General features: G+C 45.5%; 1 protein-coding gene across 5 annotated transcripts; it reads right to left on the bottom strand.

The window, feature by feature from the left end:
- Window positions 1-14,324: 14,324 nt before the first annotated feature.
- Window positions 14,325-42,546, bottom strand: C9H16orf78 (chromosome 9 C16orf78 homolog). Of its 5 annotated transcripts, none has more exons than XM_053271286.1 (5): window positions 42,362-42,546; window positions 21,218-21,358; window positions 16,886-17,036; window positions 16,098-16,491; window positions 14,325-14,843 (listed from the first exon to the last, which is right to left on the bottom strand). In XM_053271286.1, exons 1-5 carry the CDS (start codon window positions 42,395-42,397, stop codon window positions 14,696-14,698), a joined length of 870 nt encoding a protein of 289 aa, XP_053127261.1. In that variant the 5' UTR covers window positions 42,398-42,546; the 3' UTR covers window positions 14,325-14,695. The 5 variants fall into 5 exon arrangements, with proteins under 5 accessions (XP_053127261.1, XP_053127260.1, XP_053127259.1 ...); XM_053271285.1 differs by lacking the exon at window positions 42,362-42,546 and adding an exon at window positions 22,725-23,004 and having other exon boundaries at window positions 14,468-14,843; XM_053271284.1 differs by lacking the exon at window positions 42,362-42,546 and adding an exon at window positions 22,790-23,004 and having other exon boundaries at window positions 14,469-14,843.
- Between the last annotated feature and the right edge of the window lie 29,374 nt (window positions 42,547-71,920).

Raw genomic sequence — 71,920 nt, 5'->3', positions numbered from 1 at the left:
CTAAAGGACATTGGGGGCAGAGGCGAAGAAGATTGAGGAGTGGCCGAGGGGGAAGAATGAGAGAAGGTGGCAGCATTGGACAGGTACTCTACCTCCTCTTCCCTTTGCGGGGGCAGCAGCTGCAGCTACCAGGACCACCCCCTCTAGCCTTGTGTGCAGGCCTCATAAGGAGGAGCGCCTTGAACCCCCATCCCACCATTTTATCACACCACTTCTGAAAGGTTGCTGGTCTTGTAAGGTCACCTTACTAGCAACCTGGTGGACTAGCAACCTGGTTGGACTAGCACAAATGTGCTTGTGCTACTATTGTGCAATCTGAGGCATGTCTCATCTGTCTTGCAGGGAACCTTTGCACATGAGTGGAATTCTGAAAATCTCTGCCATGTAGTGCAGCAATCCACTCTTCTTGTGCTAGTGCAACTTTGTCCATCGTGAAAATACACCACTAAGATGTTAGCCCCCCTTCTTCTTCTTCTTCTTCTTCTTCTTCTTCTTCTTCTTCTTCTTCTTCTTCTTCTTCTTCTTCTTCTTCTTCTTCTTCTTCTTCTTCTTCCTCCTCCTGAGAAAAGTGTAGGTTCCCTGAAGCCGGTAAACACAGAGCAGTGAGAAGATATTTTCCTTGTACAATGACCAGATGTAGCAAGCTAATAAAAAAGGGGGGGGGAGAAGCGCCAAGGGGAGGAAGTGATCTTTGATAAGCTAATTATTATTTTTTATACTTGCATCAGGGCTTAGTAAATCAGCATGCAGCATCTTCAGGGCTAACCAAACCAATCTAAAATACTGGCCTCCCTGCGGAAGCGTAGAAATGTCACAGCCCGTAGAGACCTGTGCTGCATTTATGCAAGCCGGCCTATTCTGTCACATATCCAACAGACCTTTCTGGAGAAGGGCCACCGTTCTTTAAGCAACCTGAACGTGCTGTTTAAAAAAGAAATTAATGAATATCTGCCTTTCTGCTCAGATTTTGCTGCTTCTCTCTCTCCTTCTGCCCCCACCGCCCCCCGCCCGTTATGCTAAATGACCTTGGTTCAGCATAATTCCTCTCCCACTGTCACCAACTCTGGTCTTTATCTCAAGAAATATTTTTGACGGTGAAATCCAAGTTGTTGTCTGTTTCTGTAGGTGCATGCCCATCGTGGCACATGATCAGGTCAGTATTTTGCCTGTGGACCTCTGTGACAGTATGGCTGTCATGATCAAAGGACATCTTTGGGCTGTTCTCACAACCGGGCATAGGGTAGGAGAAGCCTCTGACCCTAATTTGCGAGGTGTGCATGCTTCCAATTGGGGCCACCATGAGAATTCCTCAAGCAAGGTAGGAAGAGGGGGAAATGATCGTCTGTGAGCTGGGTACGGAGGTGGGAGGCACAGGGGTGCTTTTCCTCCACCCTCACTCTGGAGTTGTGTACAGGTTCTGGGCTCACCGCAGCTGTCTGTCTCCATATCCAGCACATGGATTATTATTTCCCCGTCAGATTATCATTGCCCCTGCTAATTTCCACACATTAGAATTGTTCCTGCTAACTGGGCAAAGAGGCACCTTTTAAAGGTAGAGATTCTCTTTATTTAGCAGGGGGAGAGCAACTGGCCCTATCCACCCCCAGCATAGCATCCCTCCAGGGGCTGTTGCTGGTGTCCATCTTATGTTTCTTTTTTAGATTGTAAGCCCCTTGGGGGCAGGGATCCACCTTATTTACTTATTTGTTATTTCTCTGTGTAAACCACTTTGGAAACTTGGGTTGAAAAGCGGTATATAAATCTTTGTTGTTGTTGCTGTCCTCCTACCTTGACTGTAGAATTCTCACAGTGGCCAATGGAGAGCATGCACGGCTCCCGAATTGGGGTCAGAGGCTTCTCCTAACCTATTCCTGGTCACGAGAACAGCCCTCTTGCATGTTGCACTCATGGAGAAAACCTGGTGTGGAAAACCTGCACAGAAAATATAGATGCCTTATAGCATGGGATAGGTGAGTTGTATGCAAATGATTAAAGGTTTTGTCAAGTCATCGTTCTGCCCTGTTTCCACCTGATTAGCCAATTAAACTGCACGTTAGGATTTTTGTTACAGGTTAAATGGGGAGGCTATCTGTGTAATGAAGACAGTAGCTCTTCTCAACCACATGATAGTGAGCAGGCAATTTGTAATCCTTTTAATGCATTGCAAGCAACCCTTTCCTTGGAGACTACCGTAGATAAAATCCACATTATGAACCCTGTGATGGATTAATCAGCACATCACACCAGGTGTTGAATCAGCATATCGCAAAGATGCAACATCTTGCATATTTGCCATGTCTATAGTTCTAGACTGCTTTATTCCCACTGATTTAAAAGGGACTTGAGCTGTCTGACTGTGTGCAGGATCATGGCCTTAATATATGTTTTTACATACTTCTGTCTAGCATTGCAGATTACCACTTGACTGGTTGAGTACAAGTTGCCTCCGCGGTTTATATTTGCAGTTTATATTCTGGCCATTTAATGAAAAGGAAGAACCCCATTGAACATATTTTTGGGCTCCTCCTTCCATCCTGCCATGGCTAGTCAGGGACCATAACAAAAATTGATTGTGATTCTCTTTCCTGTGGGGGTCGCTTTATGATGACATCATCACCAGCAGCCAGCCTCCTGCTCACCGGCCTAGAATTCTGCTGCATACTGGTTTTGCATAGGATGCTGCAAGGATCCAGGTTAGTGTGGAACACATTGCCTTCTTGGGGATTGTTGTTGGCACCAGAGAGAGACGCCTGATTTGCACATTATGTTCAATGTTTGTACAATCTGTGTACAGTGTACATGTAAGCCCTATTCAGACATTAATAATAATAATAATAATAATAATAATAATAATAATAATCCGACTACAAACAGACAAACATCTGCCACACAATACACCAGATATCACTGTGGTCGAGAAGAAAGAAAAACAAGTCAAAATAATCGACATAGCAATACCAGGGGATAGCAGAATAGAAGAAAAAGAAATAGAAAAAATCACCAAATACAAAGCTCTACAAACTGAAATTGAAAGGCTGTGGGGAAAAAAGACCAAAATAATCCCAGTGGTCATTGGCGCCCTTGGTGCAGTCCCAAAAGACCTTGAAGAGCACCTCAACACCATAGGGGCCACAGAAATCACCATCAGCCAATTACAAAAAGCAGCTTTACTGGGAACAGCCTATATTTTGTGACGATATCTATAATAACCAACAGTATTGATGATAAAATTCAGCTATCCCAGGTCCTTGGGAAGGACTCGATGTCTGGATAAACCAAACCAGTCAATAACACCTGTCTGACTATGTAAACAAGAAATAATTTATTCGATTTCTATACCGCCCTTCCAAAAATGGCTCAGGGCGGTTTACATTATGTTCAATACTCGTACAATGAGTGTACAGTGGACCCAGGTAGAGATCTCAACACAGGTACATTCATTTACATGCTATGTTGAATGCAGGTACAGAAGTACACTTCTGATATGTACCCTTGCCCAATTCTTTACTCGTACAATGAAGTATGAGTGCAGATCTCTACCTGTGTACACAGGTAGAGATCTGCACACAGGTACAGTCATTCACACATTATATTGAACACAGGTACAGCAGTCCATTTTCGATCTGTACCCTGTGTTTGAGGGACCTGTACCCAGGTTCATTTTTAAGATGAACGCAGTAACAGCCATTCACACAAAAACATGTCCAAGTGCACAGACATCTGTACACTTGTGTATTGTAATGTCCGTATAGGAGTACAAATTTGTTGATGCATCTAAGACTATCCACGGGTTATGCTGAACACAGGTAAAGCAGTATCTATCCTGAATTTTAGAGGGCCTGTACTCAGATTCACTTTTAAAATGAACACAAGTACAGTCCTTCACACAAACAATGTATGTGTGCACAGACATCTGATTGCAGGTACAACATCATGTCTGAATAGAGCTAGAGAAAGAGACTGTTCTAGGCTTTGCATTGAACAGTAGGGGATGTCTTGTATTATACTGAAAGGAAATGGACCTCTGACCGTTGAAATCTTTTAGGCTGCCGAAGGCTGGATTAAGAGTGGATGGTGCAGTACATTTAGTCCAGTGGCTCTTGATTGAGGGGCGGGTTGCCTACTAGCCGAAGCGCAAGAGAGACTTTGCCCCTTACACTTATGTGATTATTTCTCTGCCACGTTTCTTGACCTTTTGGTGCTGTGTTTTGGAGCGTGTGGTTGCTAAGCACTTTTGTTGAGCTGCCTCTTTAGTCCCCCCCACCTTCTTTTAAAGAAACGCTCGCTGACAGGTTGGAGGCTATTTGAGAGGCTGGTGTAGCCTTTGAATTTCTCTCATACTTGTGGCTATCTTCATATCTCGGCAGCTGCTCAGCTGCTAAGATCATGACCTGCCTGATGCTGTGGTGCCCCTTAGCCTTTTCTCCTTTGACCTGTTGTTCTCCACGTATCCTTGGAGTCCTGCATGCAAAATACACACCATGCAGTCAGACGCCTCCGCATAAGGCTGTTGGCTGTGCCTTTTCTCTTCACTTGACCTCGGAACTCTCTCTCTCTCTCTCTCTCTCTCTCTCTCTCTCTCTCTCTCTCTCTCTCTCTCTCTCTCTCTCTCACACACACACACACACACACACACACACACACACACACAGCCTTCCCCCAAGAACATGTGCATTGTATTCCTCTTTTCCAAAATAGAAGGGTATGCTGTGTTTGAATATTACCCTCTGGATTGTATTGGCTACTGACCTGTGTGTGGAAACGAAGGTAAGGTGGATCTGGTTTCGACAGCACTAGGATATAAAAAGGCCTGTGCCTATGTATGCAAAGAAAGCTTATTATGAGTACAAGGAAGGGCCCACAACAAAATGTTGCAGTATATTCTTGGTGTGCGTGAGCCTGAGCATGATGAAAGTTTTAGGCACCTTTCACCCTCAGCAGCAGAAGTATTCTTCAAGATGAGAAATTCCCCACTCTTTTTGTTCAAGGTCTAGTTCCGACCCGACCCCCCCCGACCCCCCCCCCCACACCTCACGACAGAGTTCCATTAGCTCGGTCCACCTGCTTGTCTGTTAGCTACATTCTGGACTCATGGACATTCCATCCCATTGACTAACATGGGAGCAGTTGAAGGGGTCCTCTTAGGGTTTTTGTTGTTGTTGTTCCTAATTTTTTTTTAACATCAGTGTATCTATGGATTACCCTGAGCCTGCCTAAACCTCCCACTTGCCTGCAGGCATTCCAGTGATACATCCATAAGAATCATAATATTTCCAGCTCTTTCGGAAATAGATATATAATGCTATTGAAGATGTATTCGTTTTCATATAGTAATAATAGTAATGCCAGGGTTGGGTTTAAGGTGAGATGACTCAGGATGCTGAGACTGGTGTGGGGGTGGGGCACTGGGCATTTAAGTTATCCTTGAAGCTTAAAAAATCTATAAAATAAAGGAAACAAATTTGGGTTGGGTTTTTTTTTGGCTTATATTTATGATATTTGTAGCCTGCCCTTCCTTCAAGGAGTTCGGGGTGGTATATATGGCTCTTCTTGACACTTATTTACTTACTTAGAGCATTTATATATCACCTAAAATCCGTGTCCCTGGGCAGTTTACACAATCTAATTTTATCTGTTTATCCTCACAACAACCTTGTGAGGTAGGTTAGGCTGAGAGAGAGAGAGAGTGATTGGCCCAAGGACACCCAGAGAAGTTTGTGGCTGAGCCAGGGATTTGAACCCAGGTCTCCCTAGTCTTAGTCCAACCACTACACCACATATAGATCCATGCATACAAGTCTTTTATATGCCAGGTATAAATCATGCTTGCAGTTTGTGCATTAAAGTCATGGAAGGGGTGACATGTAATGAAAATTCATGGAGTCAAAAGTTGAACAACTAAAGGGGGCCTTCAAGAGAGTCCTTATCTGGGGGGCAGTTTTGTCTGCCCGCCCTGACTGAAACAGATTCAGAGAGAGCTAGGCAAAGTGGCCCAGTCCTTTCAGCTGAAACCAGAGAGCAGATAATCACACTGAAAGATGCTTGTAACAAATAGCTCCCAAAGACTCAAACAAGTGTGTAATCTTGTGATATCTAAAACCACTTGCTCCTTGATAAAGACAGCCCCCAGACAAGTTGCTGAAAGCAGCTCAAATATTTGTTCAGTCTCAGTTCCATCCCACCCCCTATCCTGCTTGTAATGTGAAGAATTTTGCGTTGCCTGCACTCACGCGTTTGAACATTAACAGCCTTAATAATTCCCCTAACTGTCTAATTAGACTAATAATAAAGCCTTAATTACATATCCAGTTAATCTTCGAGTTTGTTCACTTGGACGCTTTTAATTGATCACTCAGAAATGGTGTCATATCTTTCAGGTTTTAAACCCATTTTTTTTACTTTTGCTCACAGAATCATCCATTTTGAGTTTGTTATTATAATGTTTGTAATCCTAAGTGCTTGAGAGTTGGCTAGATAGCTAAAAAACCAAGATGAAGAACAGTTGAGCAAACAAGCCACACACAGGTATTAACACCTTTAAGCTGAGCCACCAGGGCTCATTTATTTATAATTTACATGTTCAGACAATTGTATCCCACCTTTCCATTTCAAATCAACACCCAAGGTACCCGTCCTGCAGACAGAGTACCTAAGGTCTGAAAAGTCGGATGGCATGGCGTAGCATGTCAGCACCATGGAGAGCTCTGCAGAACAAGTTGCTCTGACAGCAGTTGGAGAAAGTCTGAACTCTTAAATACCTCTGTGCTCAGGATACTGCCTCAGGTTCTGTCTCCATGCCCAGAGAGTGGAACCCTTAAAGCACCAATCTTTGTTGCTATTTTGTGGCAAATGTATGGCTTATTTTCATGAACTGTTCTGGATTTTTTTTTTTTTTTTTTAAATGAAGGGCAGAATATTCATTCATTCATTCATTCATTCATTCGATTTCTATACCGCCTTTGGAAAAATGGCTCAGGGCGGTTTACACAGAAAAATAATAAATCAATAAGATGGCTCCCTGTCCCCAAAGGGCTCACAATCTAAAAAGAAACACAAGATAAGACACCAGCAACAGTCACTGGAGGTACTGTGCTAGGGGTGGATAGGGCCAGTTACTCTCCCCCTGCTAAATAAAAGAGAATCATCATGTTAAAAGGTGCCTCTTTGCCAAGTTAGCAGGGGTTATATATGTCTTCAAAAACAAATTGGCAGACAAATGAAAGTCCAGCCCTGTGATTTCAGAGGCTTTGTACTGTCCACAACATTCACGGTAACTCCAGACAGCAGGCAGTTCTGCAGTTTTCCACCCAAAGGTGAAACTTTTCTGTATTCTATCCTAGTAGTTCCCACAAAATGACTGTTTAAGACTCTGGAACCTGGGAGCCCTTGGGTTTTGTATGATTCAGTAATATGCCACCTAAGCCATTTTGAAACAGATACTTGGATAGCCATGAGTCTTTTTTTTAAAAAAGGAAATGTATAAATTGGCTCATTGCACAGATCTCCTTCCTCCCCCCGCCCCACGCTCTCTTTTGAGAAGTAAAAACCTAATTGCCTTATGGACATTTGGAAAATGAAGGTGCTTCTCCTGGGAAGTTTTGCACTGAACCAAAAGATAACTGACTTAGCTGCTGATTAAAAAGAAAGAAAAAGAAAAGCAGAGTTAACCTCTGAATGCTTGCAGGATTTTCTTCGTGTTTGGAGTTGCTTTTAATTGCTAATTTGTACGTTTCCTATGTTCCTAGACCATTTGTCTATCTATCTCAGTATTGTCTACACAGACTGGCAGTGGCTTCTCCAAGCATTTGTTCACCCAGGCTTTTAATTAGATATTGTTTTAATTGTGTTTTAATAGTTTTAACATTTTAAATTTTAAATTTTGAAATGTTTTAATCTTTTTATTGGTTGTGTTTACCGTTTTGTTGTAAACTGCCCAGAGCACTTACGTTTTGGGCAGTATAAATGTGTTTAAATAAATAAATTAAATTAAAGAAAGAAAGAATTTCCCCGTAATGGCTATATCTTTAAGCAGGCTTGTGCACCCTAGGGAAGTCCGTTACATATGTTTTTTTAAAAGGGAACATTCACAGGGTTGGCCTGTAGAAAAAAAGACAGTGCTTGCTTGCTTAAGAAGAGAAAAACGGCGAGAGAGGAGAATTTCGGTGAATTAGTGTTGCTCATTATTCGTCCCATGTCTCTTTTAGTGGCTTACATTTCCTGCATTTCCCTGGAATATTGTATTTTTTTAAAAGCGGGAGCTGTGCTCCCCAGACCTCAGTGGTGGCCACTCTGATTGGATGCCACCCCCGGCATCTCTGGTAGCATCAAGGCAGCAGAAGCTGGGAAGAACACAGAGGCACTGTGCCAAAGAATGTGTGCTGAATGTGGCCCTTAAATATATTTTTGAAGAGTTATTTTGTTTTGTTTTAAAGACACTTCTGTTCTCTCTAGCAGCTTATTTAAGAAAAGGCGGGGGGTGGGAGAGGCTGAAATTGTGCAGTATTTTATCAATATGAAAATATGAGGCTGCTTTATACTGTGTAAGACCATGGGGCCAAATAGTCTAATACTGGCCAAATTCAGACGTAATAGGAAACGTCACCCTTCACCTCCGGTTTCCTTTGCCACACATCCAAATTCGGCAAACTGGAATTGAAGGCAAAAAGGGACCTGTGGTTTCCCTCACCAAACTCCACTCTGAACCTTCAGTCAGAGTGGAGTTCCACCTCCCTTAACTCCAGTTCTGCGGTGCCAGCATTACATCCGAACACTGGCACTGCAGTTTGGGCCCATTCTTTGGCACAGTGCCTCTGTGTTCTTCCCAGCTTCTGCTAAATGGCCAAGGAGGTGCCTTTCAAAGTGGAGATTCAATTTAAATTTAGAAGGGAGAGAGCAGCGGGCCCTGTTGAACCCGAGCACAGCATCTTGCCCAGGGGCTGTTGCTGGTATCTACTTGGCATTTCCGTTTACATTGTGAGCCCTTTGGGGACAATGAACCATCTTATTATTATTATTCTTTTTCTGTGTAAACCGCTTTGCAGACTTTTGTTAAAAAGCAGTATATAAATAATATTGGTAGTAATAGCAGTAGTTCTTGTAACAGTAGTAGTCGATGCCAAAGACTGAGCCTGCGATATAAGAACATAAGAACAGCCCTGCTGGATCAGGCCCAATGCCCATCTAATCCAGCATTCTGTTTTGCACAGTGGCCCACCAGATGCCGCTGGAAGCCATAGGCAGGAGTTGAGGGCATGCCCTCCCTCCTGCTGTTGCTCCCCTGCAACTGGTACTCAGAGGCATCCTGCCTTTGAGGCTGGAGGTGGCCTATAGCCTTCCGACTAGTAGCCGTTGATAGACCTCTCCTCCATGATAGACCTCTCCTCCAAACCCCTCTTAAAGCTATCCAGGTTGTTGGCGGTCACCACGTCTTGTGGCAGAGAATTCCACAAGTGGATTATGCATTGTGTGAAAAAGTCCTTCCGTTGGTTGGTCCTAAACCTTGTGGCCATCAGTTTCATGGGACACTCTACATGCGCTGCCCACTGAGTTGCCTAGTTTTACGAGGCACTTCCAGGTTGGGCTGGGAAAGTCTGAAACCCTGGGGAGCTGCTGCCATTCAGAGTAGGCAATGCCACACCAGATGCACCAGCGCTCTGACTCAGCAGAAGGCAGTTTATCCATAAGAGTAAATCCGCTAGTAGAGGCCATTTCAATCTCTGCATGATGCAAGAGATGTGTGCTCTTGCCCTAAGACATGTGCTTTCAACTGCACTCATTTCTCAGCACAGAATTATATTCAATATATATATTTCTATAAAGCGCATTTTCTGGTGCCTTCAAGCTTTGAAAGCTCCAGGGGAGCTTATCAGGCCTGGATCCCGCAGAGACTAATCTGGATACAACATCAAAAGACACCTTTTGCTTCCCCGCCCTCTACACCCAAATCAGCTCAGACTCTGGACCACTTGAGACACGTGGTCTGTACCACTGTCTCTCCCCATCAATAGTTTCCTACACATATGATGATCCAAAGGGCATTTTCTCTGAAGGTGATTGACCCGTCAATTGATTCAATCTCAAGCAAGATGCCAGCTTCTTAATAGAATCTGAACACTCTGCAAGGAGAATATCATATTTAAAAATGTAAACTTGACTGTATCTACTGGAATGGACATGAGGACTCTCAGCTAAGAAACTCAGTGCTTTATTTCTAAAAAGAAAAGAGTCTGATAAAATACTAGCACAGAATGTCCTATAAGATGATCTGCACAACTCCCAAGTTCTCTGCAATTGTTATTTACATTTGCGGGGACGGGGGGAGAGTAGGAGACTTTCCCTGATCCTAAATCCTAAGTTGGCAAAGAGGTACCTTTTAACGTGGTGGTTCTCTTTATTTAGCAGGGGGAGAGTAACTGGCCTTCTCCACCCCCAGCACAGCACCCCTCCAGTGACTCTTGCCGGTGTCTAACATGTTTCTTTTGAGAATGAGAGCCCTTTGGAGACAGGGATCCATCGTATTAATTAATTAATTAATTAATTAATTAATTAATTAATTCTCTGTGTGAACTGCCCTGAGCCATTTTTGGAAGGGCGGTGTAGAAATTGAATAAATCATCATCATCATCATCATCATCATCATCATCATCACCACAGGGTATGTATCCCAGCATTCAGTACCTGACTTCTGCAGTCAAGTGCCAAATACAGGGATGTCTGTACGGGGGCATAGCAATGGAGCACGTCAGCTTGGGGGCATGGCTAGCTGGCACACTCCCATTTGCCTCTCTCAGGCATGTGCTATTCACAGACGGACAGTATCTAGCTACCATATTTTCCTGAAGATTTTTCCCCCAAGTTCTTTGCTATCAGAAACTGGGGCTTCGTCTTAAATTCAGAGTCCTTTTCCTTTTGGATTAATACGGGTATAATCTGTATTTAACTTCTATATTTTAAGATCTTCTTAAATTCAAAGTCATCTTATATTTGGGTAAATGCAGTATATTGATAACTGTGATACTAAAAAAGAGGTAAAGTGTGCCGTCGAGTCGGTGTCAACTCCTGGCGCCCACAGAGCCCTGTGGTTGTCTTTGGTAGAGTACAGGAGGGGTTGACCATTGCCATCTCCCGAGCAGTATGCCTTGCAGCATCTTCCTATGTCGCTGCTGCCCGATAGAGGCGTTTCCCATAGTCTGGGGAACATACCAACGAGGATTCGAACTGGCACCCTCTGGCTTGCTAATCAAGTCATTTCCCTGCTGCACCATTAGGTGCAGAATCTGAAATCCATTTATCAGGGAGGAAGCCCCTTGAGCACAGTAGGAGTTCCTCCTGAGTAAACAGGCTTCAGGTGATGCTGGAAGTCATTCTGGACATGACACATTCGTATGTCTCCCAGCAACCTACGATGGAACCTGCTAACTGAGCATTTCCCAAACAGTGTGACATGGCCTACTGCACCATGCTGACTTGTCCCATAATGCACTGGGGAAGATCTGCCCCTCATGGTGCATAAGGGAGTGAGTCCGTTTAAGAAGCAGGGAAGTTTACTCCCTGCTTTGGGGGCTGGTTTGCTGCCTTATGCCTCAGGAGGGGTGTGCCCTGCCTAGGCCATTATGGGGCCAGTCATCTCTGGGAGGGAGATGAGAGAAGGCTACTAATAAGAATAAAGATCATATAAGACTAAAGAGGAGGAGGGAAGTAAAAATGAATGAATGAATAAATAAACATTGTGTGGCAGCTTTGCCACTGGGGGGATAATGGTATGTGTGCTGGGGTGCTGTGCCCCAATTGGTGTAGTGGTTAGAGTGCTGGACTAGGACCAGGGAGACCTGAGTTCAAATCCCCATTCAGCCATGAGACTAGCTGGGTGACTGGGCCAGTCACTTCTCTGTCAGCCTAACCTACTTCACAGGGTTGTTGTGAGGAGAAACTTCAGTATGTAGTACACCGCTCTGGGCTCCTTGGAGGAAGAGAGGAATATAAAATGTTAACAATAATAATAGTAATAATAATAATTTTACTTTTTAATGTCAGTGTACCTCAGAATTAAGAAGGTTGGGAAACACTGTTTTAATACACAGTTTTTGAGATTGATAAAGATCTTCAGAAATCCGTCAGTTGCCACATGGGTGGTTTGTAAAATGCAAACCCTGAGAGGGGAAAAGTGGAAAAGAAATTTGAAGGATGCTAATATGGTATATTAGGGAATCATGGGTATAATAGACGGTGTGCGTGAAATATATATCTGGAACAGGCCGTTTTAGCTATTACTGAGCGCCATCTGGTGGGAATATGCAAGAACAACCAATATTTAGGCCCATAGTACAGGAATGTGTTGATTTCAGTGCGGTTACAGCTTAGTTTCGTGGAGTTTGGCATTGTCAGAGTGTGTGTGATGGATGAATGGTCCAAGAGCAGTAGGTGAAAATATGGTAGTGATGATCAATCAATAATCATCCTTGGATAAGCATGACTGGTATAAAATGATGCTTTATGTCCACATTTCAAATGTTCCGGTAGAAACTGACTTGGAAGTAATTATACATACAGTATAAGGATTGCTGCAAAGCTGTGCAGTTGATTGGAAAAAGACGTTTACTCTGCTGATATCAGACTGTCCCACAGGTCAATAGACAGAGGGCCAAGTGTTGAACAGGAGAGATGCTGGTCCAGAGAGGCTGATGCACCAGCAGCTTCAAGGCAGTAATGGAGGCTTTAATAGACCCCTTTCCAAGGCTGACTAAATTCGTCCTTGAACAGGATAGGGCGTGGGAGGAAGCCCTGCTAATAGAGCAAAGAGGCACCTTTTAAAGTGGTGATTCCCTTATATTTAGCAGGGGGAGCACAACTATCCCTGTACAACCCCAGCACAGCATCCCTCCACTGGCTGTTGCTGGTGTCTACCTTAAATTTCCTTTTAGATTCCAGGCTACCTTAGAGAGCGCCTTCTTCTGTATGATCCCCATCGCACATTGAGGTCATCTAGAGAGGTCCGTCTCCAGGCCTTCTCTGCAGCTGCTCCTGGGCTGTGGAGTGCACGCCCGGCAGGCTTCCGCACTTTAGGCTCGCTGTCGGCTTTTAAGAGAGCCCTACAATCTTACTTGTTTGGCCTGGACTTCCAAGGTTCTGAAATTGCTTTTAAGTATTTTAATTGATTTCAAATGGTTTTGAATTGTTTTAAAATAGTTTTTATATTGTTTTAAGCAGTGTGTTTTAAATGGTGTTTGTTTTTATGTCTAAACTTCTTGTGTTTTTAAACTTCTTGTGCCAGAGCATTGGATGAGATGGACTAGAAACGTAATAGACAAACAAACAAACAAACAGATAGATTGCAAGCCTTTGGGGGGCAAGGAACCATTTTGTGTGTGTGTGTGTGTGATTTGTCTATGTAAACCACTTTGAGCACTTTTGTTGAAAAGTAGCATATAAATATTTGTCGTCGTCGTAATAGAAAATACATATTAGAAAACACTGTACATTCATTTATTGTGGTCCATAGACCAGAATGCACATGGAAAAATGAAGCATAGCAGGTCATAAACCTTGAACTAATAATTTATGATGGGCACAAAAGTATGAAAGGAAGCATTATTTAAAAGAACGGCTGTTGTTTCACCAGGCGGGAGGCAAGGTCTCGTTTCATCACAACACATTTAAACACCTACTATGACAAGATTCTGAACACTTGGAAATTCTTCACTGTTTTCTTTCAGGGTATGTGGACAGAACATTGTGCTTGTTCACCTTGATCTCCATAGGAGTAGAAAACATTGAGGTATTTTTTATTGCTGGAAAAAGAGCAGAATTAATACTCTTGCTTGTCTAAGGGATGGTAATGAAAATCTATTCATTCAGCCACACACAACTTTCTTTGCTGAATGTGTTTCTCTTATGACTACACCGATTTCATGGTTGTATCTACGAGAAGAACCTCGTGGGATGCGTCTATGTAAACCAGCCGTAGTCTTTGACTTTCAGCATGTAAATATGCTGCATAAATTGGCACAATGCCATTGCAGACTTGGGTATCTGTGGCATTGGATAGGTTGGAAGAGAAAGGCTGCATTTACACATAATGTGGAGCTGCAGGTCCAATGGACCCATGGTTCTGCACCTCTCTCCCTACTCTTTTGTCTCCCTGCAGAACCCCCTCCGGCACTTCACACTGATTGTGTGAAGTGCCTCCTAGTCTCAAAGGAATATTCCACACAGAATTCCAGAATCCCACACAGGAGTCTTTCTGAGTCTGACCTGACGATAACCTGCCAGTTTTTGAACCCAGGACCTTCTGCACACAAAGCAGATGCTCTTCCATTGAGCTATGCTCCACCCTGTACAGAGGACTTGGTGGACCTCTGGTCCAATCCATTTTTATATGGATATAATAAATATTATCATTTTATGTTGATAGCATTTCAAGGCAACCTGAGCAAATGCACCATATCATCTGACAATTTAGACATTTCTGCTCAGAAACGGCTCGTTCCCCATTTTCTGTAATGACCACTACCAAAGAGCATTTCAACACACAGTTTTACTCACAGCAAGTACAAGATTCATTATATCATTGCATTGCAATCCTTCTGTGAAGTCACTCTAGGAGTGATCAACTCTTCCAAGCAGAGGTGCACCCGATGGGTTGTTTTCTAAACAATGTGTCATCCAAAGGCAGCTGAATTGGGATGACACACATCATCTAAGTTGTCTTGCTGGGGGAGGAGGAGAGAATAGTGCTAGCATCAATGTCCGATTCTTTCATATGGGGATGTAAGTCTATGTAAATGCCGGATTCCTTACATAGCTCCAGCAAGGTGCTGATATTGCTCTGGGACAAACGGAGATACCTGGGCAAAGGAGAGAAGAGGGTGAAATGTTAAAGGACAGCAAGTACCCCCCTGGAACAGACCAAAGTACCCTCCTAGAACAGACCATTTGTTTGCCCATATGAACTTTCCAGGGCTCTCCGCTCTCCATCTCAGGCTCTGCTGGTGGCCATGCCATTGACTGAGAGCTGATTGGCAGGGACCAGGGACAGGGCCCTTTTTCGGTTTGGCCCTCAACTCTGGAATGCCCTCCTGCATGAACTTTGCCACCATTCCTCCCATAGCACCATTCCTCCCAAACACACACACACACACGCTTCAAGACTTATCTTTTCAGAGAGGCTGTCAGAATTTTGCTTGTCCTAGTAGCTTTCTAATTTGCAAATTTGCTTTTAATTAGATCCAGCTTTCCCTGAGTTTTATTCACTTTATATTTTGGTCTGTTCTTGTGGGACACCCTAAGCATATTGCACTGGAGGGCTATAAATATTCTAAGTAAGTAAATAATCTAGATCAGTGGTTCCCAACCTGTGGTCTTCCAGATGTTACTGGACTACAATTCCCATAATCCCCAGCCACAATAAATTGTAGCTGGGACTAGCCTGGTCTCATGATAGCAAGCATGAATTGTCCCCTTTGCTAAGCAGGGTCTGCCTTGCTTGCATCTGAACGGGAGACATGTGAGCAAAGTAAGATCTTCTCCCTTAGGGGATGGGGCCACTCTGGGAAGAGCACCTGCCTGCTTACATGCAGAATGTTCCGAGTTCTCTCCCTAGCATCTCCAAGGTAGGGCTGAGAGAAAGTCCTGCCTGTAACCTTGGAGAAGCTGCTGCCAGTCTGTGTAGGCAATACTGAGCTAGGTAGACCAAGGGACTGACTTGGTAGAAGGCAGCTTCCTCTGTTCCTAACATCTGGAGGACCCCTGGCTGGGAGCCCCTGACCTAGTCCAGCATCCTGCTTCCCACAATGGCTAACATGATGCTTCCAGAAAACCTAGAGGAAGGGTGGTGGCAGTGGATGGCGGTGTAACCCCCATGTTGGTGGGGGTCTGGCAATTGCTGCTCCTCCACACCTAGACTACCTCACCCTGCCTCACGGAAGGGTCGCCACTAAGGAGTGATTCCTGGCAGCCCCTGTGCCCACTTTGCTATTTCCCCAGGGCTTGTTGGGAAAGACAGTGGAGTTGCTGTGGAATACCAGGCTCCAAATAACATCTGAGCAGGCCCACGGACTCACCCCTCACCCCCACCCTGCTGCTCTTGTGTTTTCTCCCACCTGCAGCTCAGAATTTCTTCCGGTTTGATCTGAGGCAGTGGCTCCAGTGACCTCAGCTTATCCTCCTCCTTCGCCTTTTCGATCATGCCCTTGAGTTTTTTCTGCAGCGTGGGGAACCCGGAGACTGGGCTGTGGAGCTGGAGCTTGGAGAGCGAGAGCCTTTCTATTTTTGTCGACAGCCTTTGCAAGGAAGGGAAGAGAGCCACAGCTTCTTGGAGGGAGGTCGTGTTATCCAAGCTGGGCTGCCGGGAGTGGCTGCCCTTCCGTGAGTCCCGGTTTGGTGGGAACACATTGTAGCTGCTGTTTCTGGAACTGTTGGCATTTGGGCCTGCTAGAGTATGCAAGGGCATGTCAGTTCGGCTGAAGGGCGTGAGGTCCTTAGAGTGTTTCCGGTCTGAAAAAGATCAAGTGTGAGGCTCGGAGAAACGGAGTCATGAACCACTACCAGGGTGGATGTGGAGAGTTTGGGAGATGAGGCAGTGGAGAGGCCCCAGGACTCTTTGGAGCTATGGCTGCAACCAAGTCCCAAAGATACACCATTGCCCTCATTGTCTGAGTCTGATGACTCCTTTGAGCCTCAACCCTTGCAGTGTGAGTAAAAAGCAAAGTAGGAGGCAGGGAGCATGATCATCTGCTATGCCTCGGATAGGATGATTTCTCATCCTACCCAGCTGGGTACAGATTCTGGGTAGGGCATGTTCTGAGTAGGACATCTTTGGATCCAAACCTATATCTCTAAGAGAAACCCGGAAAAGTGGCTGAAGTCTTGTGAATGCAACATTTCCTACCATCATTTGGTCTTTTTGTCGGTAGCCGCAGGAAGCTCACGAAGTTGGACAAATGGTCCCCAAACTGGCTCCACGGGATCTCGAGAGACTCTTTCCCAGAGACTGGCCGTGTGTCTGTGTCTTGACTCGACTCAGGATAACTGGATAATGGCTTGGAAAAAGAAGACTTCATGTACTTTTTAAATTTGTCTACATTGTTGACTTACTTAGCATTGTGTCCAACTTTTCAAACATCAAGGTGGCAGGCAATATTTTGACGTCCAATGTTGAGCTGCTTAAACTCCTGACTGCAGGTGAGAGATACAATTTTTGAATGCTTCCCTGCATTAAAAACTCCCTGCAAACAGAAAAACCAGCAGAGGGCTGGACCAGTAGCTTTCTCTCTAATGTGCTAGTTTCCTGCTTTCAAAGAGGCTTTTATTTTTTTAAACGTGGAGAAGCATTTAAACTGGTATTCCCCAGCTGCAATCTACAGCCCATTCTGTTGCCTCAACATTGTACTTCTGAGTTCCATTTCCATCTCATCTCATTCCACTGCATAAGTAGACTAGGCTTCACCCTTACCCACGCCATGACAGAGCAAAGGGTTCTTTTCACATTCTTTCCCCCAGAACATAGAGCAGGGCTGCACAACCCTGCCCCACCAGCTGTTGTTGGACTACTGATCCCATCATCCCTAGCTGCCGTGGCCAATAGTCAGGGATAATGGGAATTAGTCCAGCATCTGCTAGATGGCCAAAGTCGTGCAGATCTGATGTAGAGCACTTACTCATTCTCATGACCGTGGATCTTGATTTCCCTCAAATGGGGGATGGGGCAGACTATTGAGGGGTTGAGACAAAGTTGGAAGACCCTACAATCAAGACCTCTTACCACCAGGACACCCGCTCTACACACACACACACACACACCAAGGGTGTGCACAAAACCTGGTTTCTCAGCTCAGTTTGAATCCAGACCACATTCGAACCATACCAGGAAGGCTCAGTTTTTGGTTCAAGCTCGAAATGGTTTGGAACCGGCTCGAAGCCCTTCTGGCAAAGGGGAATCTGGTGAGGATTCCCCTTTACTGGTAAAGAGGCAGGGGTTCCCTAAGTGTGGATGGCAGTAAAAAGAAATATTCATGAGTCACAGCTGTAGCAGCTGTGGGAGTGGTGGCAGAAGCTTCCCTGACCCCTGCTGGCCACCCAGTTTGGGCCCCAAACAGGCCTCTGTGCAGTTGTAGAGGCCATGTTTTTTACCTTCGTGCATGTGCATGGGTCATTTGTGTCACCACATGGTGATGCAAATGGCCCATGTGCATGTGTGCAGGAAAACAAAATGGCCTCCACACCTGTGCAGAGGTTTGAGCCTAAACCAGCCAGGAGACTCTAGGGAAGGCCAGTGGGGGTCAGGGCAACTTCCGCCGCCGCCACCCTGCCCCCAGCTGCCACAGCTGCAACTTCTGAGTACTTATTTTTATTGCCACCCATGCTTAGGGAAGTCCCCCCGCCCCTTTACTGGTAAAGGGAAATCCTTGCCAGATTCCCCTTTGCTGGTAGGGCTTCGAGCCGGTTCCAAACCATTTCGAGCTTGAACCAAAAACTGAGCCTTCCTGGTATGGTTCGAACTGGCCGGCCTAGTTCAGCTGAACCTCAAACTGAACTGGGTCTGGTTTGGTTTGTTGTCGAGCCTTCAAACAGAACCAGTTCTAAGTCGAGCCGGCTTGATTTCGAGCCAGTTCATATATCCCTAACATACACGCCAGGAGAAGCAGGGAACCTGAGCCAGCACCTTCACCACGACCTGAGGACATAGCCCTTGCCTTCACCTTCCAGTTTGGAGGAGTCCCCTGAAGACCTGCCAGCTGTACTATAGGTTCTCCAATGTCACTGAAGCCAGTGCTTAGAAAATGGGGCAAGGCCCCTTTAAGCAACAGTCTTCCCTAAGGAAGGGGCTGGGCCAATTCACCAAGCCTCGGCAGTAGCCATAAAAACCAGCAGTCTGTTTCAAGAAGCTGCTGGAACAGCATTCCTCCTATGTTATAACACCCGGCTCTTGTGGGTTTCTGCTTGGAGCTAGCCATGGTCCTGAATCCTTTCCCCTTAGAGCTGTCCAAGGTCTGCATCCCTCCAAGATCCCTTCCTTGGCAGAGAACCTGACTTGGCCTAGAAGTGGATACTGAACTCCCCAAATCTCAAGATGGACTTTATCTATGGAGAACCTTTGGCCCAGCCCTAAGCTCAATGGATCTTCCCTGTTCACAGACAGTATACCTCTGATGACCAGATGCTGGCTGTCATGGCTGCCTGTCAGCTTCTACAGGCATTTGGCTGGCAGCTTCTGTTGGAAACAGAATGCCGGACTGGATGGCCCTTTGATTGCATTCAACAAGGCGATCCTTGTGTTCTTATGAAGTGTAACAGATGCATGATCCTTATTATTATGCATTTTAAATTGAGTAGTATTAGGCACTTGAAAAACACCAAGTTGCTGGCACACTTTTCCCTTTTCATTGGCAGCTGGTGGATAAACACACTCCTTTTTAAAAGGAGAGCTTCCTTCCTTTTTTCGTTCACAAGGGAAAGTGAGAGACAGATGGCAAATACAGACAAATGTTTCCCTAGAGATGCTGATTTGCTACTTAAGGAAAATATGATCCAAAGGACTTGAGAACCAGTGGTGAGCCCTTTCTCCGTGTTGAATGAAGAGGATGAAAGGATGGTAGAAATTTGGGCTGATGGCATTTTCTTAACGGTTGTGTGTGTGTTTGTAGAAGGCGAGGAACATTTGGACTGTGTTCAAGGAATCCGTTTATTTTAATTGGTGCATTTTAATGACATGCTATGTCCTAACACTGCTTCAAGAGAAAGTTGCGAGAGGTGATACCTAACTTTGAAGACGGAGAATGAGCCTGTTCTTTATCTCTGCTTGTTTTCAAGATTTGAAGTACACTGGGTGGTTAACAAGCTTGTGCCCAGTTTTTACGCAATGGTTTCCTATGTTAGGTGAGATAAATATGCAGGACGCCATGGGTTCAATCCCAGAGAAGGTGTCAGGGAACCAACGAAGGAGCGAGTGAGGTGGAAGGAAGGGGCAACGAACTTGCCCTGCCTGATTGGGCACTGCCTCCCCTCCTGAGCCCCTTGGGAGGCCACCAAACTCTCTCTCCAGCGGTGAAAGACTGCAGCTGGCCCTGTGGTGAGCGAGAGATTATGCCGAGGTGAGACGCCGTAATCTCGTGAGAAGCCAAGCAACTCTTGCAAGATTTTGAGCCGAAGTCTTGCAAGACATGGCGGTCTTGTGAGACAGGCCCCATGTGATGGGACTATATAAAGCAGACCAGGCCCATGATGAGGGGCCAGTCTAGGACAAGAGCTGCCAGAGGCAAGAGCCCAGTGAGTCCTCAAGGGGGCTAAGAAGGCGGCATATTGAGCAACCCATCTGTGACGTTTACAGGCTGATCGGCCTGACAGTTGAGGGCTTGTTTGCCTGGGCTCATGCTCTGAGGCCCAGGGTCCTCCGTAGCCTATAGCCCCGCCATGTGGGAGTGCCACAGAGGGCTGGGACAGACTTCTGCCTGAAACCATGGAAAGCTGCTGCCAGTCAGTGTAGACAATAGCTGAGCTCAATTAAGCTAATCAGACACTTGGCTGGAACACTACATGGGCACATCCAGGGGCACATACAGTGGAGAATGATAATTAAGGGACCAAGCCAAAGTGGAGAGCCAAGTTTTTCGCAGTGAGTGTCCATCGCTTCCTTAGCTATGCAGGGTTCACTCCAGTTTGCATTTGTTTGGGTGACTACATGTGAGCACTGCCTTCTGCAAGATACTCCCCTTAGGGGATGGGGCCATAGCTCAATGGTAGAGCATCTGCTTGCATATGCAAAGTTCTGGGTTCAATCCTTGGCATCTCCGGGCAAGGCTGGGAAAGCCTTCTGCTGAAATCTTGTAGATTCTCTGGCAGTCAGTGTAGATATTACTGGGCTAGGTAGACCAATGGTCTGATTCACCAGAAAGCAGCTGCCCCGTGATTTCTAATAGCAAAGAATTTGGCGGCGGTCGGAGGGCAGTCTTTAATGCAAGTAAATATATAAATAAATACAAATTAATAATAATAAATAATAGCTAGTGGCTGCCATTTTTTCTACCTAAAGTGTTCTAGAATGATGCTTGTGATGATGTACTGTTGCTGTGTGGGGACCTCTGGGTCCTCCCACTTTCATGGCTTGTGAACGGTGCCATGGAATTGTGGGGCCATTTTGGTTTTTAATGTTTGACCTTGATTTTTTTTTAATATACCAAATATTTTTATGTTGCCAGCCCGCCTTGCTCAAATGATTCATTACCTTGCATAATGATTTATATGACCCTGAAGGTGAAACCTGGGCGTGTTTCTTGAGCCACTTCTTCACTTTTCTTTCCTCTTGCTTGAGTAAGTTATCGTTCATTGTCTTCATTGAATCAAGGGATCGCCTAATCTTCTTTAGCTGAAAAGAGAATGAGATTATGGCTATCAGGCTGTGGTGGTTGTTATTTTATTTACAAAAGAAACAAATCTAAGCGTATACACACACACACAAAAGGGCTTGCATTTTGCAAGACCATGGGGCCATTCACATGACCAGGTGGGCAGAGGTGCGGGGTGGGGAAGGCTGGTCTAACTCACCTCCCCCACCCCCAGATGATTGCTGGAATGTTGCTGGGCGTGTGTGCTCCCAGATGTTTCACGCTTCGCGGTGCAGCATGGAGCTCTGGAGGCCTGGACAACGTGTCCCAATCTCCGGATATCCCTCAATGCACCACACAATGTGCGGTGCATTGGGCGATTCCCCCAGGAAGTGGGCGCTGTAGGTTGGGCATTTGTTCACCCAGGCTTTTAATTAGACCTACAGTTTTTCACATTGTGTTCCATTTTAAATTATTTCAACATTGTAATGTTTTAATTTTGTTTTAATTTGTATTTTATTGTCAATTGCCCAGAGGCATTAAGTTTTGGGTGGTATATAAATATGTTAAATGCATGGAGGCGGTTTGCTGGCCATGCAAATGGCCTCCGCCAGCAGAGTGGTGAGCCGATCCGCTGCCGCCGCAGGTGCTGGGTGGCGCGCCACTGCTGGTCAGAGCTTTCAGGTGCCGTGGTACGGGAGGTAAGCACCTACTAATTTATGCTTAATGGTGCCTTCCACCCACCTGCCCCCGGTGGTGCCCACACCAGCTGCCACTGCATTAAGGGTGGCAGAGTGGAAGGCGGATAGAGCTGGCTTATTAGACACAATCGACCAGGATGTTAAGGACGCAGGAACATAGGAAACTTCCTAATACTGAGTCAATAATACCTGTATAGTCCACATTGACTGGCAGTGGTTCTCCAAGGCTTCAGGCAGGAGTCTCTCCCAGCCCTACCTGGAGAAGCTGCCAGGCATGGAACCTGGGACCTTCCGCATGCAAAGCAGATGTTCTACCATTGAGTCACAGCCCCGGCCCCAGCAAGAAGAATCCTGCCTTATCAGACCAAGGCTCCATCTAGTCCAGCCTCCTGGTTCCAATAGTGGCCAGTCAGATGCCTCCGGGCAGCCCACAAGTCATGAGAACTGAGCAGAGGGTTGGATCAGAAGACCCCCAAGGCCCCTTCCATCTCCAAGATTCTTTGAAGACAATTGCCATATCAGGCAATCGGCCAGTTTTGTGACCCTCTCCAGTAGGTGCTCTTTAGCACCTGCATTTCTCCTTTCCATTGCCATTGGTTCTGCCCCTTTCTCTGGAGCCGTTGGTGGATGTTCACCACCCCAGACATGGCTGCCTGCAGAATTTTAGATTTGAGCTGAAGCAGCCCAGGCAAGAACAGACTTTTACCTTTAACTGACTGGTGACTAAAGACACATCCATATAAATTGCTTTGATGCTTTGATGCTCCATACCTGAAATGCCTCCCTATCATTGGAAACCCTTAACGCTTTTGCCCTTTTGCTATCTAGCCAATCCATACTCCCTGATGACTTCCAGTTGTCAGCCATAATTATGATTTGTAACAAGGAAGGACACCAGTTATGGGGACCTGCCACCATAAAGATATCCTAACAGTAGGCAGATAAGGCCTTCATTGTTCACCCAACACCCCTCTTGCAATGCTAAATCCACTAGCCCACCTTGGAGAAGATGAAGCAACCATCAATGAACTGTGATGTAACAATTTGTGTTCTTACAAGACTCCTGGGAGTGTTGTCTTGGCAACCCACCTGCAAACAGTCAAGCCACTGTGATATCATAAATCAATGCTTAGCTGGAAGGGAAAGATAGCTCTAATTTTTAGACAGTTACATCTCTAGACAAAGGTCAACTTTGGCCCTCCTGAAGATGTTGGCCTACAACTCCCATAGTCCCTGGCTATTGGCCACTGTGGCTGGGGATTATGGGTGTTGTCCCACAACAGCTGGGGGGCCAAAGTTGAGCAGGCCTGGTCTAGACGGTCAGTGGTTCCCAGCCTGTGGCCCTCCAGATCTTGATGAACTACAACTCCCATCATCACCAGCCACAATAACTGGTAGCTGGGGATGATGGGATTTATAGTGCAGCAATATCCGGAGGACTGCAGGTTGGGGACCACTGATCTAGGCTCATCCATTTGGATTTGGACCTTTATGGTAGGTAGAGGTTTGTAACACTGTGAATGGAGTGGATTTTCTCTCCACCTCTTAAAATGCTAGGTCACCTAATGAAATTGACAGGCGATAGATTCAGGAATAGACAAAAGGAAGTACTTCTTCATGCACTGCACAATTAACTTACAGAATTTACTGCCGAAGATGTGGCGATTGCCACAAACTTAGATGGCCTTTAAAATGGATAAGACACATTGTTGGAGGACATTAGTGGCCAAGAGGGTAAAATGAAGGTTTAATGACTGTAATTGGTGTTTTATGATTAACGTATTGATTGACCAGTTGTAAATCAGTTAAAATAAGGACAGCGGTTGAGCAAAGATTTAAGGCAGCATTGAAACTGGGTAGTAGAAGATATGGGCATTTCTAGGCTGAAGGTAGTCAGCTATGGTTGGAAAACCCATTCTGGGTCCCATGATGTATCAGCAAGTGAAGACTTGTACTAGAATTATCTATATCCATCTAGGATAACAGGCTGATATACACAAAAAGAAAAAGAGAAAAGAAAGGAAAAAGATAATAGAAAGCAGGCCAGGGGGCGGGGGATGTTCTGGTCTTCTTCAACTATACAGCGGAGATTTAAGTAGGCCCAAGGAGTCAATGGTAGGGTTCTAGATGTCCCATTCCTTTTTTCCACAATGAACATAGGAAGCTGCTGCACAGTGAGTCAGACTATTGGTCCATCTTGCCAGAACAGTTTATTCTGACTTGTACAGTCTGAATGGGGTATTAGGCAGAGATCTTTCCTCTTTCCCCGGCCTCCTTGCCCATCCAGGTGCCTACCTCCACACCCTCACCTCCACTTTGTTGCTTGATACTTTGGCTGTAGAGGAAGGGAGAGAGATATCTCTTCTCCTCCTGTCTCCCAACACCTGGCCTTCTGGCAAGGACGGTTTCCCCAGCACTACTAATCTGTAGCTCTGGGAAATTAACGTTCCCCAGTGCTCTGGCTATAGCCATGATGCCAGATATCAGAAAGGAGAGAGGGGGTAAAAATTTCTCTCCCTCCTGCCATAATGCTGATGCTACTGGAAAGACAAGCAAAATGTGGTGTGTGGGTGTGGGGGAGGCTTGAAGGGAAGGAGGGGGGGCAGACAAAACAGGTAGCTGAGTCAGGGGTGGGAAGGGGGCTCACTAGAGGGGTAGGGGAGCAGTGTTCCCTATTAACAGGCACCCCAGATGTTGATTTTGACTTCCATCATCCCCAGCTGCAGTGGTCATTGGCTGGGGGTTATGGGAGTTATAATCGACATCATCGGGGAATCCCTTTTACAGGGAACACTGCTGGGGAGGGACCAGACCCCATTGCACCCCCAATGACTCATCAGGGGCATGAAATAATTCACATTTAGCTCAAAATCGGACACAGAACAGGCAGAGCTCTTTTCTAAGTGCTTTGGAAAACAATTCCGTTTCCTGAGCCTAATTCTAAACAGGACGAGGAGAGCTTGCCCATAAACAATGTCATTTAACCCAGCTGGAACCCCTTGCTCTGGAGTGGAGCTCACACACACACACACACACACACACACACACACACACACACACACACACACACACACTGGAAGCAGGTAAACAGTGCCTCTGGATGAGGCCACGGCAAGCAACTTCTTGACCTTGCTGTGTAGCCCAGTCAGGCCTGTCATTTTACCTGTCAGTTCTGAGCGTCAAGAAAAAGTCACTCAGTCCAACAAACCCCCAAAGGATTTGTTCTTTTTGTGTCATTCTATTGAAACGCTTGGATCACACGTGTGAGTGGTGAAGTCAAGGTGCTTTGGGAGGCTCCGTTTTCTTCGCAGACGGCAGGTTTTGAACAGGGAGGGATGTTTCCATTTTCAGAGTGGCGTTAAATTAAACCAATAAATCTTTGGAAATAGTTGAAAAACCATTTCCCCATAAACATTTCTCAGAAGGGAGGATGGACGTGAAGCATTTTCTCTCTCTCTCTCAAAAGAAATTTAGATCTACTAATCTAGGACTCCAAGGGGTTTTAGACATCTTAATAGGTTGATGGAGCAAGGTAGCTTGGAGAGATTCATGTCCACTGGAACAGGAGCCATCAGTATTATTAGGGCCTTGTTAGAAATACTGGACAGAAAAACTAACTAATGGCTGAAAATTAAAGACATTAGATGGAAGGTCTAATAGAAGGTGCTGGCTTTTTCCCCCTTAAAGGATTATATGAGTGGCCAGATACCAGTCCTAGGAGACCGGATGACATAAATTTGTTACTAAATGAGGGTGCTATCCACTTTGTGCCAGATGCTGGGATGGTCAACACCCAGATGCATCTGGTCTATTGATTTGTTGATTGTCAGATTTGTACATGTCTTTCATTACGATAATCCCAGGGTGGTTTATAGCACCTTTAAAACAATGCAAATAGATTTATAACACTTAGAACAATATAAATATTAAATTTCAATATTAAAAGTAGTAGCCATCTATCAAAATCAAAAACATAGACACAGTGAAACACCCCAATATCATTAGTTTTTGCCTGGCAACTGAGATCTTCAAATGAGGCTCTTTTCAAGGTCTGCTCACCAGTGCTCTCAGTAACAGGGATTCACAGGTGTTATTGACTACAACTCCCGTAATCCCTGGCCAAAAGCCATTGCAGCGGGGGATGCTGGGAGTTGTAGTCAGCAACATCTGGGAATCCCTGTCACAGGGCACATTGCCACTCAGCCAGGGGTGGCCCCTACATGAGGCAAAGTGAGGCGAGAGGACCTGATGGGAGAGAAAGAGAGAAAATGGCATGGCCACTCCCCCGTTTGGCCAGCAGTATTGATTGGAAGGGAAGAAGAGGGGTGGGAGAAGCAGGTTCCAATGCCTGGACTGGAGAGCTACTTCTGATAAGCCCAGGAGGAACTCCCAAGGCACCCAATGCCTGCCCCTGCAAGCACATCATGAAACCTTGTGAGAATTTCCCACCCATCCCCTAAAACCTGCAACTGAATGATTTGTGATGCCTCAGGGTAGGCCACGGTTCTTTGTCCTGCAGTTCCCCCGCTTGACGTCCAAGACTCACTTTAGGGGAGGGGATGTTAATGCCGCCTCTTCCCCCTTCTCCTTCTGTGGTCAAACACTGTCCTCACAGACTCATGGGGCAGCCATGCTCCAGGCAGCCCTCATCCTTGGCCGGCTTCTTCTCAAAGAAGCCTCCATACGCATCACATCCCCTGACCCCTTTGGAAGGCAGGGCCACCGCCTGGCCACTGCCTCCTGAGGGAGAACCCAGTCATATTGCCCTGCTGGTTCCCTAACCCCTCCCCACTAAGGCTGGGCTACTGCCAGGTCGGCCACTGAGGCCGGTGCATGTCTATCCATGTCATCCGTCAGGGACGGTAGGGCATGCGCGGCAAATTGCAGGACGGGTTCAGTCGCCCCCTCCCTCTCTCACACAGCAGCTCTACACACAATATATTACAGTAGTCTAATCTGGAGGCTACCGGGACATGCATAACCGTGGCCAGGTTATCTCTGCCTCAGAGGGGCATTGCAGTTAGTGCCTGTTACGGCATGGAACTCAGGCTCATGTGGCCAGTTCCTAGGATAAATAGCATCCTGGATGAGGGGCACTTTCAGCAACACCCCACCCCATCGTTAGTTTTATCAGTGTTGCCAAATTGTGAAGCTTGTGCGAGTTTGACTTGTTGCCTCCTTCAGGCAGGAGCCTTATACAACTGCCTGGCTCACCCATCCCTGAGGCCAGCCCTTCATGAGGTACACTGCGTGAGAAGAAGAACATATTACGGTGGTATTCTGCCTCGAGACCAAGGCTGGATGCACAGCTTTGGCCCTCTAGCCGTTTTTGGACTATAATTCCTATCATTTCCAGCCACAGTGGCCAGTTAGCAGGGATCGCGGGAGTTGTAGTCCTAGTTCTGTAGGAGGGCTGAAGTTGTGTAGTCCTGCTCTGGGCCTAACACTGTGGTGAAGAGGATTGTGGGAGGACCCCCCCCCTTTGGCAATGGGCCTCCTGCAGAGAGAAGCAGCCCACCTCACACTTTGAGAACCCAAACCAGAGAGGATGGCTGTGCGTGAGAATCAACCTTCCTCCTCTTTCATTTCCGGCATGCTTTTCCTCACTGCAGGAAAGGGTCTGTGTCTGCAAACACACCAAGATTCACAGCTACCATTTTCACACACAATTACTTCAGTATCACTCCCGGGTGGCCATTTTAGGCACGTTACTGACAATTTCCTTTCATGATCACAAATAAAAATACTTGGGCCCCTTAATACATTTTACTTTTAATTAATTAGAGTGCTTGGGTGAGTGATGGGCGCAGCTGTGTGCAGAGGAGCCTAAACAGAGGGAGGAAACTGGATGCAGGATCTACGTAGTAGGAATTGCAACCTCACATTTCTTCAGGAATCTCTCACAAAGGCCCTGGAAGCAACTCATCCACAGGGCTGCATGCTACAGAGCAAAAGGGAGATTTCACTGACTTGGTATAAGAATCTTGTTCAATGGGCCTGGTGTTATATTTAGCATGTTAAAATTCTTGTAGCATATGACATTCTATACTGGCCTTCCTGAGCTGTAAAGAGCTTCACCCTTCTTCTACTTCTTCTTCTTCTTCTTCTTCTTCTTCGTATTTTAAAAAACTAATTGTTTTCCATTTTTTCATTTAAAACACACAAAACAATAATAGAAACAATGGCTCACATTAAACTTGCAAACAAAATATAAACAAATTTTAAAACACACAAAACAATAATAGAAATAATGGCTCACATTAATCTTGCAAACAAAATATAAACAAAATTCAGCACTCAGGTGGACCTCTTTATCCGCAGGGGTTCCATTGCTGCATATTATCGCGGATAATGAACAATGAGTCATTGAGTCTATGGGAATGTGGGGCTTAGGTTCCTAGACTTTTAAAAAAGCACACACACCCCCCACAAAAATATGTCAAATAAAGTGCCCTACCATGCTCCGTGGGTCTCCTGGCATCTAGCAATGCCCCCCCAATGCCCCAAATGGTCCCCCAAATCATGGATTCCCCCCAAAAGATCCCCCCCTGCAATGAGCCACAAAATGGCTCCCACAAACAAAATGGCAGCCAGAAACGACCTCTGTGGTCACTTCTGGCCCTCTAGAAACCACAGATGCGTTAGTTTGTATCCGCGGAGAAAGAAACCGGGTGTCAGACACTCGTGAATGCATGAAACTGCGGATATAGAATCTGCATATAATGAGGTTCTCCTGTATTAATATCAAGAAGGGCACAGAAAACATCCATTTTAAATGTTTCACATAATAAATATGATTTGATATGGTCGTTTGCCCTATTCTATTCTATTCTATTCTATTCTATTCTATTCTATTCTATTCTATATAATATTTCTGCTCTGGCCTAGTATAAGTGGATTTAGAATTGTCAATAAAATTAAGAATAGGGATCTATCTTTCTAAATATAACTATTTTCCTAACACACACTCAAAGACACTTTAATTTGTGTGGATAATTTGTCCTGTATTAGAATTTCCCATTTTAAAAAAAATATGCAGGAAATCTTATTCTTGATGGCTTTCTCCCCCCACCACTGGTTTGTCCTGGGGGACAGTGTGGCATAGTGGCTACAGTGTTGGCCTAGAACAGGGGAGACCCAGGTAGGAGCGGTCCAAATTGCAAAGATAATTGCCAAATAACCTGGATCATTGAGATACACGGAGAAGGACTAAACGGAGGCTGATCCCCTGGGTTCACCTACATCGGGCCACCCGAAATCTCTCCATTCCAAACGCTGGTCCGGAATGTTATTTCTGCCTTTAAGACAACTTGGCTGCTCGTGTTTGTAGTACCCTATAATTTAATTTAGAAAAGAGGGGGAAAGCGGCAGGGTGTCTCAGAACTTGGTTGAAAATTGAAGGCTATTTGTCTCTAGCAACCGTCGAGCTCCGACAGAAGCTGAACAGGCTGCTCCATATGACTCCCTGGTGTGGTCTTAAAAAACTGCCTGGGAGTTAAAGATTCATTTTGTGGGTCTGAACTGATCAAAGACTGCCTATCGAGCGTAATTGTGTGCAGGTTTTGGAAGGTCTAGGGGGCAGCCAGGGACCAACAGGAAGCGTCTTGGCCTGCCTTTGTGTTACCTGTAGGATTAAGTGTCAAGAGTTTGTATTAAGGGTCGCTTCACACGTGATGAATTGCCTACACCTCTGTGTAGAAATTGTGTCTGGTCCACAATGGTGTGTACCTGTAGCAAAACAAGGGCCATAACTCAGTGGCAGAGCATCCCCTTTGCATGCAGAAGGGACCCGGTCCAATCCCTGGCAGCATCTCCAGGTAGCCTGGGAGAGACTCCTGCTTGGAGAGCTGCTGCCAGCCGGTGTAGACAATACTGAGCCAGACGGACCAATGGTCTGACTTGGTATAAGGCTCCTATGCTTCTGTGCATACTCCTGCTACTGCTACGAATATTTGTATACAGCTTTCCCACCAAGGTGCTTAAAGTTGTTTACACAGAAACAATGAACAAATAAGATGCTTCTCTGTCCCTAAAGGCTCACCATCTAAAAAGAAACACAAGTAGACACCAGCAACAACTACTGGAATGATGTTGTGCTGGGGTTGGATAGGGCCAGTTGCTCTCTGTCTGCTAAATACAAGAGGATCACCACTTTCAAAGGTGGCTGTACTCAGTTAGCAAGGTCCTTATGTCCCTCCTTTCCTTGGATACACTGTAACCACATAGGATTGAAGTTTCTTATTAATAATGTAATGGTTGGAATTCAGTTAATCCCCATTACTTGATCTCCTAATTGGCCAGCACATTGGATTATCCAGACTGACTACCTCTCCTTCCTGCGGCCTCATCTCCCCAACCTTTCATCCAAACTTCTAGTTCCTTCAACTTTTTTTTTAAAAAAATTAAATGTCTCCAGCCATCCAGATGAATGAGATTGTAATGTTACCAGCACGCATTCTAATAGCAAAACTCCAATTTACTTGGTCAGGGTCCTTTCATGCCTGGTTTTGGAGGCTAGGGTTGCCATAGTAACAGAAGTTAGTTACCTAAGTGACAGGCTGCTTCTGATGTCATCAGAGCAGAAGGCGTTCCAGGAAACACCCTTGAACTTGGTTCACAACAGCATTGTTCAGGTGGGAAACAATGAGAGGAAAAGCACACACATGCACGCACATGCACGCACACGTGCGCAAACACAGACACACACACACACACACACACACTTTCTCTATGTAACAAACACCTATTTTTTCTTTGTGAGATCGAGACACCTTTGCAGTTTTGCTGAAGAAGTTTAAAGGTGGTGTGGAGGGGAGTGAGCTTTTGTTCCCATGGACTTATCACTAGATCTAAATATACTATATTAGGAAGTGACGATCACACGTGGTATATGGAGTTCACTGCTAGCTCCAGGCGTAAGGGGACTCTTGGCAAACTGAAAGACAGGAACATAGGAAGCTGCCTTATACTGAGTCAGACCATTGGTCTGTCTAGCTCAGTATTGTCTGCATTGACTGGCAGCATCTCTCCAAGGTTTTTTGACAGGAGTCTCTCACCTGGAGATGCTGCCAGGGAGTGAACTGGGACCTTCTTCATGCAATGCAGATGCTCTAGGACAGGGATTCTCAACATTGGGTCCCCAGATGTTATTGGACTTCAACTCCCATAATCCCCAGCCACTGGGCCTGACGTTGAGAATCCGTTGATTCAACGTTGAGAATCTGTTGATTCAACGTTGAGAATCCCTGCTCTAGGAAACATACTAAAATGAATGACAGGGAATGCCCACTGAAAAGCCTTGACTCCTTCCAACGGGCCATAGGAATGCATGGAATTTCCAAATGGCCATTTGGAAATTCAATACATATCATGGCCATTTGGAACACAGGAAGCTGCCTTCTACCGAGTCAGACCCTTGGTCCATCTAACTCAGTATTGTCTACACTGACTGGCAGCTGCTTCTCCAAGGTTTCAGGCATAGCACTTTCCCAGCCCTACCTGGTGCCAGGGATTGAACGAGGGACCTTCTGCATACAAAGTGGATGCTCTACCACTGGGCTACACTCCTATCCCTCTGCCTTCTATGGACTTGCTCCTACTTGGGCAGGTCCTGAGAGAGTTGATCCATCACCCCCACAACAACAGGAAGGCTATGGACACAACGCTCGTCTCAGGGATCAGCAGAGGGTCCTTCCGAGGACCCTCGGCAGCTGCCCAACAGTTCCACCCACAGATGTCAGACCAGTATGGACTGGTTGTCAGACTAGATTTCTCGCGCACCGCCAACTGGTGCCGTGACGGACAGCAACAGACGTAATTCAGGACATGCCCTCGTTGTGTTGCTGTACTGCAGACCACAAGCACAGTGTACTGCAGTCTGCAGTACAGCAACACAACAGCAACACAACGATTGTGTTGCTGCAACACAGCAACACAATGCAGTACATAACACCACATCTTATGGTAGAGAATTCCATAGGTTAATGAGGCATTGTGTGAAAAAGTACTTCCTTTTGTCAGTCCTAAATTTCTTGGCAATCAGTTTCACGGGATGACCCCTGGTTCTAGAGTTATGAGAGAGGGGAAAACATTTCTCTCTCTCCACACCATGCATAATTGTACAGGCCTCTTATCATGTTGCCCCCTTTTTTTCTAAACTGAAAAGACCCAGGTGCTGTAGACGATCAGGTCTAGCATCCTGTAGACGATCAGGTCTAGCATCCTGTAGACCATCAGGTCTAGCATCCTGTAGACCATCAGGTCTAGCATCCTGCTTCCAATGGTGGCCAACCAGACCCTTCCAGAAAGTTCATAAGCAAGCTTCTGCCATTTGCTCTCCAGCAACTAATATCCATAGGAACCTAGGAAGCTGCCTTGTACTGAGTCAGACCCTTGGTCCAGCTAGCTCAGTATTGTCTGCACTGACTGGCAGCAGCTCTCCAAGGTTTCAGACAGGAGTCTCTCCCAGCTCCAGGGAGTGAACCTGGGTCCTTTTGCATGAAAAACGGATGCTTTGCCACTCCCTCTGATCCTGGAAGTAGCTGATACCTATCATGACCAGTAGGGATGTGCAAATCAATTTGAATTTGAATCAATTCCACTAGAATCTGGGTGATTCAAGTGATTCAAATTCAAATTGAATCACCGCTTCAAAGGGCAATTCGATTCAAATCGAATTTTCAAAATTTGATTCAAATTCAATTCGAGAACCATTTAGCACCTTTTTATAACCATTCAGGCCCCCTGATTGGTTAAAAAAGGCACCAAAGCAGGATCAAATCGATTCAAATTTGATTAAAATTCAAATCAAATTTTTGTACCAGATTCTAATTTGATTTGAATTCGAAATGAATTTTTGGAATTAGATTCAAATTTAAAATGAATTTAAAAAAAAATCTGTTTTGTGAACATCTCTAATGACCAGGATATGAAGAAATAATCCAAGAATTCTCTAGTGTTTCTCCTTGGTAAAAATGTTCTTCAAATGTCTGTTGCTCTTTAGAAGAAACCTGATAATAGCCATAGATAGACTAGTCCTCCTCCATGGAATTGTCTAATAGCCTTTAAAAGCCGTCTAAGCTAGTGGTCCTCACTACCTTTTGTGGCAATTGATTTTGTAGGTTCATTAAGAGTTGTGTGAAGAAGTGCTTTCTATTTATGCTTCTGTTGTGAAGATACTGATTCCTGGACACTCCAGGCCCAATCCTGGAGGGCTGGCAATCTTTACGTACATATGTATATGCATATACATATACGTATACGTATACATATTCTGCTGCAATTTTTTTAAAAAGTGCAGTCTGAATCCTTTGCATCTCTGCTCTTTCCAGCATGCTCTGGACACATGCTGTAGGACAGTGTGCCATCGGAATTGTTCAAACGCTTTGCAGGCTGGGACCGTCAGGATCAGATGCGATCTCCAGAACAGATGCCCAACCAGAGCTGGCAGTTAATTAAAAGCACGATGTACTTAAATGATTAACTAATCACAGCATGGTGGCGTTCAGCAGAGAACCTTCTCTGCTGGATTTGGTAGAGAAACTCCTAATGTCTGCCTTCAGGGTACTGTGCCGGCTGCAGTTTGCTTCTGTGTCGCCAGCAGAGACAATGCAAGCAGTTAGTCTAGCAAATTTCATTAAAATGCTGCTTAGTTAGAACTTTAAAAATGGGTTCTGACGACGGCAGAAATGTGTCTCCATTACAGAGCTCGGCCACCTTCTTATTCTTTCTGTAAAACCTTTTCCTGTTAGTGCTTTAATCATGCTGCGCAGCTGTTTAATTAATCCTCATAGGAAGCCTCCTTGTCAGACCACTGACCCATCTTGGTCAGTAGTGTCTGCACGGACTGGCAGCAACTCCAGGGTTTCAGGCAGGGGGTCCAGCCCTAACTGGGGATGCTGCCAGGGACTGAACCTGAAACCTCCTTCATGAAAAGCCACTGTGTTCTGCCCCTGAGCTATGGCCGTGCCCCGAATCCCCAAAGAATTTCCAGGGAAATGTGCTGAAAATACCCTCTTTGGCCATGAGGCAGATAGTGTTATGCATGGGTCAGGCACTGGGACAGATATTGAAACGTACGAATCAGTGGTCAGTGGATTGGTCTAGGACTAGAGAGATGTGGAGTTCAAACTGCTTGTCAGCCATGGGGTAAACTGGGGTGATCTTGGGCTAGTTTCAATGTAGCCTACCCCACTGGGTTGTTGTACGCCGCCATGGGCTCTTTGCAGGGCAACATGCATCCTTGCCAAGATGTCTCTATTATCCCATTCAGGTGAATTGGAAATTAGGGAGATGTTGGCAGGTATGAACATGTAATAATAAATATGTATTTTTCTTTCTTTCTTATTTTCCTTTGGCTTAAAAAGGGTGTTTTCTCTTGACTTTGTTTCCAGACTCAATTTAAGGTGGACTTTATTGCCTTTGAAGACCAAAACATTTTTGGGACCTGGGTATCTTAACGAACACAGGCGCATAGGGACATAGGAAGCTGCCTTCTACTGAGTCAGACCATTGGTCCATCTGGCTCAGTATTGTCTACACAGACTGGCAGTGGCTTCTCCAAGGTTGCAGGCAGGAGTCTCTCTCAGCCTGTCAGGGAGATGCCAGGGAGGGAACTTGGAACCTTGTGCATCCAAGAGAGAGGCCCAGAGAGGCCCCATCCCTTGAGGGGAATATCTTACAGTGCTCACATGTAGTTTCCCATTCAAATGCAACCCAGGCAGACCCTGCTTAGCAAAGAGGGAAATTCATGCTTGCTACCACAAGACCAGCTCTTCAACTTTACCTGTATGTGTCTCTCTGTATTTTCCAATCATCACTAGCTACAAATTGAGAATAACCTGTTGGGTGAGGCTATTAGCTTCTATTTCAAAAAGTAATTAAAAAAAACCCAGCAGTTAATTAATTAACTGATAGCAGCCAGATTAGTAGTTGTTAAAGACTCTCTCTCTCTCTCTCTCTCTCTCTCTCTCTCTCTCTCTCTCTGTGTGTGTGTGTGTACACACACACACACCCACCCACACACCCATGGATTTACTTAATAATATTATACTGCTTGTTATGAAAATGAATAAATTTGCACTTTAAAATGCACGTGGGAAAGAAAGTATCAACTGGTATTTTTATGTGGCATTGAACACATTTAATTCATTTTTGTAACTACTGATGTTCCTAATTGTTAAGTGGAACATCATGCCTTGAGGTGCCACAGAATTGTTCTTTGTATTCCAGAAATGGAAATAGAAGTGAAATTAAGGAGGAGATAAGGAAGCAAAATCTCATGAATCATGGACTGGAGAAATTGAATGAGTGGACCAAGAGAAATCACAGGTGACTGGTATCCTGTTCTGGACTGAGTTGAGGTAAGGATCCAGGATCACCACCAACTTTGGACAGTTACAAGAGCCAGGAGTCAGAACTTTGGTTAGTGCCATTTAAGAGTTGGATATGATAACAGTAACAGAACGTTGCTCCAGCAGTGTCCTGACTCCTAAGGCTGTTACCAAGGCAGAGTGCCTTGGCCCCGCTCTTCCCTCCCTCCTTCCTTCCTTCCTTCCCTCCTTCCTTCCCTTCCTTCTCATCACATATATCCTCTGGCTTGTGTGCAGAAGGAAACATTAATGGAGATCAATATTTCCTGAACAGCAAACCACTAAATTAGCCATGAAAGAATGTTATAATTTCAACTCTTCAGACAAAAGGGACTGAAATAAACTGGAAAAGCACTTGAGTGTTGCTCGTAAACTCTGAAGACGGGAGGATGGTGGAAAATAAACTTGCAGCTATAAAGCAAATAGATCGGAGGTCGATAACAGAGTTGATGTAGGAATTCCAAGTGATCTCTGGTGTGCAGGGTTTCTCTGTTTCCTTAGCTGGGCCCAGAAGATTCCAGAAGTAGGATACTTGTCCACCTCCTCCAATGAAGTCTCCAGGTTTGATTCCAGACTGTTCCTTATGGAGAGGCAGTGGGAAAACGAGATTTGTCTTCATCAAGGGGCCCTAAAACATCACCTATACTGAGATAAGGTGATATGGATGTAGTTTAGTTAATGTGCTTTGAAATTGAGCTGTAAAAAATGGAAAACAGTTCAGCCTTGTAAATAAATATCCGTTTTATTTGTGATTTCTTTGCTTCTGGTTTCCTTCTTCCCTTGCAACAATGTGGGCCTGTGTGTATTTCTAACTAGCAATTACCCACCCAAACAGAGCTCATGGTTTGAAGGGAAAACGCTAAAGCAGCCTCTATGACACTAATGTGTCTTTTAAAAAGAATGAACCGGCAGCTTAAGAATTTCACACCCCACTTAGTGTCAAATTCAATTTAGTATTATTTATAAAGATTAACTCCAGAAAGAGGAAATTGCCGGTCTGATTCAGGGCCACGAAGAATTGGAGCATTTAGGAGCTGCAATAGAGCATGCCAAATTAAACTGGCTTTCTAAGGGCAGGCAGCTTCCTTTGATTTTCATTAATTTACTTGGTGTGTAATTATTGAAAGAATTCGACATGGAGCTAACAGAAATGTCTCTGCACTGGTTGGGAAATATCCATTTGGGCACAACAAAGATGTTACAGTTATTGGGAGGGCTGTGCTTCCAATTACAGAAGGCATAGTCAATATATTTATTTTATCTGCTGCAGCGAGCCACTTAAAATTCAGGGCATATCCCTGAATAGGAGAGGATTGCTGGTCTTGTGGTAGCAAGCATGACTTGTCCCCATAGCTAAGCAGGGTCTGCCCTGGTTGCATATGAATGGGAGACTAGAAGTGTGAGCTCTGTAAGATATTCCCCTCAGGGGATGGAGCCGCTCTGCGAAGAGCAGCTAGGTTCCAAGTTCCATCCTTGGTATCTCCAAGAGAGGGCTGAGAGAAATTCCTGCCTGCAACCTTGGAAGAAGCCGCTGCCAGTCTGTGAAGACAATACTGAGCTAGATAGACCAATGGTCTAGTATATGGCAGTTTCCTATGTTTCCTATCCCTGTTTCCATAATAGTTCTCTTCCAAATATAGACATTTCTTAAGTCTAGACTGCAAATCTAATTCATTTCATGCAAGCGTAGGTGTTCTTTAGTGGCAGGATAGGTTAGGCCTCACTCCGTGCTATGGATATTATTTATTATTATTATTACTAATCATCATCATAAATAATATCAGCAACACAGAGTGAGGGCTAACCTATGCTGCCACTAAATGTGCCTGAAGTAAATTAGATTATTTATATCCCGATCTTCAATAGCTCAGGGCGGCCTACTTAGGATCATCCCATTTTATCTCACAATAGCCCTGGGAATTGAGCTAAGACTTACCCGGTGAGCTTGATAGGAAGATATGAGTGCAGGTTTCCTGACTGGGGCTGGGGATGATAGGAGTTGTAGTTCACTAGCATCTGGAGTACCACAGGTTGGGAACTACCCCCTGAGGTAGGGGAGACTCCTGAGAAGGTTCACCTGCACTTTATGCAGGTGGACCTCACTGTATGTAGTACTGCTGTTCACAGTTCCGCATAGCCATGGTCTGAAAATAGATGTCGAACCTCAGCATGTGCAGGTACAAAAACAGGTTATGTACCACATATTCACAGTTCTTAGGTAGTTGGAAATGACCTCCGAGGCCACCATTTTGTTTAAAGAAGCCATTTTGTGGCTCTTCTGTATATGTATCTGTGTGTGTGTGTGTGTGTGTGTGTGTGTGTGTATTTGACTCAGCAGGGAAGTGACTTGCCTAGAGAGCAAGAGGTTGTCAGTTCAAATCCTCGCTGGTATGTGTCCCGGGCTATGGAAATCACCTATATCGGGCAGCAGCACTATTGGAAGGTGCTGAAAGGCATCATCTTATACTGCACAGTATGAGACGATGCCTTTCAGCACCTTCCTATAGGGAGGAGGCAATGGTAAACCTCTCCTGTATTCTACCATGAAAACCACATGGCTCTGTGGTCACCAGGAGGTGACACCGACTCGATGGCATGGTCTTCTCTGTGTATGTGTGTTTGTGCACACGCATGATTTTTTAAAAAGGAAAATCCCCCAAATTTGACATTCTGGGGGGCCTCGCTGGACAGTTGGAGACCTGCAGAACATGGTATGGCACATTTCTTCTTCTTCTTCTTCTTCTTCTTCTTCTTCTTCTTCTTCTTCTTCTTCTTCTTCTTCTTCTTCTTCTTCTTCTTCTTCTTCTTCTTCTTCTCCTCCTCCTCCTCCTCCTCCTCCTCCTCCTCCTCCTCCTCCTCCTCCTCCTCCTTCCTTTTTTGTCCCGCAGGAACTTAACCCCCCAATCCCTATAGATGCCTCGTTATCCACAGTTTCGTTATTTGCAAAAAATGGTGGGAACGGAAACCCCACGGATAATGAGGTATACCTGTACCACAAAATACCATTTGGGCACATGTTTGAATGCCGTATCTATGCAAATGTCAGTCCAGAGAAACACAGCCACGTGAAATTCTGAACATATTTTCAACAGAAGTTGTAAAACATTTAGTGGTAAGTGATAACTTTTTGCTCACGTGTTCTGATGTGCTCTTTGCTCTTTATGGCTGCAGGGTTTAAAAAAAAAATCTCCCAAGAATAACACAATCGAGATTTTCCTGGCAGAGCCGTTGATATGTATGCATTAAACTGCCCATGATGCTTAATTATCTTCAAAAGCTAATCACCTAGTTTTCCATCGCATCTGATCTTTATGGCATGCGAGTGGCTTGTAGCTTGGGTGAGATGCAGAAACATAGAGGCTACTTTTGGTGCCCTCTCCACACACCTCTTATTAAAGAAAGCTAATTAGGTTTTCAGCAAAATATATATTGCAAAGAAACAATTAGGGCAGGCAAATGCCTGCAAATGTTTGCACTGTACAGCTGTCAGGGTCTGCCACATTCTGGATCTACTCAGAAGATGAAGGGGAGTGCCCAGAAGACCCCCAATGCATAAATTGTAGCTGGGGATGATGGGAGTTGTAGTTCAGCAACATCTGGAGTACCACAGATTGGGAACCCCTGCTATAAAGGCTTGACTACTGCAATGCGCTCTATGTGGGGCTGCCTTTGTACGTAGTTCAGAAACTTCAATTAGTTCAGAATGCGGCAGCCAGATTGGTCTCTGGGGTAACCCGGAGAGACCATATTATGCCTATTTTGAAACAATTGCACTGGCTGCCGATATGTTTCCGGGCAAAATACAAAGTGCTGGTTATTACCTTTAAAGCCCTGAAAGGCTTAGGCCCGAGTTACCTTAGACAGCGCCTTCTTCTGTGTGATCCCCACCGCACATTAAGGTCATCTGAGGAGGTTCGTCTCCAGTTACCACCAGCTCGTCTGGTGGCGACTCAGAGGCGGGCCTTCTCTATAGCTGCTCCGGGGCTGTGGAATGCGCTCCCTGCAGAAATCCACAATTTGAATTCTCTATTAGCCTTCAGGAGAGCCCTTAAAATGTATTTGTTTGGCCTGGCTTTCCAGGGTTTTAAAATTTGTTTTAATATTCTAACCCAATTTTGGGGCTTTTCATCACCGTAATTGTTTAATTGTTGTTTTAAAATGTTTTTAAATTGTTAATTGTTGTTATATTATTTTTAATTTGCTTTAGCTCTTGGTTTTAGTGGTTTGTTTTAATTGTAAACCGCCCTGAGCCATTTTGGAAGGGCAGTATATAAATCAAACAAACAAATAATAAATAAAGGACAAACCAGCAGTGGAATCTGCTGCTATCCCAGTAATCCATTGCCTGTGGCAACTGCCTACCTCGCCTTATGAAAGGATCGCCAGTGCTTATTTATTTAATCTTATTTATTTATTTATTTATTTAACATTTCTATCACACTCTTCCTCCAAGGAGCCCAGAGCGGTGTACTACATACTTAGGTTTGTCCTCACAACAACCCTGTGAAGTGGGTTAGGCTGAGAGAGAAGTGACTGGCCCAGAGTCACCCAGCCAGTCTCATGGCTGAATGGGGATTTGAACTCGGGTCTCCCCGGTCCTAGTCCAGCACTCCAACCACTACACCATGCTGGCTTATACTATACTAATTGAATGGAACCATTTGGGGGGTTCACGTGGTTACTCTATAGTCAACTGGAACTGTATAAAACAGTGAGGCTGATTACATCTTCATGGAATCAGCTCAAGGGATCATTTAAAGGACTCATCCAAGTAAGTGGCGGGTTGAAGAACAGACCAAATCAAAGAGCAACAAGATTGTAGCCTGCCTGCCCCAGGCTCTTATTTTCCAAACCTGTTCTTACTTAGTTCCCTTAGGTGGCAGTAAATACAGTCTTTTAGCGGGGAAATGCTAGGGCCTGGCCTTCCTGTTAAATCAGCCCCGCCAGCACTTGGAAGAGCCGATCAGGTCCGCTTTGAATTTTCCCCATGCCTTGCACTACTTTTGGAAATGGGCAAAGGATAGATCAGCATTGTAAGCACCGGCCTCGGTTTTAAATGGCAAAAGAAAATAAATGTGGCACATCTAATAGCAAACAAGCTGGTTAGAAGTGGAATACTCTCCCCATGGACTCTCACCTGGTGCCTACTTAGTTAGCTGTTTGGATCCGGGTGAAAACCATGTCAAAGGATTGAGCGAAGAGCTCTTTGTGGAGAATTCAGCTTGAATTTGGGGATCAGGGCAGTGTTCTGTAAATGGGATTCCCTGATGTTGTTGACTACAACTCCCAGCATCCCCAGCTGTGATGGCCTTTGGCTGAGGGTTATGGGAGTTGGAGTCAACAGCATCTGAGAATCCCTGTTCCAGGGCTGGGGGACAAAATTACTCCCTGGCTTTCCATTTTATGCTGCCACTTGTTTCACAGTGACAGTGCTCCTCTTGAAAGTGTCAGCAGTGACACTCCATGGGCTGGCAGCGGCCATCTTGTTTTCCCTACAACACCTCACAATTCTCCTTGAGAAGGATGCCACATAATGACACTTAGCAATGTCTTGAAATGAAAGGGGTTAAATATTGGCAGCTGCCAGCCACGGAGAGGAGCATAACTGGTAAGACCCCCAGCCTTCACCCTGTTTTTACCACTACCTTGGCTGAAATGCCTCTCCAATTTTGCCATCTGCAAGCATGGGCGTCAACAGGACTTTTCCCAAGAGGGGGGCAAAAGCTGCAATCCTATACTCCATGGAGAGTAAGTCCCAGTGGGAGTGGCTTAATCTGGGGGGGGGAATGCCCCCTTGTCCCCCAGATGCCAATGCCTGCAAGTGAGGCAAAAGGTGGGTATGCATTCCAGCTCAGCCTCTTGAGTTGTAATGGATGACAAATGGACATGAATGGCATTTGCAAGGATCAAAATACTCCACACACTGTTAACATAGATAGTTTAAAGTTGGTCATTAGCAATAGGGATGTGGCAAAACATGATTTGGAAGCCGAATCATGAGGCACCTCCCTTTAAAAATGAGGGCTTCCCCAGCCAGTGGAGGAGAGCAGGTCCATACCTGCTCCTCCCCTGAACACTGCCATCACCATACTCCTGGTGCTTCCCCCAGGAATATCTGCACTCCAGCGGGCATCTCCCAGCTGCCCCTGTGTCTGATGCCGGCACACACATGGAGGCCAATTGGCTCCCGCTCCCCGCAGCCCCCGCCGGCTCCATCACGGAGCCGGCAATTGTGTGGGTGGCCGATCTGGCCGCCCAAGGCTCCCTCTCTCCCCGCGCACCCTGCTAAACCGGGTCTCACCGATTGGGAGACCTGTCTCATGGTCTCTGCGCACGTGTGCCAGCCATTTGCGTGGTCTGACTCAATATACAACAGCTTTTTGCAGAAGACGGCCACTCTATAGAACAGAACTATTTGGAGAAAGTAAGCCTGTGCCTTCATTGGCTTCAACTGGGATCCAAAGATGGGCTTTTACATTGTCAGCTTATGATTACCTTTTGAATATAAACCATGGCCAGCCATGGAGCATGCTGATACCCTTAGTAGTCTTCCTCTGACAGGTCTGCCCAAAGTTATTCCTCAGCCTATGGAAACTGTCCTTTTTATTGAGATGATGCCCCTTGTTTCTATGAATGCTGCTGTAATCCAGCAAGAGATTAGTGCACATCCTCTGTTGTCCAGAGTTCGGAGGATACTGCAGGAGGGACAGATATGAGGAACACTGCCCTACAACCAACCAGTGTGGTTACCCCAATTAAGGAGTTAATTAAGTTTCATAAGGAGGACTGGGTGACATACTGGGCAACTGCCCAGACTGAATCCAGACATAATAACAGTCGCGGGGTGAAACCCCGCTGAGGGGAGGTAAGACAGCCTCACCAATCTAGGCCATCAAAATCTGAGTGGTGGGTACCAGCCTGCCGCCAAGTGCGGGGGGGGGGGGGGGAGGATCCCAGCCCAAGGGCTACAAACCTGCAATGGCTGTTCCTCGGCTTGCCTACTCGGCATTAAACAGTCCTCCAGTGAAACACCAATTAATACACTTCAACTAACCCGCACTCATCAACAAACGTGACCAATCAAAAAGTGACAACCCTAAATGAGTTTCAGTGAGAAGTAGGCAAAAAAAGGCCAAACCAAGGCCATTCGGGTTTGACCCAAAAAATTCCTACTTGGCCCCAAACAGCGACTGGATTTCCCTCAATGAAATGGGTGGGAGGGAGGGCTGCTTAGTCCAAGCAACTGAAAGGGAGCGCTATGGAGCTGGCGTCTTAAAATGCTCCTGAAATCTGATTGGCTGGTCTGTGTCACATGGTAGTGTCCAAAATGGCGGCCTCCGTGCTTGCCTCAAGGGGCCGAGAGCACCACCCCGCCCCCTGCAGTCACATGAAAGCGGCAGGGAGCGGCATTTCCTGAGCCAGGTTGTCCAAATGCCTTTGCTGCTCAGGAGCCCCCTACAACATCCGGAAATGTTCCATCCCCTCTGCACCGCTACAATCGCATACCCAAACCAAAGCAGAGACTGGACTTGTAGCCTGGTTAATTTGTGTTTTAATGCATGCATGTTTAGGGCTTGTTCTTTATCCTTGTGTTTTTTGTTGCTGTTTTGTTTTCTCTTTTTCCCTTGTGGGATACTTGTTTTAAACAGTGGGGGAGGAGTGTAGTGTTTTTTGTCGTTTAGGAGTCTTACCTCTAGTCTGTTAGTAGTCTAACCTACTTTGGTTGTTGAGCATGCTCAGTGGGGTTCTCTTTGTCTGGTGGGCTGAGCATGCTCAGTGTGTTTGTGAGCTGTGAGCCACAGGATGGACACTGCCTAAAAGGTGTGCTCTTGTGAACTCCTTTGTTAATAATAATAATTTCTTGTCCCAAAGGGGCTCACAATCTACAAGGAAGCACAAGGGAGACACCAGCAACAACCACTGGAGGGGACGCTATGTTGGGGTTAGACAGGAACAATTGCTCTCTCCCTGCTAAATGTAAGAGAACCACCACTTCAAATGCTGCCACTTTGCCCAGTTAGCAGGCATTGAGCACTGAATTCCAGTTCTTATATTTCCAACCCACCACATTTAGTAGGTGGTCCTGTTTCCAGCATTTATCAATTAAATCCTTCCTGTAGATAATAAATTAGCCACTAGCTGCCCGTGTCCAAATTTAACATCTTGCATATCCAAATAAAATGACAATGGCTAAAGTTCAACTAACTCGGCTCCATGACTGGCTCAGCGGTGGTGGCAGATTTCAGGGCTTTCTCCTTCCCCAGGAAACACTCTGTGCCACCTGAAAATATGACCCTGAAGGTCGCACTGCCCTCAGGGACACATTTTTGAGTTATGTCAAAGGTTTCTAGGTGAAGGGGAGGTCACTGAAATTCACAAACACACACACCAGTGCAGTGTTAGTCTGGAACCCTTCAGAAGCCTTGGTGCTACACCAGTGCTTCTCCCATTGCACCAGTGTTTCATTACTCAAGATGTCAGCCAATGGATTTTATAACCATTTATTTCCTTAATACATGCACACATTCATTCTTAAAGATGTGTAGACAATACTATGCTAAATGGACCAACAATCTTGCTTGGTAGAAGACAGCTTCCTATGTCCCTGTGAGTTTTATAGCCCAACAGATGTTTGAGCCTGAGTCTTTGAATTCCCTACTATGGGTTGCATCATACCAGCTACTGCTTAAGAGGAGTCTGCAAGTTGATGAGAGAGAAAAGCTTTCCCTCTTTGGTTGGTCTGCATATCATTGCCGAACATGACTCCCGTTTGCCCTGAGAATGTACAGGCTGTTTCCAGTCAGTGTGCATTACCAGCACATAAAGCCAAGGATGATCACTTCAGAGCTCTCTCTGATACCACTGACTGCACAGTCAATGAACTGTGAAGTGCTCCTTGCAAAGTGCATTAGTGCTCATTTGCATCTCCACGGCACGTTCCTACAGATGGCCTCAAATATGGCAAAAGGAGATGCCCCTTTAATATCACATTCTTTTATTAAGGTGAAGCCATCTGTCTGGACTTGAAAGCGTGTGGCTGTTTCTGTTATTCTATCATATTAGACGGCTGATTATTGTCATGATACTTCGGAGAAGTAAAGGCCAAATCCTGTTTAGTGTGGCAGGCAAAGAAACTGCTATCAGAGCCATTGTTTCTGCATAAAAGAACAGATGATAGATAATACTTTATTCAGTGGGGAGATTTATTAGTAACAAATGACATATGCTCCCGACTTACTGTACTGTTGTTGTTTTTAAAGAGTTCCCACTAATTCATTGCCTCCAAATCTAATATTGACCAAAAGGTAACATGATGCTCCCACTGGGAAGTGGGGATTGCTGCTTGGAGGGCCAAACCTGGATAGAAGTGATTGTATGGAAGCAAAGTAGGAGAAAAAGCTACTCAGGTTTTTCTCCTACCTTGGTTCCCCACAATCACTTCTACCCAAGTTTTCCTCTTACCTTACTTCCACACAATCACTTCTATCCAAATTTTCCTCTGGCGTTGCTTCCACAAAACTGCAAATTGGGAGCACACACAGCTCCCAAATTCAGGTAGAATGACCTCTGTATGTAATCATGAGGCCCAAACTGTATATTTTGGGAGACATGGGAACTCCATCAGCTCAGATCTTTCCCATGTCTCCCAGATATTGTGTGGATGAAAAAAATGTATGACACGACTTCATCACATTAGCATTTCCTCCCTCTTCTGCTCTGTCCAGTTGGCTGTTGCTGGGCAGTGGGATAATTACACCACATTTTTTCAATTAGACAGAAAGAGGCATCCGATGATCATAGTGATGGAGGGAGACATGAGATAGTGGTACCCAGACGTGTCCCTATGACATGTAATTTGAGACTGCAGATGTGACAGATTATCGAGGATATATCAATGTCTGCTGAAGAGAAGTCCTTGTAGGGGAGAGGGAGGGAGGGAGACAAGAAGAGTTATCAAAACTCTGTGATCGAGAGCACACAATGTTTCTGACAAAGGGGAGTCATCAAGAGTGTATGTGGGAGAGACAATCATATCTTTCAACGAGACACAAAGCAAGTGATGTGAGCGATCAAGAACAGAAGTGTGTGTGACTATTAATCAACAGTGTTTCTGTGTGGGTGTGAGGTTTGTCAAGATGAGTTTTATGGTTGTTCCAGTGTGTGGGGCAGTATTGTTCTGTTAGAAGTAAACATATTCTGGCATTTTCCTCAAAATGAAAAGTCAACTTGTGTCCTTGCAAAATCCCAAAAGTCACCATGGAGAGCCAAAGCCTGTCATACAAATGACAGTTTCCCAATTCAGCCATTCCTATCTAGAAGCCAGCCTTTAACAGGTGGGTAAAGTAAAGTAAGTAAAGTGTGCCGTTGAGTTGATGTCGACTCCTGGCTCTCACAGAGCCCTGTGGTTGCCTTTGGTAGAATACAGGAGGGGTTTTCCATTGCCTCCTCCCACACAGTATGAGATGATGCCTTTCAGCATCTTCCTATATCACTGCTGCCCGATATAGGTGTTTCCCATAGTCTGGGAAACCTACCAGTGGGGATTCAAACCAGCAACCTCTGCCTTGCTAGTCAAGTCATTTTCCCACTGTGCCATTGGGTGGCTGCAACCCCCCAATTTTGGTTCTGTATTTGAAAGTGACCTGAAGGAGCATCCCTTAAGAGAATTAACCAATCTCGTGAGCCTATGGTTAAGTTCGCAGTGAGCTCAGGTTTTCCAGGGCTGACCGAGAGGTCCTGGAAAGAGGTCCAAGACGTTTTCCATCCTATCCATTTCTTGTATCAAGAGGGGCACCAGCTCGTCTGGTTTCTGGAAAGAGGACCTTGGGGTCGGAGCCAGAGTAGACTGGAGGTAAAACCAGGGGCAGTGTCTTGTTGTTTGTTTATTATTTATGGAAAAGATTTCTATCCCAACCCTACAGTACAAGACTGCTTGGGATGGCTTTTGGTAGAGTCCAGAATAAACAACAGTTCAGCTGCTGCTGCTTCTACTACTACTAGTAGCAGCATCAGCATCAGTAGTAGTAGTAGTGGTAGTAGTAGTTGTCGTCGTCGTCGTCCAGGCCGTTTCTTTTCCTGATCAATTATTTAGGCTGTCATCCAGCATTAAACTCTAGTTTAGCCCAGAACAGGACAGCAGGAACGGAAAAGACCCCAAACCCTGAAAGCTACTGCTAGTGTGGACAATACTGAGCAAGGTGGACCAGCCTGCCTCTGTATAAAGCAACTTATGTGACCAGCTGTTGGAACTGGAGCGAGATTGAGAAACGCAGCCTGGGGAACAACAGACAGAAGATTATTCTCTCTTGGCCGGGCATGGGCCAGGTTCCTAGTCTTTATATCAGTGGTGTAGCTACAATTGAGCGAATGGGTTCAAACAACCTGGGCCCCACAGCCCCTGAGGGCCCCCAGCTCTCTCTCACTCCAAAGGGCCGCTGAAGAGAGGTGTGAACACAGTCCTCCTCTCCCCTAGCTATGCCCCTGCTTTATACCAAGACTTTAGACCAATCCAGAAGCTTCTTATGGCCCGCCAGCCATAATGTTGGCAATCATAAGGCTGGATGTCGCACCATCCCTGTTTCTTTCAGTGCCTAAAGTGTGGTCTCAAAGAGACAGTGCCAGATCTTGGTGAGGCCCAAGCCATTGAGGCCACGAGGCTCTAGGTGACGCCCCAACAAAAATGGGTTCCACTTTCCAACACAGCTTGCCGGCTCTGTGACGGAGCTGGCAGGGGCTGGGGGCAGCGGGGGCCAACTGGCCCCCACAAGCTCCAGCAAGCTCCAGCATGCCCTGCGTGAGCCCACAGGGCATGATGGCAAGACCCCCAGAGCCGGGAGGTAGCTTTTCACCTCCCTTCTGGGGTGGGGTCTCCTCGTGAGTAGGCGTGCCTCGACGCCGTGGTGTGGCTACTCACAATCTTCAAAACCAGGTTTGTGGAGCGCTCGCTCCGCAAACCTGGTTTTAGGGCAGGCTAAAACCTGGTTTTAGGGTTACCCGCTCTAGAACCACCAGGCTCGCAGCCGAGCCTGGTGGTTCTCACAATCGCAGAAAATCGATTTTCTTTGATCGTGAGAATAGCCCCATTGTCTCCCTATCCAGAGAATGGTGGAAGCAGGTACCATACAGATGCATCCGCTTGCCCTGGTGCTTCAGGGCAGCTCAGACTCACCTGTTTAAAAATAGATGTTGTCTATATCAAGCACCAGTGTGTGTTCAGTGAAGTAATTTGTTTTGTCTCTAACACATCAGATGCACTCACTGGGTTTTATAAGTGAAAGTGATATTTTTCTCAGAGCTCTGTGAACAAGCCACTGTCATTAACACCAACCACTGCACGCTTCTGCATGAGGTAAGAATGAATTTAATTACCGGAGAAATTTCACGGCAAAGCATTCCTAGTTGCTCAACTTCCTTTTCTTTGGAGACTGCTTCTTTGGAATCTTTTTTGGAGGTTTGCTTAACTTTCTTTTCTTTGGAGACTTACTTTTCTTTGGACTTGTTTGGGTTAGTTCTGACAATACTATTCTACCCTGGCCAGACCTCACTTGGAATGTGGTGTCCAGTTCTGTGCCCCGCGTTTTAAGAAACACTCCCCTGCAACTGGTATTCAGAGGCATCCTGCCTTTGAGGCTGGAGGTGGCCCTTTGACTAGCAGCCATTGATAGACCTCTTCTCCATGAAGTTATCCAAACCCTTCTTAAAGCCATCCAGGTTGTTGGCTGTCACCACATCTTGTAGCAGAGAGTTCCACAAGTGGATTATGTGTTGTGTGAAATAGTACTTCCATACCCTCAATGCAAAGGCTCAGTAGCCCTTTTCCAATATGGTGAACTGACACTGCTCTCCTTCCAGAACCGTCAAGGCCTGTTGTTCATCAGAAATGTAAAGCAAACGGTGCCCTGCCCTTGTGGAATCTTTTAGATATTTATTTCATCAGCGCTTCAGGAGTAGTCTTCAACAAAAGATGTACTTGATGACTCACAATCAGCAATGTGCCACTTGTACATTTGTGCAAGGGTCTTTTTATATATACATTTTTTTTAACCATCCACTCTTCTCTCTCTATGACAACTCACTTTAAAAAAAAACAAATGCTTTTTGAAGTTGCAAGCATCAAATCACGTTTCACTAGGACATCATCCCAAAATGTGCTATTGGGTAAATGTGACCTTTCTGCCCACTGAATATTTCGTTGTCCCCATACAAAAGGCACCACTTGCTGTGTAGAAATTGAAATGGCCAAAGAAACCCCACTGGGCTGATTGCCTGGATACCAGCAACCAATTCAACACAGCAGTGGCTTTGTCAATCCTCTACACTTTTTGCTCTTATTATGCAGAGATCAGTAAATAGCAAATATTCACAATAAAGTTAACATTGCATCTCTCTCTGTATATGAATCTACTTCCCAGGGTTCCAGCATGTCCAAGATTCTGGCACCTCTTAGCAGCATGCCAAGAAACAGAATAAAATGTGGGGTTCTGCAGTCAGAGATGTGCTCATTTGCTAATAGCTTCTCAAGAAGCCTTACCTGGACCCCTTAGTGATGGATAATTATAGGCCGATCTCCAATCTCCCTTGGTTGGGCAAGGTGATTGAGGGGGTGGTGGCCAACTAGCTCCAGGAGGTTTTGGAGGAAACTGATTATCTAGACCCATTTCAAACTGGCTTTAGAGCTGGCTATGGGGTTGAGACTTGGCCTGATGAATGACCTCTACTGGAGAATCAACAGAGGGAGTGTGACTCTGTTGGTTCTTTTGGATCTCTTGGCGGAGTTTGATACCATCAACCATGGTATCTTTCTGGATTGCCTGGGGGAGTTGGGGATAGGGGGCACTACTTTGCAGTGGTTCTGCTCCTATCTTTCAGGCAGATGCCAGATAGTAGAGCTTGGTGACAGTTGCTGCTCAAAATGGGAGCTGCTATATGGAGTCCCTCAGGACTCCATTCTGTCACCAATGCTTTTTAATGTTCACATGAAACTGCTGGGTGATGTCAACAGGAGATTTGATGCTGGGAGTTGTGAGTATGCTGATGACACCAAAATCTACTTCTCTTTTTTATCTGTATCACCAGGAAATGGCATTCATTCCCTAAATGCCTGCCTACAGGCAGTAATGGGCTGGATGAGGGATAACAGATTGAAGCTGAATCCAAACAAGACGGAGGTGCTCATTGTATGGGTTCAGAATCTGAGGGATGAGTTAGATCTTCCTGTGCTAGATGGGATTACATTCCCTCAGAAGCAGCAGGTACGGAGCTTGGGAGTACTCCTGGACCCCAGCCTCACCCTGGTATCTTAGGTGGAAGCTATAGCCAGGAGTGCTTTCTATCAGCTTCGGCTGATTTGACAGCTGCATCAGCTGTCAAACATTGGTGCATCAGTGGTGCATCAGCTGGTAACCTCCAGGCTTGACTATTGCAATGTGCTCTACGTGGGGCTGCCTTTGTATGTAGTTTGGAAACTTCAGTTTTGTCAGCCAGATTGGTCTCTGGGGCAACCCGGAGAGACCATATTATGCCTGTTTTGAAACAGTTGCACTGGCTGCCAATATGTTTCCGGGCAAAATACAAAGTGCTGGTTATTACCTTTAAAGCCCTGAATGGCTTAGATCCAGCTTACCTTCTTCTGCATGATCCCCACCGCACATTAAGGTCATCTGAGGAGGTCCATCTCCAGTTACCACCGGTCGGTCTGGTGGCAACTCAGAGGCGGGCCTTCTCTGTAGCCACTCCTGGGCTGTGAGATGAACTTCCGTCAGAAATCCGTAATTTGAATTCATTATTGACCTTCAGGAGAGCCCTGTTTGGCCTAGCCTTCCAGGGTTTTTAATTCCTTGTAAATGATTTTAATTTGCTGTAACCTGGTTTTCCAGGGTTTTTAAACTGTTTTGAATGTTTCCACTGTTAATTGTTTTATGGTGTTTTATAGTTTCTGTTTTAATTGTTAATTAATTTTAATTGCTCTGTTTTAATGTAAACCACCCTAGCCATTTTTTTTGGGAAGGGCAGTATAGAAATCAAATCAAATCATTCAATCAATCAATCAATAATAAGATAGAGGTGGGCGAATCCCCCACAGTTTAAATTGGCTTGGCTTGGGATAAGCTGAGCTATTTGCTCCCCCCCTCAATCTAATAAATAATAATAACCTGCAAAATTTAACTAACTGAACAAAACAATGGTACAAGACCTCAGTCCAACTGCACAGCCTTGTAAGAAAGTTTGGACTTAGCTGCTCACCTAAAAAGAGGAAGCTTAGAAGGCTATGGGTGGGAGTTGTATGATGAAGTAGTTGGAGCATCAACACCTGAAGGTTATATTAACAATGTCCAAAATTTGACGACCATTCCTTCTCTGAACGTGCAGTTCTGCAGTGGAGCAGTAGATGGTGATGATGTTACAAAAAACGAAGGTTAGCCTTTTGCTCTTCCCTGAAAAGCAAAATGTCTTTTATCTAGTAAATAGGAAGGATTACGGATTAAGCACAAATAAAGATGAAATATAGAATTCTTTCCCGCCCAACCAAACAGCTGTTTAAAAGTGGCAAGCTCAACCTGTCGTATTTTGTAGATGAAGTTCTTGGTATAGAGGCAATTTTGGTGTTTAGGCTCTCGCTTAATTCTGCGAGACCCAATAAGATGCAGCAGCCCAGTGATTCCATGCAGGTGCAAAGAGTTCTGTATGCACACAGATCTCTCCTGCCCACTGTTCCAACAGTGGTGGATTAATGGAGAGGCAGACTAGGCATTTGCCTACGGCAGCAACATTTGAGGAGGGGCAAATTTGCCCCTCCTCAAATGTTGCTGTCCCTCTCTGTGGGCAGTGGTGGCTACAGCAAGCATGGAGTGGGCAAGGAGAAAGTCCCCCCTTTTACCTTAGACAAAAAAGGCAAACCATTTTGTTTAAAGGTAAAAGGGTGGCAAAGCCTTCTTGCCTATGGGCGGCAAAAAGCTTAATCCGCCCCTGTGTTCCGACTGTTCCATTTATTATTGTATTTTTTGTAAGTCACTTTGAGCTTTGGACGAAAGAGGAATGCAAACTTTGGGACAATAAATAATATCATGTAGATACACTTGGAAAAGAATATCCACCAATGCATTAATCATAAAGGAAGATAATATTTTAGAGAATTATTCCATCCATTTAACTAAATGCATCAGCAAATATTCTTTTCCAAGTGCTGTAGGTTGTTTAATGTGTCATGCAGATTATCAGGGTAATTTGTACAACATCCCTGCAAAGCAGTTCACTACTATTACCACCATCTTTCAAATGAGAGGCTGACACCCAGAAAATAGCAACTTGTTGGAGGACATCCAGTGAGTTCATGGCAGATGTAAGATTCCAGCTGAGAATCTGGCCCACAGCTCAGTTCAGGTGTCCTCAACCTTGTGTCCCTAGCAGTTTTTGAACGTAGTAGTAGTAGTAGTAGTAGTAGTAGTAGTACAACTTCCATCATCCCCGACTGTTGCGACTGATGGCTGATGACACTACAGCCATCACCTGAACCATTGGGATTTACGAGCATCATTAAACTTTCCCCATGCCAGGTGGTGAGGATGAAATGTATATTACATATCTTTTATCTGATCTAGGATTTGAGGTGATGTATCATGTAGCCAAGTTTTGTGTTGCTGCAATGAGAATTCATCAACACATTTCGGGTAATAGGTAATCAAGTGAGATTAAGATAAGCATCTGGCCACTGTTTATATGGTACTTTTATTAATTAAGCAATAACATTTTTAGATTTTTTTTTCATAGCATTGTTACATTTGAACTGTATCCTGTATTTCTGTATTATTTCTGTATTAGTGCATTTCTGTACTGGTCAAGAACTGTAATAAACTTCTTTCAGGAAGACCCTCAAGACTTTGCTGTTTTCGCAGGCTTTTAATTGGAATGTTAATAATTTGTTTTTATCATGTTTTATGTATTTTAACCCATGATTTTAATGTTGGGATTTGTACACCGCCTAGAGATTTACATATAAGGTGGTATAAAAATATGAGTGATAGACAGATAGATAGGCAGGTAGGTAGGTAGATAGACAGATAGCAGGGGCGTAACAAGGCTGGAGTGGGCCCAGAGACAAAATTTCAAAATGGGCCCCTCGCTGATATACACACACACACACACACTTCACAATATATAGTCATGTGACTTGCCTCTGGGGGGCCCCTCGAGGCGTGGGGCGCTCCTATGCAGCCGCCTCCCCTTGCCTAATAGTAGTTATGCCCCTGACAGATTGAGTTGAATTACAAACATTGTTTAGTGTGGAACAATATAGTTAAAGCAGGGACAGTGGTTTTTGAAGCACAGGTGATGCCTGAGTGGGTGCTTGAGTTTGGTACATGTGATCCAGTTTTCATGTAGTCTGCAATGCCTGAAGAAGTTAAGTACACAGAAACACAGGAAGCTGCCTTATACCGAGTTAGTCCCTTGATCCACCAAGCTCAGCACTGTCTACATTGACTGGCAGCAGCTCTCCAAGGTTTCAGGTAGAATTGTTTCCCAGTCCTTCGGGGAGATGCTTCCAGGGATTGAACCTGGGACTTTCTGCATGCAAAGCAAATGCTCTTCCACTGAGCTATGGCCCCGTCATATAGTCACTCATCCAAATGCAAACCCAGGTAGACCCTGCTTAGCAAAGGGGCTATTCATGCTCACTACCGCAAGACCAGCTCACTTTCCCTGGTAAATTATATGGAGAAAGGAAGAGAGAGAGAGAGAGAGAGAGAGAGAGAGAGAGAGAGAGAGGAAACTCAGCAGCTGCACTTTCTGCCTGATAAACTCCCCCAAGTGTGCAGAAGGTCACTGCCAAGCAAAACTTGTTTCTAGGATACAAATGCATCCTCATCCTACAGCGTGTGTTGTATAATATAGCTTGATCTGTAGAGATACATGCCTTGCTAATTGAAGGTCATATTAGCATGAGTGGATGTGACCTTGGCCACTGGAAACCTATTCAGAGGAATCCTAGCTTTCTTGTGTAATGCAGACAAGCATTTGATAGTGGCAATCTTTAAAAAAAAAAAATGGGGGGGGGAGCCTGTTTTCTCTACCTCCAGCATGCTTAGTGTCAAGGGTGTAACTATAATAGGGCAAGAGGAGACAGTTGTCTGGGAGCCCACTGCCTTGAGGCGGGGGGCCCAGAGGCAAATCACATGACTGACCCCCCCCAGCCGCGCACCCGCCCGGGCTTCCTTCAGTTGTATTCATCCTCCGAAATGGATTTGAGTGTTAAGACCTGGAGCTGTCAGAACAGCATGTCTTTCTCTAGTACCATTAAATGACTTGCATCGTCCAAATTTACAAAACCTTTAAAAATTTAGGATGATGTTCTATTGTGGCACATAAGAGATAGATATCTCTATCTCTTATCTATTATCTATCTATCTCTTCAGTGAGGGGGGGGCCCATTTTAAAATCTTGTCTGTGGGCCCACCAACCTTGCTACACCCCTGCTTACTGTTGAAAATACAAGTTCCTTTCTTTCAAAAGTTACCTTCCATCATTCCTCCCCTTCTTGTGAGACAGCAGTACCAAGGCAGCCCCCACCCCTTTCTCATAATCTCTCCCTCTTTTTTCATTTGTTTTCTTCACATTCCACTTGTTCCCTCGACCCCGGTTACTTTTAAAAACACAAGTTTCTTTTACCGTCCTCTCACTGCCTTGCCTTCTTGAGGGTCGCTCAGCACAGCAGAACAATGCGATTATGCAGCCCTCGGGCGGTTTCTCTTCCTTTACATTCTTCTCTCCACCCCACCCCACCCCGCCAATAGGACTTGCATTTACTTTACCCCCTGCCTTCTTGTGAGTCAGGCTGTCAGCAATAAAAATGAAACAAGGCTTTTATGCAGCCCCCAGGCAGCCTCCAGCCAGCAGCTTGGCTTCAAAGCTCCAGCACTTCCCTCTCACTGCTGCTGCTGCTACTACTACCACCACCGGACCCATGCCTGCCTGACGTCACTCAGCTGGCATGCTCTCAGTTTCAGTCAGTGAGTCTGTGCAGAGCACGGCCGCCCGGCAGCAGCCATGCTGGGAGGCAGGAAGGAGGCAAAAAGAAGAGGAAGTGGATACTGAATCACTTTGTTGATGCTGCAGCAACAGGAAAAGGGAAAGGGTAAGAAATGGGGGAAAAGAGAAAAGACAAGGGCAAGGGCTGGCCTTGGGGGCCCCTCAGAGGCTGTGGGCCAGGAGACATTTGTCTCCCTTTGCCCAACGGATGGTACACCCCTGAGTTGAGTGCCGGTCCATGCTGGTCCATGAGGAACGAATCCCCCCACCAAACAATTTTGAGCCAGTGGGGGCCACCGCTGCTGGGAGCTCTCCGGAGCTCGTTTCTAGGCAGGCAGCCCTCGCTGCTCAGATAGCATTCATTTTGAGGAAGCTAAATGAGTGTTATCCCAGCAGTGAGGGCTGCCTGCCTAGAAATGAGCTCTGGAGAGCTCCCGGCGGTGGTGCCTCAGCAGCTGGAAATTGTTTTGGGGGGTGGCTGGGGGTGGGGGTGAGGGGGGAAGACCCCTTTACTAACTGCTAGTCCGGGAAGCTGCACACAAAGGATGTAGAGGTCCATGACTCCAAAAACGTCGAGAAACACTGGCTCCGAGCATGCATTGCTTTTCTGTGTTGATATTCATGCCAGCAAGTTTAGTCTTTCAGATCCCCCACATTTATAATTGGGTTTGCTAGGGTTACAATTAGAGTTCTATTCTCAGGGGTGAGAATAGGGGTTTTGCCACCCATAGGCAAAAGGGTGTTTGCTGCCCTTTACCTTAAAAAAACCACAACTCACTGCTTTGCAGTGGCGGCAGTAGGCGGCGGCAAGGAGCGGGGCAAGGGGAGACTTTCCCCCTATGCCTGGGGTGCATCGGCTGCAGCAAGGGTGGGGGTGGGGTGAGAAGAAAGTCCCCCCTTGGGTTTTTTTTTTTAAAAACTCACCACTGCGTGGTGATGGCAGTAGATGCGGGGAGGGTGAGAAGAAGGGGGACAAGAAGGGGAGAGTTCCCCCTTTTATGTAACACCTGGTAGGAAACCTTTCCCTCCTACCCCAGTAAAAAGGTGGGGACAGAATCCCCAATGGCTCTTACACATGATCATTTCCATAGGAACATAGGAAGCTGTCATACAAGACCATTGGTCCATCTAGCTCAGTACTGCCTACACAGATTGGCAGCAGCTTCTCCAAGGTTATAGGCAGGAGTCTCCCTCAGCTCTATCTTGGAGAGGTCAGGGAGTGAACTTGGAACCTTCTGCATGCATGCATGCAGGCGTTCTTCCCAAAATGGCCCCCACCCTTAAAGGGAAGATCTTACAGTGCTCAAATGTAGCCTCCCATTCAAATGCAAACCAGGGTGGGCCCTGCTTAGTAAATGTGATGATTCATGCTTGCTACCACAAGACCAGCTCCCCACTTCCTACCTTGCAAACACACGACCGAAAATCCTACCCAGACTGTGCACTTCTCCTACACTGCTGGTGGTTTTGTGACCAAGCCTAATCAATTCCCATATTTTCATAAGTGAAATTTCTAAACGTGTCGACCATGGATGCTGTTTTGGTGGGCATACTGGAGTATTGTTTCATCCCCTTTGTAAAAGATATAGGGCTTGGATAGAGAGTCTTTAAATAGATAGATAGATAGATAGATAGATAGATAGATAGATAGATAGATAGATAGATAGATAGAACAATTCTTTTTCTAATGAGGAAATACAGCAAAGCGGCAAGCTAAGCTAGTTCGTCATGACACACTGTAATAAATCTGCCCTCCTTCTCAGAGATCCCTGAGGTTTCAGTACTGAGTTAGCTTAATGTTACAAAGTTAGAAACCGTTAGGTGATATTGAAGAATATCTCACTGCAGAGTGCATGAAGCACAAAGACGAAAATAAGAATCAATAGATATGTTTTGGACTTAACTGGAAAAAAATTGTGTTAGCTTCTGATTTTTTCGTCTTTTTAAAAGCTGCTGATTTCTATCATACTCCCACTGCTACAAAAGGTCAAAAATGCAATCTACTGGTGCAGTTGTATTTATTTTTTAATGGAGTATATATCCTACCCCTCACTACCCTCTCCCACCCTCTGGACTCAATCTCAGAGACCTATGATGAGTAACTAATGTGTCCTGAAAAATAAAATATATATTAAAAAATACCCCCACACACATTTCATTTACCCTGGCTGCTAAATGCCTCACTGGGCAGTAGGCTATCTTCCCCACTAAGCCTTCTTCTCAAATGATTCCCAAAGGAACATAAAACCCGCATTGGTATATCAGATTTCCCCCCTCCTTTTGCATTCTCCTATGTATTAACAGCACAAATGCATAAGAACATAAGAACAGATCTGCTGGATCAGGCCCAAGGCCCATCCAGTCCAGCATCCTGTTTCACACAGTGGCCCACCAGATGCCTCTACGAAGCTCACAGGCAAGAAATGAAGGCATTGCCCTCTCTCCTGCTGTTACTCCCCCTCAACTGGTATTTAGAGGGATCTTGCCTCTGAGGCTAGTGGCAGCCTATAGCCACAAGACTAGTATCCATTAACAGTCCTGTCCTCCATAAATTGGTCTAAGCCCCTTTTCAAGCCATCCTAGCTAGTGACCATCACCACATCCTGTGGCAGAGAATTCCATAGATTAATTAACACGCTGTGTGGAAAAGCACTTCCTTTTGTTGGTCCTAAATGTCCCAGCCTTCAGTTTCATGGCATGACCCCTGGTTCTAGTGTTGTGAGAGAGGGGGGAAATCTCTCTGTGCCCACTCTCTCTACTCCATGCATAATTTTATACACCTAGGGCCGGACTGGGGGCACTGAGAGGGCAGTGGAATGTATGTGGGGAGGGCACCAGCTTTTGAGCAGAATGGGTACTTAAGGGTGGGAGTATTCACTGCTGTCAAGTGCGGTGGGGCACAGGGGCGCCCCCGTGGAAGGGGTGCACCGAGAATATGCCCTGTTGCCCTGTGAGCCAGTCCGAGCCAGAACTTCTATGCAAAAGTGTGAGAGCCACTCATGTGCACTTTTGGCTGGGATCTCTGTGATGGCACTTTGCCTACTCCTTCAAAATCCTCTGCATAACCTACCTTTCTGTGCAAACTTTGGCACAACACTTCCAGTCCCCATACTCAGTAGTAGTAGAAGTAGTATTAGTAGTAAATGTTTATATACCACTTTTCAATAAAAAGCTCACGAGGTGGCTTACATAGCGGGTTCACACGTAACTCGGAACCTCCTTACGAAGTAGGAAACTGTCATGGCCCAGACCTCTGAGTCAGAAGAGTCAGAGGAGGAGCGGGAGGACTGGGTTGCGAGAGCAGGCTCAGAAGCACAGCAGCAGGATTTGGCTGTGAGAACAGACTCTGAAGCTGAGCGGGGACGGCAGCAGACAGGGGAATCTGAACAGCTGGCAGAGATGAGGGCTGAGGAGACTGATCAGGAGGAAGCTGGAGTTTTACCTGTGTTAAGAAGACATCTCAAGAGAAAGGCTCAGTGGGAGACATGCAGGCGCAAGATCTCACAGGAGAGGAAATAGAAATGCTGAGTCAGGAAAGCCTGATTGGCTTGCTGGTTATCTCGAGCCCTATATCAAGCAGACCCTGAGACAGTACTGTCAGCAACGTCACCTTCCACAGACATTGTTCTTCATACTTAGAATCGTTCAACCTTTCTTGTTTCAGCCTGTCCTTGTTCTGTTCCTTCCTTGCTCCTTTGTTTCAGTTATTGCTCAGTTATCATAGAGGGGGGTACCTAGTTTAGTTACAAGGGGCTTTATTTTGTTTAGACTACTTTATCTTTGATAGTCATTCTTCGCTTCCGTCCATGCAGCTAAGCTGCTACTCTTAACTACAGGGTTTCTATCTTAACTCACAGAAGTGGAGCTGGAAATCCTGTCGGGTCAGCCATGCCAACAGATTTACAACAGAAACCAACTTAGTTGTATATGATTGTTTGAACCCACACCAAGACAGGAACCTCAGATTCGGGTGGGGATGTAAATGGATTTCCTTAGCCAAGATTTGAAGTTGACCAGATGAACATCACATCAGGTGCATGTTATGTCTGAACCGATGCTCTTCATGAACCTCTGGTTCGTTCCAGTCAAGCCCTGCCCCCTTTGCCATCATGGCCATTAGCTGAGAGGCGTTGCAAGGAAGGCTGAGATAGCATCCAGAGCCTGAAGGGCTTCCTTCATAGCATCCTGGACCTGAAGGGCTTCAGAGGCCCCTGCTGCCCCTCCCCACCGTGAGGCCCACCACTGCCCCCCCACCTCAATTTGTGTGTGTTTTTAAATTCTGCTGCCACCCTGCTGCTGCTCCTGTCTCCAGAGAGGGGGGCTCAAAATGATCAGGGGGGCTCTCCAGAGCCCCACCGCTGCCCCATGCCTGTCTGACCACTGTCGTGTGCAGATATTTGCCATCTTCACTGTTGGGGGTGGGAGCTGAGCAGTGAGCGAAGCAGGCCTCCCCTCGCAGCAATGGCCTGACCAGCAGGCACACCTGTGCAGTGTGAATAGGGAATGTTGCATGCTGTGACATCACCGGCATGCGACGTTCACACTGTGTAGGTGCATCCACTCATCCTCCGGAGAGTCCTCCCTCCACCCTATCCCCTCGGTGGTGAAGATGGCAAATATTAGGATGGGGCAGATGCATGGTGGGGGGTGGGGGGTGGCAGTGGGTGGGGCAGTGGGGCTCTGAGAGGCCCCTGATCGTTCGGAAGCCCCCCAGGAGGCAGGGGGCCATGGACCTGGTCCCCGAGATCCGTGGCTAAATCCCCCTCTGATCCAGAGCCTTGCTGGGAGCCAGGGAGGCTGTGGCTCTGGCTCAACTTGGCTACTTCCAACAAACTGAGATAGGTGACTGTCTGCAGCACCCACCCCAGGTTCCCGCCATATCTCTGGCTGAGGGAACCTCAGGTTCTGTGTTATGATAAGATATAAGTTTATTCAGTCGTTGACCGGCTGTGTGTTATTTGTGAACCCATCTACAGCAAAAGCAATGAGAAGAGGGAATAAGATGTTTCCCTGCTCAAAAATGGCTCACAATCTAAAAATACACAGGATGGAGAAAACAGCAGTAGCCACTGGAGAGCTGTTATGCAGGGCTAAATAGGGACAATTGTCCCCCACCCACCCTGGCTACATACTGTGTGAGAGAGCCGTTACCTTAAAAAGGCTTTTAAAAAAGATTATTAGCATTTAATGCCATGTAATAACTTTCCACATTTCAGGCTGCTCTGCAATGATTCTTGGCCTTCTCACCTCACAATTTCTGCGTACAAGTCAGAACACTTTGGTGAAAAAACACAAAAACAAATTCAGTTTGTCTGTGAGTGGACTCTACTTTTTAGTCCATCTAGACCAGGGTTAGGCAATGTTTGACACTCCAGCTGTTGCTGAACTACAACAAAAGAAATTCTGTCTGGGGATCATGGGAGTTGTAGTTCAACAACAGTTGGACTCCCAAAAGTTGCCAGCCCCGATTTAGACCTAGAATTGTTCAGGCCCCTGGGAAGTTCATTCGGGCCCAATCTGTAAAACAGAAACCCTCCTGAGTTCTCTCACATGACCTCCTCATCCTGAGGCCTTCTCTGGGCTTCCTTCCTGAAGAAGCAGTACACAACAGACAGTACACTACAGCCATCACCTGAATGTCATTTAGAGGTACTCCTTTTAGTACTGTTCTGCATTCATGTAGCTTGATGGAGTCCTTCACTTTTACTTGAAGAGATCATTCACACAATCAAAAGTTGTGTTCTACCAGGGTTTTGGAGCTGAGTGTGCTCCCAGTTTTTGGTTGTGTGGAAGCAAGGTAAGGTAGGAGGGAAAATTGGGTAGCTTTCCCTCCTACCTTGCTTCCACACAATAACTTCTACCCAGGTTTTCCTCCTACCTTTCTTTAAATACAACGAAAAATTGGAAGCACACACAGCACCTAAACCTGGGTAGAACACAGTTTTTGATTGTGTGAATGACCTCTTTGATAGTGTGAATGACCTCTAAGCCTATTGCATTTTGTTTATGCTGTGTGTGTGTGTGTGTGTGTGTGTGTGTGTGTGTGTGTGTGTGTGTTCATCAAGAAAATATACTTCTACCATCTCTGAGATACACAGGGGACAGTTAAATCTAATAAGTTAATCTTGACTCCTGGAAACAAGATTAAATTTTCAAATAAGGGCAAAATCTGACAGCTAAGGCATAAATCTTTTATTTAAAATAGAAAAATAAACCCATTCAAATGCAATCAGAGAAGACAGATGTAGATAAAAACAAGCTACGATGGGCTCTGTGTACATAAATTGGTTAGGCCTGCATGATGGATAAAAAAGGTGACCTTAAAATGTTGCATTAAGATGTGCCCAAAAGGGATTTGCAAATGTTTAGATATTCACCAGGTAGCTACACTGGAGCGAGAGAGAGTGTCTGGCTGAGAGACTGAAGGGTGGGGGTGGATGGGTATTAAAACTATAATGGAAAAGGTCATGCTTTTCTCAAAATGGTAAAACGAAACTGAAAGTGAAACTCCTAATGGCAACCTAGTAGGACAGAGCCAGGACGCTCCACAAACAGACAAAATCAGAAGGCTCTTTGAATGGGCCTGAAAATGATCCATTCTCATTCCATTTCTAACACTTGGAGAATTCCTTTAGCTACCTCCGGAAGTTCTCCTATGATAATTTTCGGTCAAATTGGCGAGGGGGTTGGGAGGGAAAGAGAGGTCAAAACTGCTCTGCTTCTTTTGTGTTTTGGGTGAGGTGCAGTGCAATTTTGTAGGTGGGGAGCAAAATTCACCAGTGGTCCTCCCAGTTGGTGGTTTCACACACCCCCTTTGAAATTTGTCCCCACTCAAAAAAAAAGTTGAAATGCAGCGTGGCAACTCGGTGTTGTATGGTGTGGGAAAGGCCATACTGGACGGTCTCTGAAAAGCATGTGGAGGCAGTTGTTCCCTTCATTTTTATTGACCCTTCAGCTTGATCATAAGCCCATTCTCATGACCAAGAATAAGAGGATAGGTCGCAGTAAAGCCAGCTATTGCTGCCTGTGAGACCCCACGGGACTGCAACCTATCCAGTCCATTCAAACCTGGGAAGTTCAACTTTTTAACCTTGCTTTTTACTGAGCAAGGATGAAAATAGAGGCTTTCCTACCTCGCTCTTTGATCTAAAACCACAATTTTATATATCCCCCGGCAGCCAGCGGCCACATTTGACAGAGAGTGCTGCAGCTAGAGGGGACAGAGAAGAGCTGTTGATACACTGAAGGCTGGCTCTCTTCTCTGAGTGCAATTTATTCCAGGATACCTCCCTTGATCCTTGGAGGACCCAACTCTCTTTTTCACGAATGGTGTCTGTGGCTGTTGTGATCATTTGGGTGGTGGGTTTGCTGCTCGGTGGGGTCAGGGTAGGGTCTCTTCCCCCCACAAAACCACTCCCAGAGGATTGTGTGAAAGACCTTAGTCTATGCCCTGCCAGAATGTTGCCTGCCTGATGACTCATTGCTTCACATCAAGATGTAGTTGAGTGCTTTGTTAGTCAGTTGGAGGATCTTTCTGACCTTGGCTTGATCTCAGCTTTGGCATCGCCCCTTAGCCAAAATTTATTCCATGCTGCAGAAGGCCTGCAGCAGCTTCTACCTCCAGCTAGGCCTCCAACCCCTTGTCCCTATAGGCCACTGTGGGGAGGATGGTAGCTTACAAGCAGAGCATCTGCTTTGACTCAACCCCTGGCATCTTCAGGTAAGGTTGTGGTGGTGGGTGGGGGGACATTTCTGAAACCCTGAATATATTCCACCAGTCAGTTTCAACAATACTGACCTAGATTTGACTCTTTGATTAGATTCAAAAGCTGAATCAAATGTGGGGATATTCATGCTACGTTCGGGCATCTGGGCTTTCTACACATCTTGCAATCATGTTTCCATGTGTTTCTCTAGGAAGAGTCCCCGGTCCTTCGAAAATAATCTTAAGCCATAGATACTCAAACCTGGGTCCCCAGATGTTGTTGGACAACAAACCTCAACATCCCCAGTGGCTGGGAATGATGGGGATTGTAGTGCAACAGCATCCAGGGAGCCCAGTTTGTGAACCCCTGATCTAAGCAGCCACCTGCAGAGCATGGAATAAAATAGCTTACTCCCAAGATAATATCAGCATTGTGGAGGTTTCCCACAATAAGTGACAACCAACCTTGCAAAAGCAGATGCTAAATATGCCATGGTAGGTTTGAGAAGCCCAAGCTCTGAAAGAAAAGTGAACCACTGATTGACATATTTTGACCAATATGGCTTCATTGGGGTCATGAAGATTTATACAGTGAGGCCAGCTCTGCCTGTTAAGAATTCTCTGCTGAGCAGGAGTTGTTAAATTGCATTGCCTGAAAACACACATCATTTCAGGGTATGACCATCATTCTTTGCTTGGCTTTCGCAGCTATTGGCCTGGCAGACAGATCACTCACTAGGCATTCCTCGCCTTCCGTGCTTGGCAAATGACCAATTACTCTCAGAGCATTTCTTCTTAAAAGGGACTATTGATTATTTGCATGCCGTATATGCAAAGTCCCTCATTTGTTTCCCAACTTCAGCCTTTCTGGGGTCCTTTCTGAAAATGGTTTGCCTTTGACCATGTGACAAGGACAACTACCTGGTAGGGATGTGCACCAAACTGGTTGGCTCTGATTCAAATCCGAATCAGAGCTGGATTTGAACTGGACCAGGCATGTTTGGTTGTGGCACTCTGAACTAGAGGCCTGGACATGTTTGGTTTTGGTACCCCAAACTTAATTCGAGTATTGAACCGGTTTGGGGCCAGTTCGGGGGTGCCAGTGCTTTGTAAATATGAAAAAAAAGAGTTGACTTACCACTGCCAAGGGCTTTGGTGGCCTTGGGGGGTGCTTCTGAGGCCATGGGGGGGTCCCCAGCACTCCCACCGCCAGCCTCCCCCACCTGGTCTCCCACAGGCCTGTTTGGTGCATTTCGGGGCCGTTTTGGCCCTTGGAGAGCTTGCAGTGGCCATTTCCGAGGCTACTGTGCATGGGACATTTGCGCAGGCTTGGTTTTATGGTTCATACTGGAAGGTCTTTGGGGTTCTATGCACTTTTTAAAATTAACTAATACCAGGCCCTATGTTACAAGAAAAGTAGCCAGTTTTTTTAGCACTTTTTAAAAGTACTTTTTACTTTTACTACTTTGGTGCATGCTTCCTTAATTTAGTACTTTTTATTCACTTTAATACTTTAGTTTTTTTTTTAACTTTTCAGTACTTTTTAGTTTTAGTACTTTTAGTACTTTTAAAAAGTACTTTAAGAACTTTTTGTTTCTTTAGCCATCAAAGTATGTAACAAGCTGATAAAATCTGCTTGTTTATGAATTATTCTGAGTCTATCTTTGTGTTTTTGAGTGTCGTGTGAATTCTTTAACATCATTTTTAACTACCTAATTTTTTTAGACAAATATCGGTTATAACAAATAAACAGAATGATTGATTGACCACTACCTGATTATATGTGTGTGTGTATTAGGGTTGCTACTGAAAGTTTGAAAAAGTGGGATTCAAAGCAAATTTGGGGCTTCTGCCCAAGAAGAAATGTATATTTACCATATATACTGCCCACCAGGACTCAATATATCTCCTGCTTTTGCTGCCTGGTGGAAATTACAAAATAGGGGAGTTGTCAAGAAACAAATAATGTCTGGAGGGTTGTTTTCAACATGGTGGGCAGGAAATTATAAGATTGCATAATCAGAGATGACATTTCCTGCAAGGAAAACAAAATACATATTTGTTGTATGAGGGCAGTTCCAAGGATAATCAGACCTATTACCACTTTGTCAATGACTATGCAAGTTGATTTTATATATACCCACTGGCAAGAGAATATGTGCAAAATGCCCAGAGCTTTTATATGGCTAGGGCAGTATAGAAATGCAATAAATACAAAAGTAAAATACATTGGTAATGGAATCAGAAACAATGTCCAAAAACGTATGCTTTATTTTCATGGGACAGTTCATCATGTTGAAATCTCTCCAAGCTGAAATCAATAAAACGTAAAACTTGAGCTGAATCATGCACGTGGCTTCCTCGCATGGCAACCAGTTGACCTAATGTTCAAGGTTGATTTGTATTGCTTCAGTTTCATTGTGCCACAGCACTGAGATGCACAAACTTGTGCATCTGAAACACAATACCTGAGAAAGAGGGACAAAACTGGGGTTTGCTTATTTGCATTTGCCCCAAAGATTGCTAACCTGACTTTCGGCAAAGGTTTTCAAGGCAGCTGCAGAATCACTCAAACACAACCACCAATTAGCACAGAAAATAATGATATGCTTAAAAATAAGATGCTTTAAAAAATCATACTTTGTACTGCCATTGCTGGTTATCTAGGATCCCTGGTCCATCTGTAACAAAAAGAAGCAACATATTTTAAAAAGAAGTATGAATCCACAACAAAATGTGGCAGTATATCGCTGGTGTGTATGCTCACCGGAGCATGTGCCTGGGCATGGTGAAAGCTTAGGCCTCTTTCCCCCTCAGAAGCAGAAGGGGTTGTGAGTGTCTTGAGGGAGTATTCTTCAAGCTGAAACATTTCCCACTCTTTTTGTTCCCTCACCTTGCCACTGTGCCCACTGGTTGCCTGTTAACTGTCCTCTGAGTCCATGAACATTCTGCTCCATTGAGTTACCTTGGGGATGTTTTGGGGTTGATTTGCCTTCCTAAGTCAAGTTTTTGGGTTTATTGCCCCCCCTTTTCTCTGTGTGTGTGTGTGTGTGTGTGTGTGTGTGTGAGAGAGAGAGAGAGAGAGAGAGAGAGAGAGAGAGAGAGAGAGAGAGAGAGAGAGAGAGAGAGAGAGAGCGCAAAGTATCAGCAGGTTATCCTGAGCTGGGGATGTGCACAAACCGAATTTTGTGCATGGGTTCGATGCCAAACCTATTCAGACAAGGTCTGAACTGGTTTGGCGCCACAAGGTTCGGCACCACTCTTAAAAAAAAAGAAAAAAAAAAGATCTCACTCGCCACTCCCTTTCCTGCAGTGCTAAACCGGTTTGGACTTCGAACCGGTTTGTTGCCAAACCAGTACATGAACCTCGGTTCAGGCACATCCCAAGCCTGTCAGTACCTCCCTCTCACCAGCAGATGCTCTGTTTATGTGTCTGTAAGGCTCATAACATTTCCAGGTCTTTTGGAAATAGATATAATATGGTTGCAAGGACTTTAACCAAGTAGATACAACCTTATATTGTGAACATGAAGTGATCTGCAGGCCAAAGGGTTTCTTCTTGCTTGTGTGTCATCTCCACTGGGAATCTACCTATGCTATGGAAAACTGAACTGTGATATCTTGTCCAAAAGACAAGCTAAACAAACTCATGAGGAAAGGAGGCAGAGAGAAAGCCACCCACTCGGTTGTTTTCATGAGTATCTCCTGACTATGGCTGCCAAGTAGAGGAAGATTTGCTGAAATGTCAGTGGGGGTGGACAGGAATACAAATGGGATGCCACTGAGAAAGGTCAGCAATGGACCAACAGTTTCCCATGTGCTTCGGGTTGTAGATGTGTAGATATCAACCCCAGATAAGTTGACAGAAAGCTGCTGTCTACTGAGTTAGACCATTGGTCCATCTAGCTCAGCACAGTCTTCTCTGACTGGCAGCAGTTCTCCAGGATTTCAGGCCGGGAGTTTTCTCAGCTCTACCTAGACTGGAGATGCCAAGGATTGAACATGGGACCTTCTGCATGCTGAGCATCTGTTCTACCACTGAGCTATTGTGTAGAACCCTCCTCAAGGTTCTACACAAAGAATTGCTTGGAACTATCTAACATTCTGTGATTCTCTGTGTATGTTTATAAGGACACTTAGCCAGTTTGTGGCTGAGGTGAGATTCAAACCTGGGACTTCTCAGCTCATGTTCTTAGTCACTTGACACCAGATCTCCCCCTGCCCCCTTCCTGGACTTGGCATATGCAGGCATACTGGATTGAGACAAGATACATGCCGAAAATTAGCTTTTATACCAGGCCCTCATTCTGTTAACATTCTCTTGATTTGACAGCTGAAATAGATGAATGTCATTCTTGACCTTTTCAGTTTTACAGCTTCTTCAGTTTCTGAATTCAGACTCCGGTATGGCTGCAGCCCAGTGATGAACTTCAGCAGTACTTCCCCTGTTCCTTGAGAAGCGGGGGGCAGTATTGCCAACAATTAAATACTTTAAACAAGAAGATATCATTTCATTGCTGCTTAAACTATTGACTAAATGTTCACAATTAAAAATGGAGGGCATTTCCTGGCCGTTTTCATAGAGCTGAGCGGAATAATCAGACATGAGGACTCCAGATTTTGCCATGATTTATGGTGATAGAGGAGAGCACATTCTGGCCAGATGCCCTTATAATTCCTACAAGTTTCTGGATGACTTTTATTGAATGTTGGAGGAAATCCCACTTGGCTTTTTAACTGAGGAATCACAGTGCATTTAATGTGGAGACTCCAGTTCTCAAAGCAATCTGCTCTGGCCAAGTTAAGAACACGGGATGTTAGGGGATGGGGCTGTAGCTCAGTGGCAGAGCATCTGCTTTGCATGCAGAAGGTCCAAGGTTCGATTCCTGGCATCTCCAGTTAGGGCTGGAAACCTTGCCTGCAACCTTGGAGAGCCACTACCAGTAAGTGTAGACAATACTGAGCTAGATGGGCCAATGGTCTGGCTCAGTATAAGCTTCTTATATTCGTATGGGGTCCACCAGTCTTTTTTCGAGCAGAACCTAGGTTGGTAATGGATTGGATGAGGGCTAATAACTGAAACTAATGGAAAAGATGGGGGTGCTGTTGATTGTTGATTCTGTTTTGGAGGGGGGGTTGTACACCCCTTAAGGATCAGGTCTGTTTTATATTGGAATTTAGCCATTTTTGCATGACTCTTCTTGATTTAATGGATTTTTTAGGCTGCTATTCTGTGATGTTATTGTTTTAGAATGTTTTACTGTGTTTTATTGCATTTTATCATTTTGGACTGCGTACTGCCCTGAGAGTTTTTCTGAAGGATGGACTATAAATTTGGCACCACGTCACTTGAAAAAAGTATAACAATGCCAGTTCCAATCATATGGCTCTTTCCTCAACAGAAGAAACAAGAAAAGAACGTATCACCAAAAGCAAATGCTGTGTTCAGAAGATATTGAGTTCAATTGGACTGAAACAGAGTTTTGTTTACAGTATCTGAAAGATGAAGGGGGGGGGGGAACCACCTACCAACATTTGAGTCTATTGACATATTGAAATAAGAAATATCCTGGAAAGCATATCAGCATCTTGTGGAATAGTTTGCAAACTATCTACTTCAGAGGATGAATGTTAAAAGGCTGGATGATGCCATTCAACCAGCAAATATTTTGACAGGGGTCCACAGCATACCTCTTTCCTTCCAGTTCCATGACTATCTCTGTTAAAATCATAAACATTAACATTACATTTCAAAGCACAATTTGGTGTTAGGTGCCCAGTCTGAGTGCAATGGAACGTATATTTCTTTGCTCCAGTTAAGGGTGTGCACAGAATCAAATTTGAATTGGTTTGGTTTGAAGCTGAACCGGATTCGAACTGAGCCCATTTCTGTGTCTGCCTGAACTGGGTCCCATCCAGTATGACCATCACACTGGGACAAACTGGCTTGGGGGATAAACTTGTAAAGGGGAATCTAGTGAGGATTCCACTTTACAAGTACGGGGGTGGGGACCCTTTCAGGGTTAAGGGGTGCCTGGGAAGGGGTGGCTAGTGAGTAAGTAAGCTGCTACATGGCTGGTGTGGCTGCTGACACTGCTCTTTGCTGCGCACCCTCCTGGAGGCCCCAAGCAGCCCGTTCTCTGCTTTTACTGAGCTGCCAGCTTGGTGGTGGCTCGGTTATGGCTTCCATGCATGAGGAGACCTGAACATATGGAGCTGCCTTTTACTGAGTCATGCTACGGAACCACCTACAACAGTATTGCCTATGTGAAGCTCGTTCTTAGCTGGGTCAGAGGATGCCAAGCCAGTGTAGGAAGGCTGTGCATGCTCCTGATTGTGTGATTGCAAAGATCAAGGTAGGAGGAATGGAAAGTGATCGTGTGGGAGGCGGGAGCTGGGTAGACTGTCTTGCCCTCCTACCTTGGTAAAATGCTGGGGATGGAATGTGGGCTGGCCGTGCCTGTCCTATTCAGTTTCCATATTCCACACGATCCATCTCCCCTCCTCCTGCCTTAATCTTCACCAACATATGACCACCGACTGGGAGTGTGCATGACTCTCCTACTGTGGCTTTTCATCGTGAGGATGAGCTCTCTGACTGGCAGCAGCTCTACAGGGTTTCAGACAGGGATCGTTCCCAGCTCTCCTTGGAGATGTCAGGGGTTGAAACGGGAACCTCTGGAATGCAAGGCAGGTGCACTGAGCTATAGCCCCTATAAGATTTCCCCAGAAGGGGATAGAGGGGTATGAAGAACCAGCCAAGGAGGTCATTCACATAATCAAAAACTCTGTTCTACCCAGGTTTGGGACTGTGTGTGCTCCCAGTTTTCAGTTGTGTGGAAGCAAAGTAGGAGGAAAACCTGGGTAGAAGTGAATGTGCGGAAGCAAGGTAGGAGGAAAACCTGGGTAGCTTTTCCTTCTCCTCCGAATATTTATACACCGCACTTCAACCAAAGTTCACAAAGCGGTTTACAAATAAATAAATAAAGATAATGGCCCCCTGTCCCCAAAGGGCTCACAATCTAAAAAGAAACATAAGGCAGATACCAGCAACAGATGCTGTCGGGGTCTGGATAGGGCCAGTTATTTATTTCATTTCATTTATATACCACCCTTCCAAAATGGCTCAGTTGCTCTCCCCTTGCTAAATATAAGAGAATCACCCCTTTAAAAGGTGTCTCTTTGCTCAGTTAGCTCCTACCTTGCTTCCACACAACTGAAAATTGGGAGCACACGCAGCTTCCAAGCTCAGGTAGAACACAGTTTTTGATAGTGTGAATGACCTCACGATGCACATGGTCAGAGGAAGAAGAAGGGCCAATAAAGCCACTTGAGAGTACAGAAAAATAGCAAGTTCCATGAACCCCCATCTGAGCAAGAACCAGAAAGCGTTTCTTTAACATAAACACAACCTCTTGCTTGGCATCTGGTCTCAGAGCAAACTTCCAGTATGGATTTTCGTGGCACACAAAACTTGCCTGCTCCTACTTCAGGGCATATTGGGATCAAGCGTTTATTGTTCTGACGGGGGGGAAAGCTCTTGCAATATGACAGCTCAGTGAGCTTGGTGGAATTTAGTAAGACAGTTTAGATGCAGCTCCCCCTGCTCCGCCACCCTGATGCTTGTGGGGACAGAATTGGAAGGGAAGGAACTGGAGAGAGAACATAGCCATGCTGTCAAATGAATGCCCATCCTTCAGAATATACCACAGTCTATCTTCAGTGGGCTTCATTTGTGTAATTTCTGCAAAACCAACATTTATCGGTTGAGTTAGCTGACTGTGAAAGGGTTGCAGAATTCGCAAAGAATCACTGGAGAAAGCATGCATATTTCCTGGCCTTTCTATGTTGTTGCTGCCCCCCCCCCCCCGCCAAATCACCCCTGTGGACATTGTATGCCAATATGAAAGGTCAGGATGGCTAAAACTGCACATGGTTCCAGGGCATAGTCTGAAGGCATATGATGTGGCAATGGCATTGAAGCTAAGCAGGTCTAGATCCGGTCAGTGCCTTGGGAGACCACCTGGGCTCCACTATGGAAGAAAGGTGAGGTATACATGAAAAAACAATATCCAGAAGGATACAGTAAATCAGGACCTCTGATCTGGTATATGGTTATGATGTGAGCCATTGTGGTGCAGTGGTTAGAACGCTGAGCTAGGACCTGGGAGACCTGAGTTCAAATCCCTGTTGAGCCATGAAACTCACTCATTGATTCTGGGCTAGTCATTTATCTCTCAGCCGAAATAATCTAAGGGTTGTTATGAGGATAAACATATCCATGTACACTGCTATGAGCTCCTTGGAGGGAAAATAATTTTTAAGAAAGTTTTTAAAAAGAAGATATGAACAATGTATTGACTGCTCAGATTCAGCAGTAGAATATGCCCCAAAACTGATGTATAATTTTTTTTTTCCAGAAAGAAAAACTTTAGGGCATGATCCACCAAAGTTACACACTTCTATGGCCCATTTCAAAGCAAGGGTTAAGTACACACTTACCTCTTTTCCAGAGAAACCAATGAGATTAAGAGATGCTTGAATGGCTGGAATGTGTCGTAACTCTTTTGAAGTTGCTGCTCTATCTGTATGTCAGAATTCAAAACTTCCAGGGGTGGAGATCTGGTCTTGCAGTAGCAAGCATGAATGGTCCCTTTTGCTAAACAGGGTTTGCCTTGGTTTGCATTTGGATGGGTGACTACACGTGAGTGCTGTCTGCTGTAAAATATCCCCCTTAGGTCATGGGGACATAGCTCAGTGGCAAATTTTCTGCTTGCGGAAAGAAGGTCCCAGGTTGAATCCCTGGCAACACCTCCAGGGAGCCTGGGAGAGAGACTCTTGCCTGAAATCTTGGGATTGCTGCTGGCAGTGAGTGTAGGCAACACCGAGCAAGATGGACCAATGGCCTGACTTGGAATAAGGCATCTTCCGACGTTCCTAAAATATAACATTGATGAATCAAATAGCAACTCTGCATGCCTTGAAACTGCCCCTTTCCCAGTTTGCAAATCCATCCGTGAAATTTCCATTTGAAATACCCAACCAAAAGTTACAGCATCAGACTGCAGGGTTGGGTTGGAATGCAGAGTGGGAGAGCCACACCAGGCCAGAGTTTAGATTCTGGCAGATAGAAGCACTGAGGTGTGGTTATGCCGTGGGGAGAAGGGTTTATTGGAAATACATTTCCCCCTGTCCACTGCCTAGTGAAACTCCCTTCCCCCCACGAATGCTGTTCTTTGCAACCCTAGGGAAAACCTATGAGCCTATTCCCACGATCACTGGAAAGCGGGCTAAAGGAGCCTAGCCCGCTTTCCGTTGATCGTCGGAACTACTGGCGAGCCCGCCTAATTCCCCCTCCCCTTGAACCTTCCATTAACCTTGTCTCTTTGCTTGAGCGCTCTGTTAACCTTGGGGTTTTTGCTCATGACGGTTTTGCCACCGCAACACATGGCAACACACAAGTAGACCCCCGACCAGGAGGCTACAAGCAGCCTCCCAGTCCTGGAGGTCCCCCCAGAATGCCCCATGCACTTGCGCAGGGCGTCCTGGGACTTCCAGGGGGTGCACGCTCCCCAATCCCCACAGCCACTGCAGGCCTGATTGTCTGTGGGGAGAGCAGGCTAAGCCCCCAGAGCCCGGTAAGGCTCTTCACACTCATCGTGTGAAGTGCCTCTATATTTACTCTTCAGTTTTCCCCAACAGGGGAAATAACGTATTATTATTAATTAATTTATTTATTTACACAGTCAGGCAGGTGTTATTGACTGGTTTGTTTTATACAGACATCGAGTCCTTCCCTATTAT

The sequence above is a fragment of the Hemicordylus capensis genome, chromosome 9 (genome assembly GCF_027244095.1).
Source record: "Hemicordylus capensis ecotype Gifberg chromosome 9, rHemCap1.1.pri, whole genome shotgun sequence".
NCBI lineage: Eukaryota > Metazoa > Chordata > Lepidosauria > Squamata > Cordylidae > Hemicordylus > Hemicordylus capensis.
This window is presented reverse-complemented; position numbering and strand designations above follow the sequence as displayed.

Coding starts and splice junctions, on each gene's coding strand:
- C9H16orf78 (XM_053271284.1), bottom strand. CDS start 22,936: ATGGTGGCAGGTCCCCATAACTGGTGTCCTTCCTTGTTACAAATCATA. Junction 21,359..22,789: donor ATGATAGGGAGGCATTTCAG/GTATGGAGCATC, acceptor TTCTCTTTTCAG/CTAAAGAAGATTAGGCGATC. Junction 14,844..16,097: donor GAAGAAATTCTGAGCTGCAG/GTGGGAGAAAAC, acceptor TCCTTTGCCCAG/GTATCTCCGTTTGTCCCAGA.